Below are 72,089 nucleotides of genomic sequence, written 5' to 3'. Positions count from 1 at the left end.
TCACAATCTTACCTCCACCTTCCCCACTATGATCAACCATCCCATCCCACCTCATCTGCTCCCTCCCAATTAGCCCAAGCGTCGCCACCCTTTCACCGACTTCATTGCCAACACCCCTATACCTGCCCAGTGGGAACCCTTCACACTGGACCGCTATACTGGTGAGACCGACCCTAACGAACACCTCAAAGTCTACATCACCCATGTCGCCCTGTACACATCCCAAGACGCAGTCTTCTGCAAAGCCTTCCCCACCACCTCAAGGGCCCTGCCCTAGAATGGTTCACAACCCTTCCGCCTTACTCTATTGACAGCTTCGACGTCTTTTCCCACATGTTCTCCACCCATTTTGCTGGCAGCCATCCACACCAAACTACCACCATCTCCCTCCTGAGCATTAGACAGGAACAAGGCGAACCACTCAGAGCGTTCATAGATCGCTTCAGTAAGGCAACCCTTCGCACCCCACACCTCAACCAAGAGATGATCCTCTAGTGCATGGCACTTACCCTACAATCTGGCCCCTTCGCCAACAACGTCTACCTCCACCCAGCCGATTCTGTCCGCATGGAGAAGATGCAAACCCTCCATACCAAGTTTTGCAACGACTATGCAGTCACCACCGCTAACCCTACCCCACACCCTCCCCGCTCTGACGCCCGCCCACGCGAGCCCATCCAACCTCGCTTCACCAGATATGCCCCTCTCATCGTAGCCCGCTCCCGTATCCTTGTTGAGGCCCTACAAACTGACCTCATCCCTCCACCACGCAAGACAACTACACCTCCTAACGCTGATATGACCAAATACTGTCGCTACCACCGCAACCATGGCCACACTGTAGAAGACTGCAAAGCACTCCAGGATAAGATAGAAGAACTGGTCCGTGCTGGTCACTTTTGCCGCTTCATCCGTAGAGATGATCATCCCTCTCGATCCCGCCACCCACCTCGATCCGACCACAGACGCCCTCCACACGACTCCCGTCACGACAGACGCCCCGTCTAACCCGCTAATCAGCAACCCGAACCGACCCACACCGCCATCACCCCTGCCGACCCTTCCCTACGTGGTACCATTAACACCATCTCTGGTGGCTTCGCTAGTGGAGGATCCACCTCTTCTGCCAGAAAGAAACACCTCCGCCATATCCAATCCGTCAACCATATCACTCATTCCCACCACAGACGCTGCATGATTCCAATCATCTTCACAGATGACGACTTTCATGGCCTCGACCATCAACAAGATGACCCCATGGTCATCACTGTTGAAATCAAAAATTACACCGTTAAAAAAGTCCTTGTCGACCAAGGCAGCTCCGTTGACATCCTCTACTGGGCCACCTACCAAAAACTCCAACTTCTGGACACCACCATGGTCCCGTATGACGAACCGATCTATGGCTTTTCTGGCGAACAAGTATCCACCCGTGGCTACATCGACCTCCACACCGTCTTTCGTAAGGGAACCCAAACCAAAACCATCCCAATCCGCTTCTTTATCGTCGCCGCGCCAACATCCTACAATGTCCTCCTAGGCCATCCTTCCCTCAACACCCTTGGTGCTGTCGTCTCCACCCCTCACTTGGCCATGAAGTTCCTTTCTCCTTCCGGTGACATCCTCACCATCCACTGCGACCAGCACTTAGCACGCGAATGTTACATGGCCAGCCTGCGCCCACAACTTCCAATTCAACAAACCAACCACATTGAGTGACCACCTGGCTCTGGCATCGCCCTGTCAAGCGAAGATCTAGATCCTAGAGTAGGCTGTGATGTCCATCTCGAATCAGTTGAAGAGACCTCCCCTCTAGAACTCCCCAATGGCAACTCCATCAACCTGGGCAACGGTTTGACCTCTGACGAGTGTGCCATCATCACACCCATCCTCACCAGCAACATAGACCTTTTCGCTTGGTCAGCCGCTGACCTACCTGGGGTGGACCCTCAAGTGGTATCCCACAAACTATCCATCTACAAAGAAGCCCGATACGTATCCCAGAAGAAACACAAACTTGGCGAAGAACGCCGACTAGCGGCTAAGGTTGAGGCCGACAAGTTACTGAATGCAGGATTCATAGAAGAGGCTCACTACACCACTTGGCTTTCTAACGTAGTCTTGGTGAAGAAAGCCAGTGGCAAATGGCGGATGTGTGTAGACTACACGGATCTGAACAAGGCATGCCCTCGCGATGCCTACCCCTTGCCCAATATCGACCGACTTATTGACGGTGCGGCAGGGAATAAGGTGCTGAGCTTATTGGATGCATATTCTGGGTACAACCAAATCCCCATGGCCATATCTGACATGCACAAAACTACCTTCATCACAGACGACGCCAACCACTTCTATAGAGTTATGCCTTTTGGTCTTAAAAACGCTGGAGCAACTTACCAACGGCTAATGAACAAGGTCTTTAGTCATCTAATGGGACAATGTGTTGAAGTATATGTTGATGACATGGTTGTCAAGTCTCCAAGCCACCATCAACACGCCGAGGACCTCTCGGCTGTCTTTCTGCACTACGCCTCAACCTCCGCCCCATTAAAGCCCAATGTCTCTTAGACTTCGTCAACGATCTCCAGCACACACCCACAGAGGAACAGTGGACGCTTCATGTGAATGGTTCCTCAAATCCAAAAGGTGTCGGAGCTTGCATCGTGTTAAAAGGCCCTAACGACATCCTCATCGAAAAATCCCTTCACTTTGCCTTCAAAACATCAAACAACCAAGCCGAATACGAGGCTATCCTCGCTGGCCTTTCCCTTGCCCACGAAGTAGGTATCAAGACGTTAACGCGTAAAACTGACTCCAAGCTTACTGTAGGGCACCTAAATGACGAGTTCCAGATTAAAGACCCCATCCTTCTACAATATTACCATCTGGTTCGAGCAGTCATTCAATCCGTTTTTGAACGAGTCCGCATCAAACATATTCCAAGGACCGACAACATCAGAGCCGACATCCTTTCCAAATTGGCCAGCACCAAATTAAAAAGCCGCCACCGATCCCTGTTACAACAAACATTATCTACGCCCTCCATCACACATACCAGTCAAAACCTAACCCACGCCCCAGCTGGCAACATCACCCCCTCCCAAAGCCATAACTGGACCACCCCCTATATCCAGTACCTAAAAACCGGCAACCACCCTCAAGATGCGGACAAAACTTGGCTGGCTAAGGCCGCCAAGTATACCATGATAGGCGATGATCTGTACAAACGCGGGTAGGGCCAACCCCTCCTTAAATGTGTCACGGTAGAGCAAGCACAGTATATTATTAAAGAACTACACGTAGGCATTTGTGGATACCATTCTGGCGTACCATGGCTACCAGAGTTCTTAGAGTCGGATACTTCTGGCCGACTATAGAAGCAGACTGTCAGGATTATGTCAGAAAGTGCAAACCATGCCAGAAACATGGCAACCTTATCCACCAAAAACAAGAACAACTACACCATATATTATCCCCATGGCCATTCGCTAAGTGGGGAATGGACATCCTCGGCCCCTTCTCACCTGGCAAAGGGCAGGTGAAATTCCTAATTATAGTCGTCGACTACTTCACCAAATGGATAGAAGCCAAGCCGCTAACCACCATCACGGCCCAACAAGTTCAGCAATTTGTTCGAAAAGATATTATATGCAGATATGGTGTTCCACATACCATCGTCACAAACAATGGTCGACAATTTATAGATAAGGAGTTAGCCAAGTTCTACACTGGCCTGGGCATCAAACACATCACAAGTTCTGTAGAACATCCACAAACCAATGGACAAGTGTAAGACCCGCGAAATTTAATTAATTAAATTAATAATTAATTAATATATGCGGGAGGCTAGTGCATTTATGACATTAAATTATGTTATGTGTGACGTGGAAAAGTGCTAGCTCATGTGGTTGAGAGTACTTTGATTTGTGTGAAAGGACTTGGGTTCGAGTCCTAAGGATGCCAATTGTGTGTAGTTTTGTTATTATTGTTTTAGTGGTATGTTGCGCCACATATTGTATGAGATAATGATTGAATTGTGTGTAGTAGCAAGAAACATAAGTTGGTCTGGTGGTTAGCTTTGACTTGGCATTGGGAAGGTCATGGGTTCAAACCTTGGTGAGTCAAACTTAACTCTTTTTGGCTAAAACTTTAGTTGTGGGATGAATATGAATATGTGGAGAGACCTATCAGAAAGTGGGTAGCTAAAGGGCTGAGAAACAATCAAGTCATAGCCTTGAAAAGCAATAAAAACCCAAATTAAATCATATTCACGTTTTTTTTTTAAATTACTAAGAATTAAGACCTATAAAAGGCACTTTTTGAGAGGAGAATAGGGTTTGGAAAGTTGTTTTCTGAGAGCTCTAGAGAGAGGACTAAAATTGGAGTGAAAGGAGAGTTAGGAGTGAAGTATTGAGGGTAATTGAAGTGGTGGATTAAGGCAAGCTTTGGTGATCAAAGGAAATTTCCCAATTTCACAAGTTAGGCAAGGGATTTTCAGGTTAGGGGAGCTGAGCCTGAATTCTCGTTTTTAACTATCGTATGCTGGTGATTTTGATAGGTTTTGTACTCTGAATTTCGTGCTGCACATGAATGAATTTGGGGTTATGGGTTTTGGGGACTGTTTCATTGAAATTGACCTAAATGCATGTATATAATGGGGTTGTATTCGGGGTATTCTGTGATTATGCAAAGTTGGGTTGTTGGGGCATAACTTCGTGTCCAATTATGTTCATATGCCTATCTGAGTTGTGGTGATTGAATTAGTATGTTTGTATTGCGATTTGAGTCCCTGGTGCAATGTTGTACGCGTGAATAAGTGCCAGAACCTGCAATTTTGCTCAGGCGAGCTAGGCTTGCCTAGGCGAGACATGCAGGGACTCATAAACCTCTCTATGCTCGAGCAGTTCGCTCAGGCGAGGTGATTTGGGTTTTGGGCGACAGACCAACTCGCTTAGGCGAGGGTGACTCGCCCAAGCGAGAATCCGTGGGTGTCTCGAGTGCATTGGTTGCGTAGCTCGCGTAGGCGAGGTTTGTTACTTAGGAAAAATTGCATCTCGCTCAGGCGAGAGACTCTCGCTTGAGCGAGAGACTCTCGCTTGAGCGAGAGTTCGAAGAGTTTTCTGATGGGAGTTCACTTGCAGCCCAAGCGAGAGATGTGAGTTTTGGGCGAAACGTGATCTCGCCCAGGCGAGTGTGACTCGCCTAAGCGAGGGTTCGTGGTTGGTTTTGTGTATAGAGCTCGCCCAGGCGAGGTAACCTAGCCTAAGCGAGGTGAACTAGAATGCTTAGGCGAAAGTTGAATGTTTAAGCCCAGAGATGGATGGATGATAGGTTTAGAAGCAATAAATTGTAGTATTGGATTAATCGAAGTTTGAATGGTGATGTGTGATCTATAAGGCTTCTAAGATATCTAGATGGTGAGCTTGCTGATGCTCCCTAGGTTGTGGCCCGGAACGTATCCTTGAGTTGTGGCTCGGGGTAGGGGTTAAGCACGCGGCATTCTATGGGTTGTGGCCCGGAATGACTTTCCTTGAGTTGTGGCTCGGAATAGTGGATGAACACGAGGAACCTTGAGTTGTAGCTCGGGTTAGCGAGTGTGCCAGTGTGAGTGTGCTGGTTGTGGCCAGTACGGATGGGTCCAGATGGATTGCCCTCCTCAGTGGTTGCTGAAGAGTTTGGTAGTCTTGGGACGTTACGGACTATGTTCGTATTTGGGAACTCCACCTGGCATTACGGTGTGTGATCCGTAGCATGGTTTCCGCACGTGCTCTATCGGTTGTGGCCAATAGGTGTGGCAGCAAGACACCTGGAGATACTCAATAGAAGATATAGAACACTGCTGACATGGTTGTGGCCATGAGAAGAACTCAAGCGAGATTTCCTGATGTACTTATTATGCATGGTGGTGCCCATGTGAAGGGAAGGTAACATGACTTCCATTAAGTGCATCAGTGCACATGGTGGTGGCTATGTGATGGAAATAGAGCAAGATTTTGTGGGAAGAGAAAAGATACTTGATATGGTTGTGGCCATGCAGTATAAAGAAAAAATGTGTTGTTGTTATACTATTTGCACTGGTTAACATGTATATGTATATGTGATATATATTTTGTATGTTTTAACTGTTAGTTCACCCTATCTGCTTGTGTTTGGCGATGATCGTGTACGCGGTACACGTGAGCAGGTGATGATGCAGGTGAAGCTGGTGAGGCTTAGCTGCGGAGAGGGGCTGATTATGGGGATTTTTATGTTCATGTTTTTGTCACTCTATTTTAACATATGATGTAAAGGCTCATGGCCTACTTGACTAAACTCACATTTTTGTATGTATGGACTTATTGGTGGTTTTAATGAAGTTTTTACTTTTTCCGTGTTTTGGGAAATGAGGCATTATTAATATAATGAGTTTTTACATAAATGATGATGACATATTATTTTGTTTATTTTGTTAAATCCGTAATATCCGGTAGGGATATTACAACAAGCAGAGGCGGCAAATAAAATTATCCTAGTGGAGCTACGCAAGAGATTAGATACCGCCAAAGGCCGATGGCCCGAAGAGTTCGTAGAAGTGCTATGGGCTTACAGGTGCACCCCTTAATCATCAACAAACGAATCCCCATTCAGCCTAGTCTACGGTACTGACGCCATGATATCGGTTGAAATTAGCGAACCATCCCTGCGTCGAGAACTATACGACCCAACCCACAACCACCAAAACATGGCTATGCATCTCGACCTCCTACCCGAATTCAGAGAAAGAGCCCAAATACGCAATTTAGCTGCCAAACGACGAGCTGCCAGAAAGTATAACGCAAACCTATGTCCACGATCATTCGCAATCGGAGACTTAGTATGGAGAATGGCCAGGAGCGCAAGAACGAAGGATGACAAGTTCTCCGCCAACCGGGACGGCCCATACCGCATACGTGAAGACACAGGAGGTAAAGCTTATCGTCTCGAACATCTGTCTAGGGAGGAGATACCCAATACTTGGAACGTGTCCTACCTCAAGTTCTATTTCAATTAAATGTATGATGTATTAAACCGAACGCTTGTAACCTTGGGTGTACTCTTTTTCCTCACTTGGTCTTTTTTCCGTAAGGAGGGTTTTGGCCAGGGAGGTTTTAACGAGGCACCCCATGTTCAATAAATAAAACAAAGGGTTCTCAACCGTACAACTCTCCTCTGTTTTTACTGTTTAATTCGTTTAAAGTTCCCCACCCTTACCACAACTAAGCGGCCTGGGTCGAACACCCTTAACTTGTGTTTAATTCGTTTAAAGTTCCCCACCCTTACCACAAGTAAGCGGCCTGGGTCGAACACCCTTAACTTATGTTTAATTCGTTTAAAGTTCCCCGCCCATACCACAAGTAAGCGGCTTGGGTCGAACACCCTTAACTTGTGTTTAATTCGTTTAAAGTTCCTCACCCTTACCACAAGTAAGCGGCCTGGGTCGAACACCCTTAACTTGTGTTTAATTCGTTTAAAGTTTCCCACCCTTACCACAAGTAAGCGGCCTGAGTCGAACACCCTTCACTTATGTTTAATTCGTTTAAAGTTCCCCACCCTTACCACAAGTAAGCGGCCTGGGTCGAACACCCTTAACTTGTGTTTAATTCATATAAAGTTCCCCACCCTTACCACAAGTAAACGGCCTGGGTCGAACACCCTTCACTTGTGTTTAATTCGTTTAAAGTTCCCCACCCTTACCACAAGTAAGCGGCCTGGGTCGAACACCCTTAACTTGTGTTTAATTTGTTTAAAGTTCCCCACCCTTACCACAAGTAAGCGGCCTGGGTCGAACACCCTTCACTTGTGTTTAATTCGTTTAAAGTTCCTCACCCTTACCACAAGTAAGTGGCCTGTGTCGAACACCCTTAACTTGTATTTAATTCATTTAAAGTTTCCCACCCTTACCACAAGTAAGCGGCCTGGGTCGAACACCCTTCACTTGTGTTTAATTCGTTTAAAGTTCCCCACCCTTACCACAAGTAAGCGGCCTGGGTAGAACACCCTTCACTTGTGTTTAATTCGTTTAAAGTTCCCCACCCTTACCACAAGTAAGCGGCCTGGGTCGAACACCCTTAACTTGTGTTTAATTCGTTTAAAGTTCCCCACACTTAGCACAAGTAAGCGGCCTGGGTCGAACACCCTTCACTTGTGTTTAATTCGTTTAAAGTTGCCCACCCTTACCACAAGTAAGCGGCCTGGGTCGAACACCCTTCACTTGTGTTTAATTCGTTTTAAGTTCCCCACCCTTACCACAAGTAAGTGGCCTAGATCGAACACCCTTCACTTGTGTTTAATTCGTTTAAAGTTCCCCACCCTTTCCACAAGTAAGCGGCCTGGGTCGAACACCCTTAACATACAATCAAACGCGCCATACATACACCACAAATCATCAAAATCCATCATACACAATAACATACAAAACCTTAATCGCATTTAAACATAAGTGCAAGAATGTACCTGTGTAACGTAATGTACCAAATATTACAGACATAGGCTCAAATAATATTCTCGAATTAGTAAAAACCGAGATCCTATTATGCTGCATCCGGTGCCACTTTCTCGGCATTGCCCGCTCCTTTCTCCTCCTCCACCGCCTTCTCCTCCGCCTCCTCATTCGCAGTGCTCTCGTTCTCCTTGACCAGCTTTCTGTCAATAACGTCCTTATTCACATCGAACTTTGAGTCCGTGATGTCTACATCCTGATGGAAAAAGGCCGCTTGACGCAGTCCCTTCTCAAAGTCGTTGATGTGCTCTTGTATAATACAATTCTTCAATTCGTCAAGCTCACCCACAACACCGTCATACTTCTCTTTCAATTCATCATAATCTTCCTTCAACTCCCCTATCCTCTTATTCAATTTTCCCTCTGAATCCAAACAACGAACATTCCATGTTGCCAACCTCTTTCTCTCTTCTTCCCAACCTTCCTTCTCCTTCTTCAACGTAACCTTCTCTTCCTCAAGCTTGTCGACTTTCCCCTGCAGCTCTTCCACCTTCTCCCGACCTCCCTCTTTCACCTCCCGCCGATATAAAGACCCTACACGGTGACTTAATATTAAGGCTTTGCTCCCAAATTTCACCATTGTCCTTACGATATGATCCGCCTCCATACCATCAATTGAGTTTATAATGGTATCTGGGAGGTTGATCGCGATATCCTTTCTCACAGATATTTCCGACAACTCAATTAAGCCAGACTCCGGTCCTTTCTCCCCACTAGCCGACCCTGCCCCACTGGCCGACCCCACCCCAAGCAAGACCGCCCTCACTTTCTTTACATCCTTCCCCTTGTCGGCGCGAGGCGACAACTCGGCTTTCCTCTTCGTTCCACCATGTACATGTACTTCCACCACGGACTCTTGCAAATTGAGAACGTCAGCTTTCCTAGCTACCTTAGCCTTAGCGGCCATCTCCTTCCTCAGCGACTGGAAGAGCGCCAAATTCTTCTTCCCTGATTGCGCCATGTGCCCTACAATAACACATTAAACCCCGGATTAAAACAACTTAGGATCATTAATACAGTTTAAGTAACAAACAGATACCTTCAATATCTATAATCGGATGCACCGAATTATAAACTCTAACTAAGCCCTTAGTGGGCAACTTATCAACAAACTTCATTAAGATCTTCACCACCTCCTTACCCCCCGTCGACAACTCATTGGTCCCCATATCCTTGTAACGAGAAGGGGTACCCGTCCAGCTAAATGGGAATTTTGTACTCCCATCTGCGTTCAAGAAATAAGGCTTGCCTTCTTCCTTAACCACAACTTTGAAGTACTCGTCCTTGAAGTGCTTGAAAGACTGGGAAAATGCGTCTAGTCTGTTGATACTAGGATGACTTATCAGAGACAGCCAAGTAGTCGACTGGCGGGGTCTGGTGTCATAGAAGTACAGGAAAGCGTAAGGAGAAGGCTCTAGGTATAGAGATTGGCACAGGATGCGAAAGGCTTGCAAATAAGCCCAACTATTCGGGTGCAACTGCGTAGGTGCCACGTTCAGCGCGCGCAACACACCCATAGTGAAATCATCTAACGGTAGTCGCACATGTAGCTGAGAAAAGTGACACATGTACATGTAGAAGAACTTCTCTGTAGCCCCCTCCTGCCCGTGACACACACGGTCAATAGCACTAACCCTCTCCAGGGAAACGATATCCCCGCTTACACCCTTTGAGATGACAGGCGTACAGTTCAGCCATGAGTTCAATAAACGAGACCACCGGAACAAAGATGATTGATTGCGGACATCGACAGCCACCCACCCATAACCGCCTTTGGCCGGCCAGTCACTCTCGGCCAACTCCTCAGGGGGATCTTCTCAGACCTCCCTCACAGTTTCCATGGGGATCCCACTTACCATACCTCTAGAACTAGTACCCTCTTCATCAACTTGCCTACCTCTACTCCTCTTCGACCCCATACTCTCACTACTAGATATGGACAACGACATGCTATCGCTACTAGACATACCTTTATTCGTGTTTTCGGAAAGATCTCGGCTGAAATTGGGAACTAGTCGGACAGGAAAACGAACACAAGACCTCTAAATACGAAACTCTCGCAAATGAACCAAGTAAACCCTCCTTGTTTTGAAATCCACATTTATAGGCCAGAATCCCAAACGGCGAAAACCCCTTCCCGCCAAAACATACCAATCGACACCATCATTACAAGAGACGTCACTCCTAAAAACGACGGTGCCAGAACTTCCTGATTTGACCCCTGACACCCCTTCACCTACCTTCAAACGGTTACCACTTTTTAGCCTTAACACTGTTCATCACACTTAAAGGCTGGGGGACTGGTGTATCACACCTAGCCGGTTCCACTAACATATCAACACATATCACCCTTGACCGACACCTATGTCGGTCAAGGCTGGGGGACTAGTGTACCATACCAAGCTAACTTAACAAAATAATGATAAAACGATCACCATACCCAAAGCATTCAAGTAACCGGCCTAGGTTGACCTAACCGGCCCAAACCGGTAACCTAAACGTCTAGAGGAACAACCTGCCTAAGACAGCACATGAGCAACACAAACCGCCAAGGAAAGTAGTCAGTTTAGGCCGACAACCTCAATATACTTAGTAAAATCGAAGCCCGCCGTGTTCAATAGGTCCTAAGGGCCTGGGTTAGGGCCCAGGCCCACTTACAGCCCAAGCTAGAGCCCAAGCCAAGGCCCGACCCATAGGATAACCAGACATAATTAATGCTCTATAAATACACGTGGACCCCAATAATTAAAGGTATGCATTCATTAATCACATATTTGACCTTTTGAGAGTTTTGACTCACTTGAGCTTCGGAGTCCCTTCTGCAAGTAACCCCTCCTGGGTCCAAACCGACATGTACATACCGGGAAGAGGCCAACTGAGGAGATAGCGGACTACATAGGTAAAGTGACGCTTGTGCCTATCTTATCTTATTTGTTCTCTGCAGGAATAGACATATTCAAAAGTTATTTTATCCTATTATTTTTTCATGAATTTGGTTATAAAATAATAAAGAGAATTTCATAAGTATTTGAGGAAGAGGAAAAAGACTTCTTTTTGGAAAGATTTCATTGTCTATAATAAATTCTCCACCCTAGATTTCTGTTTTAAATTATTAAAATGAAATGAAAATTTACAAATATCTTTAGAAATAAAAATATTACATTAAACAAGATTTAATCCAGATTTATAACATATGTAAATTAAATGAAATAAAAATAAAAATAAAAATAAAAGAAAAAGATAAAAATGTTTGAATGTAATTAGTATTGTATTCTAAAAATATCATGCAAATATTTTGAAACAAGGATTGAAATTTATAAATACTTATAAATCCAAAGTCATGGAAAAGTTTATGAAAGGGTGTTCATTACAATGTTTTAAATCATTTCATTAAAATAATTAACTTTCGAGTAATTTATATCCCTTTTCTTTTACCTTTTTACAATTTATTTATTTATTTCTGTAATACTTTATCGCTTTAAAAATTACGTAAAATGAAAATTCATGAAAAATAAACACAAATATTAATCATTGTAAACATTAAATAAAAAAAACACAAAAAATACACAAGCTTAAATGGTTTCCCCACTGATTATCTAATAAACTATAAATTATGTTTTTAGTATTTAATATTTAAAATAAATCTATTTTTCTCTGCCAATTAAATTTTATAAAATATATTTCTACGTACTAAACAACCAAACCTAAAATGGATACGTGTTGTACGGAGCAACTTTTACGAAATATTTTAGTAGTTTCCAATATTAAAACCTATTTCTTAAAAAAAAAAAATAGGGAGTAAAATAATATTTTAACTTATATACAATTATTTTAAATTCAGATACAAAAATCAGATAAATTTCTATTATTTAGAGATGTCAAAATAGGTAATTCGACCCGATCCGGTTCGACCCACCATGAGTTAATGATTTAGTGAGCCAACCCAATCTGGCCCGACCCACCACGGGTTGGCGGGTTAAACGGGTTAGCTCACAAGCTCACTTAATTAAAAAAATATTATTTTTTTATTTTTTTTCAGTCAAAACTAAATTGTAATACTAATTAAAATCTAAATAAAATTTAATACAATCAAAATACAAACCAAAATATAAAAAAATACAAATTGTTTATGTGTTGGATAAAAAAACAATCTAACATGACCAAAATGTAAAGCCCAACTTAATAAAAATAAATAAAAATATTTGTGTGACCCTTTTATCTGTGGGTTGGTGAGCCAACCCGACTCACCACGGGTTCAACCCGAATGAGCCGGTTTCTAAATGAGGCGGGTCAAAAATCAACCCGTATTGAAATTTATAAAAAAATTTCAACCCAACCCGGTCCGAACCCGTGGTGAGCCGGATTGGCTCACGGATTCCAACCCATTTTGACAGCTCTACTATTATTGATAAACTCCAGAGTGGAAAATCCCCTCTATTTAAAAAAAAAAACTTATCAATAACTATTACAATTTAATCATTTGTTTAATTATACATACTCTTGTTTCTTAACTTTAGGATAACTTTTCTCACGCTAGAACAGACCAAGTTGTTTAAATTGTTTGATCATGACACGAATTAGTGAAAGTGTTTTTATTTTATTTTTAACCATGATTCGGAATAATAATTATTATTTGGTCTATAAGAATTTGAAAACTTCAACTATTTTAATAAAAAGTATTTCATGTATAATGATAGCTGTTGAATTTCAAAGGTACTATAAACAAAAACACACATTTATAAAATAAAATAGAATTTCATGTTTTATCGATCCTGAATGACTTTTTCTTTTCAAATGTTTTTAGAACTACTTGTTTGGTGTAATGTCCCATTTTAATAAATAGACTTACTTAAATGACACGTCACACATAAACAATATTATGAGCAAGGGTTCGGAGTATAACTCACTCCTTAAGAATATCCAAGAGTTATAAAAGAAAATCCTGAGGCACACCACGATGCCAATATGCACAGGATACATACTCCAACAGTACTACAATTAAGATTTAAAACAAGTTAATACATGGGTCATAGCCCTAAGAGAAAATTCATTAAGCGGGAACCAGCCTAAGCGGGCTAAGCAGCAGAGTCACCATTCCCCTGTTGACCGCGAGAACCTCTCGCATATGCTCACATCAATAAATTGATAATCATCGTAAAAGGAGAAGAACCACATACAAGGCAACCAAACAAGCAAACAGGGTAAGTTAGAGTAGAAAAAGTTTATCATGAAGTCACATGCTATTACACAATCCAAGCAGTATATATCATTCAATCATGTTATGACTTCTCAAACAATACACTAGACTCAGACTCGACTCATCCGGATACATATAATCTAGTCAGATTCAGCGGATGCTTGTACTTGTGGTGGATTATCCTGCTCACCCCCGAGCTAAGTGTTACATTATCTCAATCCCCCACACAGGTTAGCCCTTAATGTGTTTCAGGCCTCTTGCTACTCTCACCACAAGAGTCAATCCGCTCTAAGTGAGACTAACTGACTCCTTAGAATGTCAGGATGCAACCTTACCTTGAATCCTTACCAAATTATATAGATGGGGCACTACCATGAACTCCCACTAACATGGGTCATGGAATTATGTCTCGACCACTGAAGCACCACCATGAGGTCTCACATAGAGACTCATGGAATTACGTACTGACCATAAACAATCATGCTCAATCAATCAAGTAATATCCATCATGTACATAAATCTCATGCCAACCTTTATAAACAACCTCTTTCATATTCCAGGTTAAATCCATACCAACTCATCATTCTCAATCCATGAATATAGAAGTGTGTTTCATACCAATACCATGCCACTTTAATTACCAACCCTCTCGTTTGTTTTACATGCCACGATCACACCAACTCATCAATCCAATTCATTACCATAGTTTATTCCATACATTTCACAGCCTCATACTTTAATTAGAGTAAATCAATCAATCAAACAATCCACAACAACCACCTGAAGAAAACAGCGTAGCCTGCAGCTGATCTCGCTTAAGCCAGAAGCCTCGCTCAGACGAGAGGAGTTTCCTCGCTCAAGCTACAGACTCTCGCTTAGGCGAGATCGCGACAGAGGCCTTGGGAGGTTTTCGCACACTCACTTAGGCGAGCCCTCCCTCACCTGAGCGAGACCACCCCTTGCCCAAAGGTGAGGTTCCTCGCCCGGGCTAAAACTGCAACGGCACCCCAACGCTTCCACGCCTTCTCGCTTAGGCGAGCATCTCTCGCCTGAGCGAGACAATACCTCGCTCAAAACAAGAGCTTTCCGCCTGAGCGAGAGTTCATGTGTGTAACCCTGGCCTGCTTCTGCAAGTCTCGCCTGGGCGAGTCAGTCTCGCTTGGGCGAGAGCAACAGATCTCGCCACTGTCCTTCCTGCAACAGTCATATTTTCACACCCAAATAGCAATACAAAGCATTTCGCATATTCACAGCAACATACAGTCCATACAAACACCCAACAGACTCTAAACAGGCCAAAAATCATTTAAAACCCAAAACCCTAACTTCCCTTACCTAGAAAGGGGTTAGCAGAGGACTTCGACACCACAATAGTGAGCACAGTAGCTCCAAGAACAGTTTAGGGAGCTAGAAATTAGTGGAATAAAAAGGAGACAAGGCAATAGAGCTAGGACATAGAGAATAACAGTTGGGAGATTAACGTACGTGAAGTAGGAGTTGAGTTTTGAGCTGGCTTGACCAAGAGGGGACTAAACCCTAACAGAGAGCTCTGAGAGGAAAGAGAGCGTATGAGAAGGACTGTTTTGCATAGGGATGGCAAAATGGGCCGGGCCCGACGGGCCAGCCCGCTAGCCCGTCAGTAAATACATGGGCCGGGTCCAGAAATTCAGCCCATCAACCCGAGACAGCCCGGCCCGTCAAGCCCGCTGGCCCGTCGGGCCAACCCGCGGGCCAAAACGGGCCGGCCCGCGGGCCGTATCACTTAATAAAAAAAACAGCACGTGCACATTTTTTCAGTATCCCTCCCTCACACACACTCTGCGCCGAGACACCTCACACACTCTGCGATTGCGTCTCTTCTTCTCGACTCTTCTCTGCGCTCACTTCTCCTCCACCCACGGCGTTCTGGTTCCATTTCAACTTCGTAGCGTTCTAGTTCCATTGCAGGGCTGTTTGTGTTGTGATAATTTTCTTGTTTAATAGATCATTGTTGTTGTATTCTTAATTGCAGGAGAATTTCTTTTGATAATATAAAATTGGGACATTATTCAGTCAACTAAATTTGAAATGAAAAAAATTAAAATCTGATTGGGCCACAAATTATACAAATGAGAAAAAACTGGCGGGCCGGCCCGCCAGCCCGTCAGCCCGCCAGCCCGCGGGCCGGGCTCAGAAACGCAACCCGTTTTACCATGTCGGGCCAGCCCGGCCCGGCCCGTTTAATACGGGCCAAAAACGGGCCGGGCCAAAACGGGCCGGGCTGGCCCGTTTTGACACCCCTAGTTTTGCAAGGTGAGACCTGAATGGGAGGACCTTGGCTGCTTTAGAGGCCTTAACACCCTATAGGCCAGTCTAAGGCCTAATTGTTTTGGGGCAGCCTTACAAAAATGATAGAGAAATAATGGGCCTTACATTTGAAAATACAAATACGAATTATAGGGTAATTTAGTGATAAAATTAGGAAAAAAAAGAAGAAGAAAAGATTATATATTTAACTCTTCCATTAATATTCGAAAATTATTATTAATTTTGAGATAGATTATATTATTATTTGTTTTGCAGTTTAGAACCACAACTTTAGACCATCTCAATATTATTATTATTTTTACTATTTTATGTTTGATAAAGAAAGATGACAAATTTAAAATTTAAATGAAACTCTGAGAATTTCATAAGCATATATAAATTTTACTTATTTTCAACTACTAATATAAATAAGAGCAGATAAGATTCCAAAAGCTAAATTAACTATTTACTCCGGTTAATAAATAGTAAAGGATCTTTCAAACTTATTCGTTAGGTATATAGTTGCCATCAATACTGCTGATATTTGAAATCAAGCAATATTTTGTTATGAATTAAATATGTTTTTTTTTTTTAAATTAAGTGAAAATTAAAATCAGATTTTTTTTATTCAATTTGGTCTTCCGGTCTTATAAAATATTTGAATTTAATATTTTAATCAAATTATCTTAAAAAATATTTAAATTTAGTATTTTAATCAAATTTTGTTAAATTTATTTGACGTTTGATATATGATTTTTGATTAATATTGAAACAGAAATGTGTAAAACGACATAGAAAACTTAAATGCTATTCTGAAATGTGTTTAAAACGTTAAATAAACTTAATAAAATGTTATTAAAATGATTAAATTCATATATTTTTAGAAGTTGAAAATTAAACCAAAATTTTAAAAGAAAACTGATTGTAATTTTTATTTAATTTTTTTTTCATCGTTGACATAACAATTCGTCAAAATTGAGGGGTTGGAAAAGCGAATTTTAACTTATCGTGTGCCTTGTGTCTACTTTTTTAGCCAGAAAAAGCATATAAATTCAAACATTTTTTTTTCTTTCTTTCAGACCATGCGATCGATATTGACAGAGAAGTAAATGGAGGATTCTGTTGATGAGTATGGGCAAATGAACATTGCCTACTTGGTACATGAAAGCCAACGGATAAAATTTTCGGATATCAATAATTCCATAATAGCATGAGAATCCAAGTAAAATATTAGAAATTAAGGAGAGTAATGGTTTTGAAAACAAGCATCCTAATTTCTTAAGGGAAATGAAACAGATATGAGAAGCAAACAATAAAGGTAAAAGAGTTACCTAAATGAATGAAAAGGTTCGTCACCTAGACTGTAACGCACACTGTGTGCACCAAAAGGATGATTATCTTTTACCACTTTTGATCTGCCATCAAACTGTTGTCATTGACACAGAGAGAGAAGCATAGTACTGGTAAAGAAGAAAAACTAATTGCTTGGATATTCTTACAGCTATGTACGGATGAAAAGGCATGATCCATGATTTCTTATTACATATATATCTGCTACTGTTTTGCAACTTACCCAAGAAAAAGAAAAAAATTACAATAAAATAAAATAAAAAATTCAGGAATCACAATGGTTCTACACTGTTACAATTCACACACCAGAAGGTTTACTCTAACATTGAACAAAAATATAAAACCTAAAAATAACAAAAGAAATCCTTTCGATACAGCTTATATCACCAAAATATCCGCGGTTTTCCCTCGTTCTATTATTATAACCATCCATGTAGCTAGCTAGAAAATTAAGAGAAAAACGAGGGTATTTTGGTTGATGAGTTTAAAGAAGAAACACATAGAAGCACAATTATTTAAAGAAGAAAGAAAAGTTGGAAACAAGGAATTCTACTGGTTAATTGTGGAGAGGATCTGGGCAACTGGGCACTGTTCTCTTGTTTTCATCGAATCTGTTTTGGGTTCCATTGTTTATAACGCCAAAAGTACTTCCACTTAAGTACTTATGCAACAGGTCCTCCTTCACCTTCTCATCCTCCTCAATGCCATGGCCGTATTTCACTTTCGCCATTGCATTCGATGGTAACACACGAATGGCTCCAACTTCGCATGAGTGCAAACACACCCACATTTGCAACACTGTGACACCAAAAAGCACCACTAAGGAGAGGTGAAGGAATCTCTTGCCACCAGAAAAAACCATTGTAGGAGGATAAGGCACATAAAATTTGAACCTTTTCATTTTCCATGTTCCTCCCATTCCCAAAACTTACCTCACGAAAGCTCGTTGAAGTTGCTAGCACAGGAAAAAAGTGGCTCTTCTAGTGAAGGGCGTTGAAAAGTAGAATAGATCATAAGAGGAAAGTCGAGTTTGTCTATATTAACAACTGCTGTTTAGTTGTGTAGGGATAACCGAGGTAGGTTCGGGTAAAAATGAGTATGGGTAGTAACCATCGGTTATATGTTAATAATTACATGTGCAATACTCACATGAAAAAAATATATTTTCAAGTGCAACAATAAATTAACATAACGTATTTACAATTTATTAAGATTAGACTTCAACCACTTCATTCTCATGCATCCTAATTATCTCAATTCCATATTCATGTTACTCAAATCCTATTCCTAGAGCCTTTGAACCTATAATCACTCATCAAGTTTCAATTCTTTCAATCCTGAACAAGTGAAATCATGCATTAGTTTTAAGAACATAAGATTATTAATGAACCAAGTTCTATTCCTAGATACAAGCATCCATTATGTATTTAATTTCAAATCTAGATTTTAAAGATGTTCCCAACACCTCAAGAATCACAAATCAAGCATGGGAACAATTCACATCAAGCATTAAGCATGGAAATCAAATACTAACATGAATTGGAAAAACATATAAATTAACAACACAATTTTACACAAGAATTCAATGTTTTACATCTAATCTCAACAAATAGAAATTGCTCTCCATGGTGGAGAACCTGGGGGTTTACAAGATTGAAGAATAGGGAAGAAATTGGATTCATAAAGTAGAAACAATCCCTCTCCCAAGTAGAGATGGCAAATAAACCCGTCCCCGTGGGTATTGCCCGAACCCGTCCCCGTTTTGACGGGGAATCCCCGCATTGACTGGGTATGGGTATGGGTATGGGGAATCCCCGACTTTTTCCGTTGGATATGGGGATGGGTATGGGGATGTACATATACCCGCCATAATACCCGTCCCCGCCATATCTCTATTCTCGTTTAAATTATTAAAATATTCACAATTAATCAAGTCACCCCTATATATATATATATATATATATATATATATATATATATATATATATATATATATATATATATATTCTATTTTTTATTTCTTTTAATTATTTCATTTGTCATGAACCTCATTCTCATCTCCAATATATTTTTTATCTTATCATAACCTTTATGTAATTATGTTAAAATGATGTATGTTAATAAAAAAAAAATTATGCCTCACATTTGAATATTTATATTACTTTTTAATATTTTTATTTATTATAAATTTTCCTTTCACATGAGAATGTTTATACTCTCAATTTAAGGTAATATAAAAAAAATTCTTTACTTATTATTATTATTATTAATTTTTGTTTAATTTGAAGAACTTTTTTGTTTCATTAAAATAATTATCGTTATTTTTCAACCATTAAGTATATATGTTGATATTTGAAAAGTTTTCTTAGTTCTCTAAGATATTTTTCGTCTTATCATACCTTAGCTATACATTTGATTTCCTTTGTGTGATTTTTTTCGATAGTCTCTCAAATTCTTTCTAAAACACACATTTGTTAGTTTTTTAATATTTTTATTTATTGTTTCTATTTTCATCATGTAGAATTATATTTCGTTATATTCTATCTAATTATTTTTTATTTTATAACTCATTATTAATCATAATGTAATTTTTTCACTTTAAATTCTATTTGAAGTGGTTAAAATTATATATATATATATATATATATATATATATATATAATGATATTTAAGAATAATATATGATAATTCACTACAAGAAAAACATGAAATGGTGACTGATTTAGTCAGTAACCCATATCAGTCACTATTTTTCGTCGTTGGTGGTAGTAGTTGATTTATTATTTGAATCAATGACTAAATTAGTGACCGATTCAATGATCGAATCGGTACTTGATTTAGTGACCAATTTAATTACTAATTTATTTGTAATTTAATGACAAATTTTTTGGTCACTAATGATATTTCTATTTAATTTTAACCACTTCAAACATAATTTAATAATGGGTTAAATATGTTTTTGGTCCCTCAAGTTTCAGTGAATTTTGAAATTAATCCCTCATCAAAACTTTATACCAATTTAGTCCTTCATCTTTCAAAATGCCTGAATTTAGTCCTTTTAAACAAATTTTATTAAGTTTATTTGACGTTTCAAGCACATTTCATGATAGTATTTAAGTTATTTACATTGTTTGACACATTTTTGCTTCAATGTTAACTTAAAAAAGAGATCCATTAGAATTTAAAAAATTGAAGTAAACAAACATTTAAAATATATTTTAATTTGAATATATGTTTTCCTTTTATATTTTTTTGAAATATTTTTTAATTTTATCAACTAAGTCCATCAATGTTGTAGTTTGCAAATTTAATAAATGTTTTGGTTCACATGAAATTTTATTTGGTATTCTAATATAAAATGTAAACAATTATAATTTATTTTAAGGTATTTGGCATCGAAGAAAATCCTCCTAATATTGAATATTTCATAATATTATGTTTTCTTTACCGTAATTTTTTTTCTTTTATAAAAATTAATATTGAAGTAGTTAGAACGCGGGTACGGGTATGGGTACGAGATTATACCCGTTACCCGGTGGGGATGGGGATGGGAAAAAAGTTTGATACCCGTTGGGTTTGGGTATGGGGATGGGGATGAGTTTTTTATGCGGGGATGGGTATGGGATAGCGAAATCCGTCCCCGCCCCGCCCCGTTGTCATCTCTACTCCCAAGGTTCTTGAATACTGCTTCATGCTCCGATTGCGCCTCCCATTCGCATCTCCGCCTCCAATTTTGAAGCCCATCATCCTCTCCAACCCAAAAGGGGTAAAACCTCCATGAATGAAGAAGGAGACCCAAGAAGGAGAAGGGAGAGTTTCCCAACACCCCTAATAGCCTCCAAGAGTCTCTCCCAAGCACCCAAGGTGTTTCTATTCGTGAAAAATGAGGAATCCCCTAATACTCTCGCACAAACATGATTAAATAATCATATTCACGTATTGGGGTCGATATTCGTGCCCAATGGCTTCATGCTCGTCCAGCGAGGCCTAAAATCAAAGTTCTCAGACATGTAACTCGTTGGGAGAGCCATATTTTCACCCAACGACTCGAATACTGCAGTTCTGGTCTGTCATTTTCGCCCAGTGAGCCACCATCTCGCTCAGCGAGTGACCCTGGCGCCTAATGGTCGTTTATTGATTTTCCAAGGGTGGTCCAAGGCAGTATATACATATAGGTGAGTCCTTTCTCCATGTTTGTAGTGTTGGACTTGATCTTGGTGCCCTAGACATGAGTATTTGTGTAAAAGTCAATCTTTCATATCCAATCATGCTTCCTCGAGTTTCAGCTTGTTTTCCTCCACCTGAATTGCTTCCTATTGTTTTATTTCACACACTCATAATAGATATTAGAAGTAAAAAAGTATAAAACAACTAAAATACGAAACAATGCAAAAATAACATAAACTAGAGTATTAAACAAGATAAAAGTTATGTAGGAGTTTATTTTATTCACGAAACTTAACATCAATAAAAGGTAGAAAACAATGTTACCATATATATATATATATGATTTAAAATATAAATTTAAATAAAATTTTCAACATATATTATAATCAAGATAAAACTAAATTATAAAATATATGTAGAAATAAAATTATTATTTTTAATTATTTTAAATGTTTTATAGATAAATTTTTTTAAAAAAATGACAATGAGAGTGACATCAATTAACCCTAATCTACAATCCTAGACCTAAAGATGTCAAAATGGGTTCTAACCCGTGAGCCAACCCGGCTCACCATGGGTTCGAGCCGGGTTGGGTTGAGAAAAATTTAGTTTTTTCAAAAGTGGGTTGAACTCAACCCGGCTCATTTAACCCATAAGAAAACCTAGACTTATACAAGGTCCAAAGGGAAAACCCTATATTATTAGGCCCATAATACTAGGCCCAAAATAAACCTAACTTACTAAGAACTCATTGATGGCCCATGATGATAAGAGTTTAGGCTCACCTTACTCTTCTTGTATGTGCTTTGTAATGGCTAGGGGGTATGCCATCACCTTAAGGCATCCATCTCTTCAACACTTCTCTTCTTGAACTCAACAAACTCTTGTTGCATTTTCATCTATGTTTCTAGCATCGCAACTATGTCAATTGAGGAGGTTCCTGGACTTGCTTCATTCACTCCAACCATCTTGCTCCAAGTGGACACCATATAACTCTTCTTTTCACAAAGTATATGTCGACTCCACAATGGGCACCAATTGTTCTTACAAAGTCAAATATACTCTGAAAATATTCCAATTCCAAGCACTCCAAGCTCCAACTCATCCACTTCAAGGGTACTTGTTCTTTCTATTGACAAAAAGAAGAAGATGGACATCTTCCTCCAATAAGGAGTTTTGATGATGATGATGATGACTTATGAAGAAGTATGGAAGACTTGATGATGATGCATGGAAAAATGTTGAAGACTTAAAAGAATGCTTTGATTCAAGAGATGCATTGAAGACTTAAGGGTTTAGTTGTTTAGGTCTTGTAATCTGTGTATGTTATTTAAAATAGTTAAATTAGCATGTCAAGAGTCAAAAGGCAAAACCCAAGTAGTAGAGCACCAAGAGAATTTTATTTATTTGCAAAACTCACTGGAATAATCGATTATTCTTAGTGATAATCGACTATCTTAGTTAAAACTGATTTTTAAGAAAAGCCTTTGGAATAATCGATTATCACTGCTGATAATCGATTATCACTTGCTGATAATTGATTATCCTCGCTGATAATAGATTATCACAACGAGAAAAATGTTTTTAGAAAAGTTTTTGTGATAATCGATTATGGCAGTGGCGACTTAACTTTTCATATTTTTAACCTAATTTCTAAATAGGCTTTTATAAATAGAGTGGTAGGCTTTCATTATCAAAATACAAAAGTTAGAGAAGTCTGGGTACTTGAGAACTCTCTGTAGGAAGGCTTTGAAAAACCTAGTGTGGGTAGAGCGATAACTTTCATCAAGTGAGGTCTTGAGTGATTGAGTGTTGTCGTTGTTGCTAGGAGAAGTCAGTCATCCTTTGTGTGATTCAAATGAGGTGTTCATTCCTTGTGTGATTCAAGGAAGGTGTTTTCATCCCTTGTGGATTTCAAGGGAGGTGTCTTCATCTCTTATGTGATTCAAGAGAGATGTTTTCTAAACCTAATCTTTCTTATCATTGATTGTAGGTTTGGTTTATTTTAGTGATTGAGTTAATCTCATTTTTTAGATATTAACAACTGGACGTAGGGTCTTTTGATCCGAACCAGTATAAATTCTTTGTGCAATTTTCTCTTCTCTACTCTATTTTATTGTGTTTATTAAAATAAAGGAAAGAATTTTAATTGATCTTTGATATTAAAATGGAAAATTTTAAAAGCACAATTTTTATTAAGAACTCAATTCACCCTCCCTCTTGGTTTTTGTCCAAACACCAAACATTCCATTGCGCGATACCAACAATTGGTATCAAAGCTTGCTTTGATAGTTCTTCAAAAATTTTGAAAATGGTTGGACAATATTAAACATTTGCTGAGGGTGCGTCTATCAACAGACCTCCTCTTTTTACTGGTAAAAATTATCCTTTTTGGAAAGTTAGGATGCAAATTTTTTTGGAATATGTTGATAGAGGTATTTGGGATGCCGTGTTAAATGGACCATTTGTTCCTGTTAATGTTGTTAATGATGTGCAGGAACCAAAGCCCTTTTTACAATGGACTATGGAAGAAAATAGAAGGGCTCAATATGATGTTAGAGCCAAAAATATAATATCATATGCACTAACTCTTGATGAATTTTATAGAATTTCAGTTTGTACAAGTGCTCAGGAAATTTGGGAGATTTTACGAGTAACCCATGAAGGAACAGATGATGTTAAGCATGTAAGGAAAAACTCATTAATTCAAGAATATAAGATGTTCTGAATGCAACAAGGCGAAACCATTTACAATGTGCAGAAGAGATTCACCCACATCATTGATCATCTCTCTAGGTTAGGTAAAATTTTTGATATTGATGAATTAAATATTAAAATTTTGAAATCTTTGAACAGGATATGGCAGCCAAAGGTTACGACGATCACTGAATCTCAAAATCTTGCAACAATGTCCATGGCGACTCTTTTTGGTAAATTGAGAGAGCATAAACTTGAACTTGGGCGTTTAAATGAAGAAGAGGACCAAGGAAGGAAAATGAACATAGCTTTCAAATCTGAGATTTTAAAAAGCAAAAGCCTCAAAGAAGATTATGACTCTGACAATGAGAATATGAGTCTCATGATAAAGAAATTCACAAAGTTTATGAAGAGCAAAGGCAAAGGACATCACAAAAGGTATAAAAACGAAAACCAAAACTTTGTTTCAAATTTCAATTGCTATGGATGTGGTGAAACAGGTCACATAAAAGTGGACTGCCCAAATGCTAAAAAGGGTAAAGAGAAGAAGGGCAAAAATGTTTTCAAGAAAAAGAAACGGGAGGATAACGATTCAAGTTCTTTTTCAAGTTCTTCTTCAAGCTCAACCAACTCTAGTGAATCTGATGAGGAAGCAAATATGTGTTTGATTGCTAACCATGACTCTTCTGACAGTGAGGTAAGCTCTTGTGGTGAAAATGATTATGATGCTCTATATGATGCATTTCAACAATTGCTTTTTAAATCTAGTAAATTAGATACTGCTCACAAGAAATTAAAATTTGATTTTAAGGAGTTACAAAGTAAGTTTGAAAAGTCTCTTGAGGAAGAAGAAGTCTTGAAAAATAAAATTTCAATTTTAGAAAATAAAGAGACTGAAATTATAGAATGTGAATCTTGCAAAAGTTATCTGTTTGATATTAACATTCTTGAAAAACAACTTGAAGATGCAACAAATAATAAAAGTTTTGAAAACCCAATGTTTAGGAGAAAGGTCTTTCATAAAAATAAGCAAACTCCTAAGAATAAAAATAAAAGAACCCGTAGAGTATGGGTAGGGAAAGGAACAACTCATTCTTGGAATATAAATCGTGTTACATGTTTCTATTGTATGCAAAAAGGACATACTTCTAACAAATGTAGAATCAAACATTTTGATGTTCCTAATGGAAGATGTGCTTGGATTCCTATTATAAAATAACATGTCTCTAACCCCAAAGGACCCAAAATAAGTTTATTAGGGACCAAAATGTTATTGTTCTCTATCTCGTAGGTTATATCAAAATCAAGAAAGTCTCTTTGAATGTTCAATAACTAGTATATTCATCAAACTTTTGGTATCCTAGTAAGTTCTATGATTTTATAAAGGGTTTGGGAAAATTATATATGGGTAAAAGTGGTAAAAATCTTTAATTTCAGTGTTTTCCAAAAAACTCCGCTGGGATAATCGATAATCTCAGGTGATAATCAATTATCAGCAAATCTGGAAATTTATGTTCATGGGTATGAACCAATAATCGATTATCTTATGCTGATAATCGATTATCTTGCATAGTAGGATGCATATTTTCAATTTTTTTACCGTTTGAGTGAGCTTTTCGAAAATTTAGATCATCAGCAACAACTAGGTACTTCATAAATGCAAATTAGTACGTTGGAGTTCATTTTGTTAATATAACATTTCCTTCTTTAAACCCATATTTTTTAATCTTTAGAGTCTCTCTTTCTTTTAGGGGGAGTCTTTGATCAAGGGGGAGTATTTGTTCTTGAAATGTTTGTATCAAAAAGGAGAAATATTACATGTAGGAGGAGTTTTATATCTTAAAAAAAAAATTTAAGGAGAACTTAAGTTATCTGATTTAGGGGGAGTTGTCTAAAGAATTCATTTTTTATTATGATAAAAAAAGGGGGAGATATATTTGTGTTATTATCTTGTGATAAGTGGTACCTATTTAAAAGGAAGATATGTGTTTATTGATATCTTGTAATACCTTATGTTTTAAAAAGGATAGAAAAATTAATTATCTTTTCTTTGGATTAACTACTATTTTCTCTTAAGTTGTTTATTAAGAACATGACATATCACAAGTTTTCAGTAATTTTTTATCATCATAAAAAAGGGGGAGATTGTTGACAAAAGGAAGAAGATGGACATCTTCCTCCAATAAGGAGTTTTGATGATGATGATGATGACTTATGAAGAAGTATGGAAGACTTGATGATGATGCATGGAAAAATGTTGCAGACTTAAAAGAATGCTTTGATTCAAGATACATTGAAGACTTAAGGGTTTAGTTGTTTAGGTCTTGTAGTCTGTGTATGTTATTTAAAATAGTTAAATTAGCATGTCAAGAGTCAAAAGGCAAAACCCAAGTAGTAGAGCACCAAGAGAATTTTATTTATTTGCAAAACTCACTGGAATGATCGATTATTCTTAGTGATAATCGATTATCTTAGTTAAAACTAATTTTTAAGAAAAGCCTCTGGAATAATCGATTATCACTATTGATAATCGATTATCACCTGCTGAGTAAGGACTCACATGCAATTCAGCATAATTAAAAGGGTATCCTGGAAAACCAATTTTATTAAAAAGGGAAATCTTAAAAAAGACAAAACCAAATGCAACAAAAATAGTCTTAAAAACAACATTTTTACCACATTTTATTGAAAACTAAAATTTCCTAAGCAATTAGCCAAAACTAGTTTATTAAAGACAAACTAATATTTATTTAAACTAAAACTAAATTTTTAGAAAGGAAAATAATGGAAAAATGGAGTGCTAACACATACCTTAATCATGGGTTTAGATTGGTCAACTTAGTCAATGCCTTTTGTAGCGGTTGCCTTGACCGACTTGTAGTCAACCATGCCATTATGGAACATGTTCATCTTATAAGGGCCTAGTACATATAGGGACAGGAGGTTGGGATGTCCTCGGACATATATGATACATTATGCATGCATGAAAACACTATAAACATGTATCCAAAAGGGGTACCATTTGAAGCACCTTCATGCTTGTTTCCATCTTAGAAGATAGACTCCTAATGCATGCATGGAAACATGTGTATGTAGTGACACAATATGCATTTTTCAGGGACACCATAAAAGCATAGGAAATGAAGTGACAAACTTAATAGTTTAGCTGGTCCTCAATGTAAGGAGAAGAAGGAAGGTAGATTAGAGGAAAGAGAGGATGAGTGGGATGAAACATATGTGGTGCTTGTTGGGTTCCATGGTTTATGGTGTAAGACCCGAGAAAATTAAATAATTAAATAAATAATTATTTAATATAAATGTGGGTAATGGAATATTTATGACATTTAATGCGAGGAGTTAAGATAAGGAACAATACTAGCTCAAGTGGTTTAGAGTACTTAGTTATTATGAGAGGACTTAGCATATGCCATCAGTGTAATGTTTTAATTATTTTATTTATTTTGTGGGCATGCATGAACACATGACATGGATTAGAAAGTAATATGAGCATAAAATGTCATGAAACATGTAATGGTTTGTTGATTTGTGCATATGCTTGATAATTGTATGGTTGGGAGTTTGAATCTTGGTTAGTACTTAGTAATATTTCTTTTACACTTGAATTATTTTGATATGTTGGTAAATGGAGCTGGAGGGTCACACAAAACCTCCATGTTAATGCAAAATTAAATGACAATTAATTATTTTTTCGTTTTTATTAATTTTATTAATTTTTTTAGGGCTGAAATATGGTTTAATGGGTTAATTAGTTAGGAGTTAAAGGGGAAATTTCGTGTAGCTCACGGAATCTTAGAGCACCAAAAAGGAGACCTAAGGGGAGCATAGACGGCTAGAAAGGGTTCCGGGTGGTAAAGACAAAGGCTAGAGTAATTTCTGAGAAAAAAGATCACTAGAATTGCTTTAGGAACAGGAAATTTCAGGTAAGGGGATTAACTAAATCATATATTTTATGTATGTGTTGTCTTGTGAGTTTTTATGTGTTGTCTTGCGATGTTCTATTGGTCTTTCTGGAGGTAAGGTTGTTATTGTATTATAAATATTTTAAGTGTTAGTGTTTACGTGATTTTGATACGATTTATGAAAATGATGCTAAGTCGAATTTAGGATTGAATATGTGAGAACTATAATCGGAGAAATTAAAAATTAAGATGTTGATTTTTTTATATATGAAAAGGAATTGGTATTAATTGGATGTTGGAAATAAAATCTTGCTGGATGAATTAATGTTTAAGCATGTTGATGATTTTTTCGATATGCACGGTAGTTTATGGAAAGATGTTTTTTTTTAATGTTTCTTTTTATAAAGCTTAGATTTTTTTTATACACAGGGAAGTGCATTGGACCTATGGTTTTTTTCATAATTGCATTAGAGTTTTAATTAAATAGGCTAAAGTAGTACTGGTGCGGAATTGAAAAAGAATGTTGAGTGCGTGTTGAAGCAGTCCTCATAGGTTCAAGAGCTATGTGGTGTTTGAATCCAGATCGTGTAGAATAAAATAGAGTTTTCTTACACCAAGTTTCTTTCAGAAATTAGAAAAAAAAAAGTATTTTTTAATTGATATAATATGTTAAATGAAAGTTAAAGGGTATAGTATATTAATTTATAGATTTGAAATAATGCAACAACGTATATACAAAGGAGAATTTAAGGGTTTAAGTCTTAATAATAGGTGTTGACAGTGAAACTTTAATCTATGAAAAAAGACGGTGATGTAATTATAAAAAGTGCAGTAGAACTGTGTTTTGGTTCAACATTTTGTCTCTTTATATTATTTTAATATAATATATATAAGTTAAAATATGTTGTAGGTTTTTTTTTCAATGTTGTTGCTGTTTTTCTTTTATATAGCAATGTTGCTGCTATTTATTTATTTAAAATGTTGTTGTTCATTTATTTTCAATATTGCTGCTGCTGTTTATTTATTTTCAATGTTGTTGTCAATTTAAATGTCTTGTTATTTGTGAATCTATGAAGAATCTCTTGATAATGGTATGTGTGGCTAAATTCAAGGGTGCAAATTGACAATGTATGGGTATTAAAACATGATTGATGCATATGATTGGTGATGATGTAATTTGAGGTATGTTGAAAGGTAAAAATATGCAATTTGGTATTTTGAAGATGTACATGTGATGATTGGGGTGGTAAAAACATGGATTATGCAATAATTAAACTAGTAAAATTGCATATTTGTGTAGTGCTTGGGGGTGTGGATTGGACCGCCAGACGATAGCTATCAACAAAGGGTTTGGGAGCATGTGGCGCCTGGCGATGAGTCGAGACTACTAGGCGGTCTACGCTCGGATTTTGCTTAGCGGCGCTTAGGCAGCGACAGGCGATAGCACAAAGGGCAGGGTGCTCTTTTGCTTGCGTTTTATGTGTTTTGAGATGTTGAACTTGGACCAGGAGATGTTTGACTATGTCACGAGCGGGTAAGTTCGTAACTGGTGGTGAACACGTGATTAATATTTGTAGGGAGGTTCATATTAATGATGCTCTCATGTGAGGACACGAGCGGGAAGGTTTGTATGTTCTGTGCTCACACTTGAGGGCTGTTGCGAGCGAGGAGGTTCATAGGTGGATGGATCACGCGTGTTGGACTACGAGCGGGGAGATTCGTAGAGTTGGATTACAAGCGGGGAGGTTCGTAGAGGTTGGACCACGAGAAGGGAGGTTCGTGGAAGCATGAGATATCTTAGGTCCATGATCAAGTATTTGTATAGAGTGCCTAGGGTAGTAGTTTCATTTGTATAATGAGACGATGATCAGAAAACCTTGGAGTAGTACGGATTTAAGAATAAGCATTGAATTGAACAAAGTAGCTTGGGTGAATCTCTATATTATTAATTTGCATGTTTATATTGTTATGAGTTCACCCTTTCTTTTTGTGTTTGGTGGTGATCGTGTGACTTGTCACACGTGAGGAGATGAAGTTCTAAGTGACGTTGGAGATGCGAAGATACAGAGAGAGGACCACTATGGACGTTTTATTATAACTATCTATGATTGTAGTAGTATTTATTTCTAGCCGGTTTGGAACTTGTATAACTATTATGGATTTGTTCAATTGAATTTAAGCGTATTGAACAAGTTTTCAAATTTTCCTGCGTTTGGGGAATAGTAACTTATGACGATTCGTGTTTTCATTATAAATTATTTATTCTATTAAGTAATTTCCAGCAAGCACATTACATGTGGTGTAAGTTGTGAAAGCAACATGATCTATGTTGGCGTGTGCAGGTGAGTCACGAAGCAACATTCCACAAACATGCATTTGAGTCATTGAAAACTTGTTAAATTTATAATAAAACAAAAAGACCCTTACTTTTATTGAATACACTGTGGAATACGAGAGTGGTGTTAGAGAAACATTCCTAAGATAGTGTTCTAGTAGACCCAATAGTCACACATTGCTTAGGAGTTGAGGTCAAGTGCAGTTTAAACATTCCTTCCTTCCTCTACCCTTTGAGGTACCTTTTAAGGACAAAACTGTGATAGAGCTTCACGTTCCAAAGCAGACAATACCTAAAAAATGAGATGGTTGTTCCTAACGATGATGTCGGACTTGCGGTCAAAACACACAAGAAAGCATTATTCAAGACAAAAGAAAGAGACAAAGATGAGGCTAACATGGGCTTTTGTGTTGAGTGTTGCAACTATGTTGGTGGTTGGGAATGGAGAATCATTAGTGAAGCCATTAGTGAAGATAGTAAAGATAGTGAAGGGGGTGAAGGTATGTGACAAAGGGTAGGAATGCTTACTACATCAGAATCATCGTCAAGGTCAAAGTGTAGAGTATCATACCATGCCTCTAACAAGCAGTGTGGGAAATGCATGCACAAGCATCAACCATGCACAAGCAGCATTCATGCACAATTAGTGTGGGAAATGAAAACTCACGAAGGAGGTTGTATGACTGAGTCAACTCGATGGGAATCGTCCATAGAGTAAGTTTGAAGGTTTTTTCCACAATGAGGCTTTGTAAGCTGCAAACTCATGAAGGAGGTTGTAGGACTAAGTCAACTCGATGGGAATCGTCCATAGAGTAAGTTTGACCTTGTGTTTGGATGGAGCATTTCAACAATGCTTAGAAATTGAAATACTTTGCATTTGAATTTCTTGCAATTAAATTCCATTCATTTTTTTAAATAATTTGTTTGTATAAGGAAATTAAAATACCTTACATTTCAATTTCTTGTTTGGAAAAAATATTTGAATTTATTGTGAGATAAAATTTAATTTTAACAATATTTATTTTAGGCTTAATTATGTTTTGAGTTCATGATAAATTTGGAAACCCGAAGATAAAGAAGGGCCCGACGGCATGGACGGGTCTGACGACCCAGACGGGCCCGTCTGGGTCGTCGAACCCGTCTGGATCATCGAGCCCATTCGGGTCGTCGAACCCGTCTTGGTCGTCGAACCCGTTCCATCCGTCTTGGTCGTCGAGCTTGCCCATCCTATCTAGGTCGTCATACCTGTTTGACAACTCTACCAGAGAGTCTAGAATGTGAGGTTGAGTGAGATTAATTTCAAATTCCACCTATTTTGAGGGTATTTGAATTTCTACTAATTTAGCTAATTGAAATCCTTCAAAAAAATGCTTGCATTTGAAATGCTTTTTAATATGTATATCCAAACAAAACATTTCATTATAAAGAAATCTAAATTCTTCAAAAAAATGAATTGCTTCATTAAAATATTCTATCCAAACATACTCTGACCTTGCGTTTGGATAAAGTATTTCAACAATGCTGAGAAATTGAAATGCATTGTATTTGAATTGCTTACAATTAAATTCCCTTCATTTTCTAAACAACTTGTTTGGATAAAGAAATTAAAATATCTTACATTTCAATTTCTTGTTTGGATAAAAATAATTGAATTTCTTGTGAGATAAAATTTCAATTTAAAAATATTTGTTTTAGGCTTAATTATTTTTTGAGTTCATGATAAATTTGGAAACGGGCTTGACGACCCAGATGGGTCAGGCTGACCCGACGACTTAGCCAGGTCGGAAAACCCAAACGGTCTAGGTTGGGTCAGCTCGATGATCCAGACAAGCTTGATCAGCCTGACAGCCCATACGGGCCGATCATGGTCGTCAAGTTTGTCAACCTAGTCTAACTCAACTCGTCTAAGTCGTTGGACCAACTTGGACCCACTAGATTGTCGGGCCCACCCGACCTATCTAGGTTGTCAAGCCCGCCGACCCATCTAGGTTGTTGGGCCTATATGTGTCATCGAACACACCCGACAAGTCTGTGTTGTTGGGCCGACCCAAACTGGTAAGGTCGTTGGGCCGATCGGTATCGTCCAGGTTGTCGGACCGGTTGAGCCCGTCTAGGTTATCGGGTCGGTTAGGCCCGACTATGTCATCGGGTCGATCAGTTTTGTCAGGTCAACAAGTCGGTCGGATCGTTAGGCCTACTTAACACATATGGGTCGTAAGACCTACCCGACACCTCTAGGTCGTCTGGCCCGCCAAACCCGTTTGGGTTGTCGGGCTCGTCTGTCCTGCATAGGCCATTGGACACGCTCACATGTTTGGGTTGTCAAGCCCGCCCGACTCGTATGTGTCATCAGGTCACCTCGGTCCGTTTGGGTCGTCAGGCCTGCTCGACCCATTTGTGTTGTTAGGTTGGTCTGATCTGTATGGAGTGTCTAGTTAGCCCAGCCTATCATGGTTGTCGGGTTTGCCAGGTCCGTTTCAGGTTGAGTCAAGAGTGTGTTTGGATAGAGTATTTTAATGAAGCAATTCATTTTTTTTAAGAATTTAGATTTCTTTGTAATGAAATGCTTTGTTTGGATAGAGAAATTAAAAAGCATTTCAAATGCAAGCATTTTTTTTTTTGAAGGATTTCAATTAGCTAAATTAGTAGAAATTCAAATACCCTCAAAATATGTGGAATTTGAAATTCTTCTCACTCAACCTCACATTCTAGACAATCTGGACGGGCATGACGACTCAGACATACCCGACGACCCGGACGGGCCTGACGAACCGGACAGGCCCGATGACCCGGACGGGCCCGAAGACCCGAACAAGCCCGACAAACCAAACGGCCTGACAACCCGAATGGGCCCGACGACCCAGACGGGCCAGACGAACCGGACGGGTCCGACGACCCAAACAGGCTCGATGACCCAGACAGGTCTGACGAACCAAATGGGCCCGACGATCCAAACAGACCCGATGACCCGGATGGGCCTGACCTAGACAGGCCATACAACCAGGACGAGCCCAATGACCTGGACAAACCCGACGACCCAAACAAGCATGACGACCCAAACTAACCCTTCCAAATCATTGGGCCCGACAACCTGGACGAGCCCGACGACTCGAACGTGCCCGATGACCGGGAAGTGCGGGACAACGCGAACAGGCCCGACAACCCGGAAGTGCGGGACAACGAATACTGACCCGACAACCCGAAAGAGCCTGACAACCCAGACGGGCCCGATGACCCAGACGGGCCCAACGACCCGGACGGGTCCGACGACCCAAACGGGCCCGACGACTCATATGGGCCAGACTATCCGGACGGTCCCGACGACCCGGACGGACCTTACGGTTTGAATGGGCCCGTACGAGTTGTCGGGCCTATTCAAGTCGTCGAATGTGTCCAAATCGTTGGGCCCATCCGAGTTGTCGGGCTTGTCCGAGTCCTCGGGCCCATCCTAGTCATCGGACCCGTCCAGGTCTTCGGGCCCGTCTGGGTTTACGGGCCCGTCCAGTCGTCGAACATGTCCGGGTATTCCGCCCCATCTGGATTGTCGGGCTCATCTAGTTCGTCGGGCCCGTCCAGGTCGTCGGACCCATCTTGATCGTCGGGCCCGTTCGGGTCGTCGGACCCGTCTGGAGCATTGGGCCAATGACCTAGACGGGTTGGACCGGGCCATATTAACGAACTTGACGGTACAATCGTGCAGTATGGGCCATTAGGCCTCTAGATCATCGGCCACCCAGCCTGTCTGGACTTCCCAATCGGTCCAGCTCGGGTGGGTCGTCGAGTCTAACCAATCTGGTTGCGTAGTTGGGTCTGCCCGACTCATATGGGTTGTCGAGCATGTTTCCAAATTTATCATGAATTCAAAACATAATTAAGCGTAAAATAAGTATTGTTAAAATTAAATTTTATCTCACAATAAATTCAATTTGTTTTTTCCAAACAAGAAATTGAAATGTCAGGTATTTTAATGTCCTTATCCAAACAAGTTATTTAAAAAATGAATAGAATTTAATTACAAACAATTCAAATACAAAGCATTTCAATTTCTAAGCATTGTTGAAATGCTCCATCCAAACATAATATTAGAGTGTGTTTGGATAGAGTATTTTAATGAAGTAATTCATTTTTTTGAAGAATTTAGATTGCTTTGTAATGAAATGCTTTGTTTGGATACAGAAATTAAAAAACATTTCAAATGCAAGCATTTTTTTGAGGGATTTCAATTAGCTAAATTAGTAGAAATTCAAATACCCTCAAAATAGGTGGAATTTGAAATTCTTCTCACTCAACCTCACATTCAAGACTCTTTAGTAGGACCGATGACACAAACGGGGCCAACGACCCGAATGGGCTCGACGATCCAGATGGGCCCGACGACCTAAACGGGCCTGATGACCCAGATGGGTCCGACAACTTGAATGGGCTCGATGATCCAGACAGGCTCGTTCGTCGACCCGAACGGGCCCGACAACCCAGATGGGCCTTACGACCAGAACGGGCCCAACAACTCAGACGAGGCAGACTATCTGGACAAGACCAATGATCTAACGGGCCCGAAAATCCAAACGGGTCCGACGACCTGAACGGGCCTGACGATTCAGAGGGGCCTGACGATTCGGATTAGCCTGACGACCCGGACGGGCCCTATGACACGGACTGCCTGATGACCCGAACGAGCCCTTCCAAAACTTCGAGCCCGACGACCCGAACGGGCTTGACAACCTGGACGGGTCCAACGACCTAGACAACCCCAACAGCCCTTCCAAACCGTCAAGCCCGACAACCCAAACGGGCAGGACGGTTTGGAAGGCCCGTCCGAGTTGTCGGACCCGTTCATGTCGTCGGGTTTCCAAATTTATCATGAACTCAAAACATAATTATGCCTAAAATAAATATTGTTAAAATTAAATTTTATCTCACAATAAATTCAAATTTTTTTTCCAAACAAGAAATTGAAATGTAAGGTATTTTAATTTCCTTATCCAAACAAATAATTTAAAAAATGAATGGAATTTAATTGCAAGCAATTTTAATGCAAAGCATTTCAATTTCTAAACATTGTTGAAATGCTCCATCCAAACACAATGGTTAGGGTATTTGAATTCCTTCTAATTTAGCTAATTGAAATACTTTGAAAAAATGCATGCATTTTAAATGCTTTTTAATTTCTCTATCCAAACAAAGTATTTCAGTACAAAGAATTTCAAATTGTCCAAATAAATAAATTACCCTCTTGAATTGCCTCGTCCAAACACATCATGAAGGTTTTTTCCACAATGAGGCTTTGTAAGCTAGGAGTGAGACCCTAGAAGAACCCATTGGAGGTGGAGGTTCCGCCATAGAGAGATCGTAGATGAGGAACACATTGGCACTTCACCTTACGCCCTTCTACCAGGTTCGACATTGTTGGACTGTAATTGCTCCATGGAAATTCTTTATATATTCTCCCCAATCTCCGAGACAAACGAAAAGTTGGACAAAGACCGGCTGACATCAAACAAGCCGCGAAGACAACGAGGTGGTTGAGGGAAGCAAGAGAAACATAGGTGAGGGTGTATGGAAAGAGTTGTTTCTTATTCCAATATTCCAACATTATGTATTCATGTTCCGGATTAGAAAATATTTTTAGATTGGAACGTATTCTGAATGTTCAAACTGAAACTCAAGAATGATTATGGGATTGGTCAATTCAAAATACGTTACCGAATCTGAAATTATATTTCATATTGTCCGATTCGAAACTCGTGTAATTTCGGATCTGGTAATATATTTTGGATTGTATATTTCGATAAACATATATGTGTTGTGTGTTTTGTGAAAGGAGAGTTGTGGACACGGAGCAATGTGGCGGCTTTGAAGAGAAAGTAATTGGAGTTTTTAGGCTTTTTTGTAAATCTGGGTCATTTTGACCAATAATTTGTAAATATGGGTCCTTTGAAAATTTTTTTGTAAATCTGGGTCATGTCGTCAGAGAGGAGGACGACATTCAAGAAGAAGTTGTCTTCCCAAAGGCCGGTTTCCTTTTTTTTTTTTAAATCGAAGTCGCTATGCGGGAGACCGGTTTCTGCACTGAAGTCGTCAGGCAGAAGACCGGTTTCAGGGTTTTTTTTTTTAACGTTGCATTTTATTTTATTTTTTAAAAATTTTCAGTTTTTTTTTAACCTTATTTTACACAATTTTCTTAAGAGTAGTTATTACATTTAATTTATTGGGAATTAATTTTGTTATTGGTAAAATAAAGTAATTTTAAAAAATACACAAATAACATAATTTAAATGCGCAACCTAAATGATACGTAATAAAAATAACAGAATAAAAATTACATAATAAAAGTAACAAAATAAAAATTACATAATAAAAATAACAGAATAAAAATTACATAACAAAAATAACACAATAAAAATTACATAATAAAATTACTGACGATAGGGACAGTTGCCCCTATGATGTCCTTCATTTCTACAATATGAACATTTGCTTCGTCTATTTGGATTTGGTTCATCCATCTCATTATGGATTCTATTAGTTGGTGGTCTTCCCCTTACCCTACGGCGCATGTTTGGGTCTGGAATGAAATTTGGTCCAGTGTATGGTGACCAATATTCTTTATTCCTAACCAGATGAAAATGTATTTCATATGTTTTATTGATGTTGTAGAGGCTATAAACTGGATGGATGTATGAGGTTAGGTCTATATGCGAGAAAGAGCAAACAACTATTACGTGATGACAAGGCAGTCGAAGAGCTTGAAAATGACCACAATCACACCACCAATCATTTAATCTAACTGTAAAAGACATTGGTAGGCGGTGATCATGTGGAGAAAACATCTCTTGAACTTGAAATTCATTATTTTCTCTTGAGTATCGACGAACTTGACACATTCCCGCTTGTTGTTGATTTTTTCTAATGATAGCATTAATTTCCTCTGTATATTGGTGGCATGCTCGTAACATGGAGTCTGCCTTAACCCCACTCTCAACAAACCATGTTGCGGTCCTTTCAAATGTTGCCTTAATTAGAGCACAAATTGGTAATGAACAAGCTCTTTTTAAAATAGAATTCATACATTATGCCAGGTTTGTTGTCATGTGCCCAAATCTACTACCTCCATTGTAGGCCTGAGTCCATTTTTGTAGTGGTATCCTGTCAATCCAAGATGCCACTTCTGGTGAATAGGATCTCAAAGCTGCCAATTTAGCATCCAATATGGGTTGTTTCACCTTGTAAGCTATAAAAATACAATTATATTAGTTAGTTTAATTATTGAATGTGGTGAATGAAAGAAAAAAATTATGACCTATATTCTTTAACCGGTTCTTCAATTCGTGATTCTTGAACTTTTTGTTGAAATTTGAAGCAATATGACGTATGTAGTATACTGATTGCAGTCTATCTGCTTCCCATTGTACTTCTTCAGATTGTAGGGTTGCCAATATGCCTTTCCCCCTATCTGTTATCAAGCAGAGGTTTGATTGTGGTGTAACATGCTCCCTTAAGAGTTGAAAAAAAACATATTAAGACCTCCTTTGTTTCTCCTTCCACTATTGCGAAGGCTAAAGGGAATATGTTACGTGACCCATCTTGAGCTAGTGTTGTTAGCAATGTCCCTTGATATCTTTCTGTCAAAAATGTCCCATCTACTTGGACAACTGGCTTGCAATAGTTAAACCCTTGGATGCATGGTCCAAAAGACCAAAATACGCGTTCCATAATATAGCAAGAAGGGTCAGGTTGGCCACTTACTTGTACAGGAGATCCAGTGCATTGAATTATTGTGCCGGGATTGCTTTGTTGTACAGCTTCATACCACCTGGGAAGTTCATTGTAAGACTCTTCCCAATCTCCGAACTCCTTAGCAAGCGCTTTTTGCTTACCATTCCAGGCTTTGTCATATGAAACTGAATATCCCAAACGATTTTTAATTTCAGCTACCAAACTTTTGATAGGTATAGAAGGATTTTCCTTTATAGAGTTCATCACAATAGAAGCAATTTGGTTGGAATCAAGGTTGACATGATCTGCAGATTGCATGATTGACAAACAGGTGTGTGATCTGTCAATCTTTCTAATTTCCCAATTCAAACTTTGCTTGCTATAAGCAGCCCGTAAACACCTAGGTGTCATCCCACCACCGATGGTGATAAGAGGGAACTTAATTAGAGTTTCTTGGTTAAACTCTACTTTCCAACAGCTTCCACCGAATGCAAACAATGAGGTTATTGCTCAATATGCGAGAGCGTACATTCTCACATTGATTGGAAGCATTTTAATGCCAGACACGTCTGCAACTAGAGTACATGTCATGTATCTACTTAGGCTAGCTGACTTAAATGTAGTCAGGAATTATAGTTGGGGGTCTGCAGTTTTATTATTTTCTAGTAACTAAATTATTGTATTTTAATTTTTAATCAATTTAAAAATATATTAATGTTTATTTTTATTTTTATTTTTATTTATTATATTTATTGTGAAAAAAAAATTCAAAATGAAGTTGTCATCTCTAAAGACGACTTCACAACGCGCCAAACGAAAACCATTACCCTACCTAACGACTTTGTTTTTAAAAAATAAATAAATAAATAAACCGTTACCATGGAGGACGACTTCAGTCTCAAAATCGTCCTCCCTCCTAACGACATAACCCACTTTCGCAAAAAAAAAAATTAAGGGACCCTTTTTTACAAATTCCAGTAAAAGGGAACCCCAATATACAAAAAAGCCTAGTTTTTAATTTGAGTGAAGGTGAAAGAGGAATAATAAAAGTTAGGGGGTGCATGAAGAGAAAAAGTAATTGCAAGAAGAAATGGCCTTGAAAATGAGAGGAAGACACCAATAACTGTTATTAGGCTGAAAAGACCGACTGTATTTCTTTTTTTTAAAAAGAAAACTGATGGCGGTTTTTCTTCTTTTTAATATGGGCTGTAACTATTCTTCTTTTTTTCTTGTCATGAATTTCCTTTAATCAATTAGACCTCTCACTATAAATAACTCAATGAGTTGTAATAAATATTGAGTAAAGATGATAAACTCAATGAATAAAATACATTTTATTTCTAAAGGTTTTGCTAACCAGTAGCAACGGTTAAGCATAACTACTACATATTAAAATCTAAAAATTCATAATTAATTGTAATATTAAATTAAATTTGATTTAATCATAATTAATATAGTTTTATTTTATTTGAAAGACAACAATACCATTAAATATTGTACAATTATTATAATATTTTATTTTATGTTTATAAATAATAGTTAAAAAATAATAAAATAACTATATTTTAATATTATTAAAAATTAAAATATAATTAAACATAAAAAATTTAAATTAAAAGAAAAACTAACAAAAAATAGTATTAAACATCTAAAAAATTTATAAAAAATAAAATAAAAGTTAGAGTATCGATTTAAGATTTAATTGATTTTTCAAAATGCTTATTTTTATTGTTTAAAAATTTTAAAAGATATTTTTGTTATTATAAAATTAGTTATACGTATTTATATTATTTTAATTAATAAAATTAATTATTTCAGCCAATAATGTAAAGATGATAAAAATCAATATGTATTTATTATTTCTTAACTACTATCCTTAAACTACTGTTAGCATTTTCTTATTTTTAATTATAATAGACCGGATAATAAAAATTAATTCATTTTGGTTTGTTCAAAATGTAACTAAGAAAATCAATCTATCTATTAATATTTTTTTCATTAATGGATATCTAATCCAACTAGGAAAATAATAATTTAAAAAAGTAAGAAAAAAACAATTTCAAAATTATATTTAATATAAAAATTTTGGATTTCTTAAAACGATTTTAAAAATGTAGTTCTGAAGTTTTAGAAAGTTAAATCAAAGAAAGATCTAATTATATGAAACATTTTAAACCAAATTTAAAAATATATTTGATTTTAAAATTAAAAATTAATAAAAATTTAATTATAAAAATTGATTAGATTAATTTTGATGCACGATATATTAATACAAGCCGATGAATTTGGAAAAATAATCAATAGATAATTAATTGTCCATAAAACTGAATGGATAAATTTGATCCTAATACAAATAAATATATCGTTGACGTAAGGTCCACTTATATTTTAACCCTTTATTTTAAGGATTGCTCCAATCTAATGGATCTTAGAGCTGGTCCAAAGGAAAAACCAAACCCTAAGTCTGTCATAACACATTCATTCTACTCACTTTCAGAAACGACCCCTTTCCCTTAGAGCTGCAGTCGTCTCTCTCTACTAGGGTTTGGTACCACCTTGGTCAAGTAAGTTCGAACCAGTTCATTTCTTTTCCACGTAAGTTGTTTCCTCATCACGTGCTTGCATTTTCTGCTACGGTTACTCTGAGTAACTTATGTCCCTACTGTTCCTTTAATTTTTTCCAGCTCCTTAAGTTGTTCCTTGAGCTGGCGTGCCCCACTGGTTAGAGTTGAGGTCCTGTTCGAACCAGTTCATTTCTTTTCCACTTAAGTTGTTTCCTCATCCCGTGATTGCATTTTCTGCTACGGTTACTCTGAGTAACTTATGTCCCTATTGTTCCTTTAATTTTTTCCAGCTCCTTAAGTTGTTCCTTGAGCTTCCGTGCCCCACTGTTTAGAGTCGAGGTCCTGTTCTAGCCATTTCCAAGTAAGGGAAGCTAGAACATTTTTGTCTGATGTGGTAGCGGTTTATTCTATCTTTGAATTCACGATTCTTGATGAGATTTTGTGCTGCTGCGGATGCATGGGATGCCTAGATTTTGTTTGGTATATGTATATGGCTGATGCAGGTGCGAACAGTCGAGAACTGGTAATCTCGCCCTAGCGAGCTTGTCTCGCCTAGGCGAGATCAGTAGAGGCTCGCCCAAACCCCTTTCACGCGAGTTGTCACTCAGGCGACCACACTTTATTTTGAGCGAGAGAATGCCTCGCTCAGGCGAAGGGGGTCTCGCCTAAGCGAGACTGCGCTGAAGGCCACTGTTCCTATTGTCGAGCTCTCGCCTGCGTGAGAATCTCTCTCGCTTGAGCGAGACTTTTCTGCTTGAGCGACGAGCTGGGCGAGAGTGCATCCTGGTTTGATATTCTTCTTATTCTTGGATGTTTGGCATGTATTTGATTGGATTATTATATAATAGCATGAAGTGAATGAATATGCATGAATGATATGGTGAATAGGTTGTAAATGATAGGTGTGGTATGATCTTGGCATGTGATTTTATATGGGATGGTTGGTTATTAACGTGGCATGGTATTGGTATGAGCGGAAATTCTATATTCATGGATTGGGAAGAATGAGTTGGTATGGATTTCACATGTGATATGAATGAGGATTGGTTATAGAGGTTGGCATGAGGTTTCTATGCATGATATATATTACTGGTTGTTTGAATATGATTGGTCTGTGGTCAGTACGTAATTCCATGGGCCTCTAGGTGAGACCTCATGGTGGTGCTTCAGTGGTCGGGACGTAATTTCATGACCCTTGTTAGTGGGAGTTCATGGTAGTGTCCCATCTATATAATTTAGTAAGGATTCAAGGTAAGGTTGCATCCTGACGCTCTAAGGAGTCAGTTAGTCTCACATAGAGCGGACTGACTCTTGTGGTGAGACTAGCAGAAGGCCTGAAATTCATTAAGGGCTAACCTTGTGTATGGGGGATCGAGACATTGTAACACTTAACTCGGGGGTGAGCAGCTCGGGGGTGAGCAGAGAAATCCACCACAAGTGCAAGCATCTTGTGTGTGGGGGATGTAAGATCCGCGGAAATTAATTAATTAAATAAATAATTAATTAATGAATGCGGATAAGTAGTGTATTTATGACATTAAATTTCAATGGGTATGACGTGGAGAAATGCTAGCTTAAGTGGTTGAGAGTACTTTGATTGTGTGAGAGGACTTGGGTTCGAGTCCTATGTTTGTCGTTGTGTGTTATTTAGTTATTATTGTTTTAATAATATGTTGGAGCATGTTTGTATTATATAATACTTGAATTGTGTGAGTTGGTAAGGAACATGAGTTAGCCTAATGGTTAGTATGATTTGGCTTTGGCTTGGTTGAGGGTTCGAATCTTGGTGAATTCAAATTTGCTTTCTTTTTGCGAAATAGTTAATATGGCTTGAATATGAAAGGGTAGAGACAACCCTAGTAGAAAGGGGCAGCCAAGGGGCTGAAAAATAACTAAATGATGGGCCTTGAATAGAAATTAAAATACAATTAAGGCTATTTTCGTTTTTGCACTTACCATCACTATTAAGGCACCTATAAAAGGCCAGAATTTTGTGAAAAGAGGGTTTCTGCAGTTCTGGTTTTGTATCATTTGTGTGTGGAGCGAATTGGAGAGGATTGAGAGAGTTCCTAGGGCAAATTGTGGAAGCACTAAGGGATTTTCGTGTTAGGCAAGAAGAAGAGCTGTAACCTTATACTTTTGCAAGGGGAAATTCCAGGTTAGGGGACTTGAGCCGAATTTCTATGTTTATAGTGTCATTTTGCATGATCTGTGATGAAATTGTGTTCTGAATTTCGTGTTGCACCTGAGGGAATTAAGGGTTTTGGGTTTTGGTACTGTTCTATTGAATGTTGGCCTAAATGCATGAGTATATTGGGGTTATGCATGGTATATACTATAATTATGCAAAGTTGTGTTGTTGGGGGGCCTATTTTTCGTGTTCAGTTATGCTCATAGGTCTAATGTGATTGTTCTGAATGAATGGTATGAAATTGGAGTGTGTTTTGGGTTCGATTACTGATGTTGTGCGCGTAAAACAGTGCCCAAGCCTGTAATTCTCGCTCAAGCGGGCTGGACTCGCCTAGGCGAGAGTTGCAGGGTTTGAGTTTCAGGCTCTGCTCGAGCATCTCGCTCAAGCGGGGTAATTTAGTCTTGGGCGACAGGCCATCTTGCTTAGGCGAGTGTGCCTCGCCCAAGCGAGAACTCGCGTGTGTATTGTGTGTTTTGGTTGCGTATCTCGTGCAGGCAGGATGGAGGGTTTTGAGCGAAGGTGCATCTCGCCCGGGTGAGAGTCTTTCGCCTAAGCGAGAGTTCGAGAGTGGTTCCACTGTTTTGTTGAACTTGTCGCCTGGACGAGGAAGTTTTATCCTAGGCGAGCGAGGGTCTCGCCCAAGCGAGTATGAGCTCACTTAAGCGAGATTACGTGGGCTGCAGAGGTTCTAGAGGCTCGCTCAAGCTAGTGGGTCTAGCTTAAGCGAGATAAGCTGGAGCGGTTGAATAAAGGCTCTTAGTTTAAGCGAGCAAGGGTGAAGATGTACGTTTCAAGGCAGGTGTTTCTGCTGTATTTGTGAGATGAGATGGAACTTGTAAGAGGTGGTCTACATGGCTTTTAGAATATCTCATTGGTGGGCTTGCTGGTGTTCCATGGGTTGTGACCCGGAACGTATCCTTGAGTTGTGGCTCGGGATAAGGGTTAAGCACGTGGCATTTTATAGGTTGTGGCCCGGAATGACTTCCCTTGAGTTGTGGCTCGGGATAGCGGATGAACATGAGGTACCTTTGAGTTGTGGCTCAGGTTGGCGATTGTTGCTGGTGTGAATGTGCTGGTTGTGGCCAGTACGGACGGGTCCAGATGGATTGCCCTCCTCAGTGTTTGCTGACGATTTTGGTAGTCCTGGGACGTTACGGATTATGTTCGTAATTGGGAACTCCACCTGGCGTTACAGTGTGTGATCTGTAGCATGGTTTCCGCACGTGCTCTATTGGTTGTGGCCGATAGGTGTGGCAGCAAGGCGCCTTGAGATACTTAATAGAAGATGTAAACCACTACTAACATGGTTGTGGCCATGTGGAAGAGCTGGAATGAGTCTCCCTGATGTACATTAATATACATGGTTGTGGTCATGTGGAAGGAAGGTAACGAGTCTTCCACGAGGTGCATCTGTATACATGGTAGTGGCCATATGATAGAAATGGAGTAAGTTCAGGGGGAAATGAAAGGATATTGTATATGGTTGTGGTCATGCGGTATAAGGGAAGAATTTTTGTTTAATAAATGTGTTATTTTTTATCATTTATACATGTATATGTGTGTTGGCATATTCTATGTTGCTTTATCTGTTAGCTCACCCTATTTGTTTGTGTTTGGCGATGATCGTGTACGCGGTACACGTGAGCAAGTGATGATGCAGGTGGAGCTTGTGAGGCTTAGCTACGAAAAGGTGATGATTATGGGATATTTTTCTTTGTTTTTCGCAGTTTTGTATTTATGGACTTATTGCTAAATTAATAAAGTTTTAAATTTCCCGTGTTTTGGGAAATGAGGTATTATTAATTGTTATGTAATTACTTCTTTTATTTTATTTTATTAAATTCGTAATATCCTGACGGGATGTTACAGGGGATCGAGACATTATAACACTTAGCTCGGGGGTGAGCCGAATTGGAAGTTCGTTCGATTGATTCAATATCCATAAACCTGGAAAAGAGAGTGGATACTTGGAATGGGCGTATAACAAGAATTCTTGGCATTCCTTGGGGATTCTTCATTAGTGTTGAGCTAACTATAGCGCAAAGTCGTATTTCTTTGGTTAATCAAATTCAAAAAGTTTATCGATCCCAGGAAGTTCACATTCATAATAGACATATAGAAATTATTGTGCGTCAAATAACATCAAAAGTATTGGTTTCAGTATGCGGATGAGTTGAGTCTAAATGTATTGTTTACGAGTCATAACATGATTTGGGTGATTCCGCTGCATAATCTACCTGGACTGAACTTCTTTTATTTGGGCTTTTCCCCTAGGACTATAACCCATGTTGTATGAAATGAGGTTTATACTCCAAGACCACGTCATTATATTTCTGTGTGATACCTCTTTAATTAAATTAAATACGATGTTAAAGTTGACATAAAAATGAAGATCAATGCCACTTATAATGTTATTTTACCTTTTGCTTTGTTGATTGTATTAAAATTCTATCATTATTATCATAACATTTGGAATCTTTGCTTGATAGAAAAACTCAATTAGTTAACTTAGTTTAAAAACGATTTTTTATATAAATTAGCATAATAAGTAATAATAAATACAAAAGAAAGGATAAAATAAGTAAACCATGATAGATTATACCATTTCCAAGATACAATAACATTATCTTTTTAACTTTCTTAAAGCCCAACTATTAGTTAGTTGGATAATGGTATTCATACCCTATTGCAGAGAAATTATGACAAATATATCGTAATTACTCTTTCTTTCAAGAAAGAACAACTTTCCTAAAAAAATTTGAGTAACAAAAATGAAGCCTCCAACTAGCTCATCTTCATCTTTAAATAAGCTTTCAAAAATCCCAGTTCCATTTAGAGGGAAACATAGCCTCAAAAGCATTGTACACACTTTGAATATCAAGTTTATCTGAAAACCAACAACATGATGAGACCCTCTTTACCTAACTATAATATATATAGCTTGCTTCTGACAAGTAACATCCACATGAACATTATGAACACCGATTAGCTAGGAAAAACCAAATGAAAACCACCGTTTTAGTGATAATCATCGAGACATCCATTGAAATTAAGACTAAATTTGTTATCATGCATATCCTGCCATTCCAACTGTTGAGCTCACCCGATTTGCCTTATGAGAAACTGGTGTGGTTGTTGCCTTTGTGAAGTACATGTAGTAGTATACGTTCAGAATCATGGTTGCAACAATGAAAACTGCGCCAGCAACAAAAACACCTTTCCGCAAGGCTTCACAGGAAAAGTTCTGAGCATAAATCATTCCACGGTATTTGGTATGATAGGCATTCTTGGTTGCCCCTGCTATCAAACACGCTTCTGCCACCAGAAAAGTGATCCTGGGAATGCATAAAAAAAGTGATCTCGATGAATGATCTTACATTTCCATGACAATTATGTGGTCTTTATTCAATGAGTCGTATATTGTAAGTTGTTGGGACCAGAAACTTAATATGAGTAACGAGAAAAATGATATTTTTAAGTTGGTTGAATATCAGAAGCATACATTTGAAACATATATCATTCTTACACTTCTTTGATAATGCGAAATAGAAATTGTTGTATAAGAATTTAGAATTCATACCAAGAAGAAAGAAAATATATAATGGACCACGCTCGATTTCCCCCAGGTGTTAAGGGCCTCCCAAAGCACATGCACTTTGTCACTCCCATTAACAGTGATTCACCTGAAAGAAGAAACAGGAAAGCACCCACTCCATAACCAGTCGCAACATCTGAACTGTAGCTGCAATATGTTTCATTTGTTTTTTCAATTTTGAACATGGTTCCCTGACAAGTAAGAGCAAAGAAAAAAAGGGCCAGCCTTGTCAATGCAAATTAACAAGAATATTAAAAGTAAAATAGATACAGTAGTACAACTTATTTAAGGCAAACAATGATTGCAAAAACTTTAACTGAAGGGTGGTAGAGGTAAATGCAGCAACAACTATGTCTAGACTTTCCATTATGCAAGTTGCATTGTAGGGTGATAAATTCACCATGACTCTGAATTACAGTGCTGGATATGCTCTATAAAAGTGTTATTTTATCGTTTAACATGTTATTTCCCATCGAAGGTGCTCTTTTATAACCAGTCAACACCAACCAATAGATCAACAAGTTCCTTTAACAGTCATATATTTTCCTTCCTGTTCACATGGAAGGAGAAGTGGCAAAAAATGGCTTACAAAAGCATGAATGACACAACAAGAACTGCGGCAAGCATTTAAAAGTGAGTTGATTTTCAGGATCAGTTGCACTGATTATGGGGGTTAGGTAGAGGTCCTTCCCAAAATTAAAAAATCAGGTCATTTGAACCAAATACCAAGAAGAACTAGCGACTGACAAACAAAATTCTTCAATGACAAAAAAGGCTCTATGTTTGATAGGGATCTTTAAGATAAGACTATAGACGAAAATAACATGTTCAAGTCAAGGCATTTAGATGTGGCTATCAAGCTGGAAAAAATGCATGATAAGCAATTTTTTCATCAATTATATGCAATCCAATTCAGACTCAGGCTCAAGCTCAGTCACACAAATAAGGTATGCTCCTTTAAGAAACTCTTGAGAACAGACAATATAAAGAGTTTATGTCATATCATTCCCAACACAATTATTTTGGCGTTGTACCACTTGCCAAGGGGCAGAGAAAAAGCAAATGAACCCTTTACATGTTGTGGGTGTAATTGGGAAAAGATAATTCTTATCAGCAGAGTATTTGAATAACAATCGAATAGGACAAGCTGTAGAATTCCCAATCATCTTATTATTGAATACACAGCTATAAGTAAGCTTATATCCAGTATTGTGACATGATGAATAAAGTAACTAGAACATTTGTTCGTATTCTTGTTAAACTGAATTATACTGACAGTAAAATCTTTCCAGAGGTTGTACGAACCAAAAGCTAGTTACTCAAGATTTGGAGCATTATTAATGGTTGAGGAAACAATGCTGAGATTCTCACATCAAAATACATCCAATCATGCATTAGAGAAACACATAAATCTAGTTCTGTTATGATAAGTACCCAAGCACTTAGGAAACCGACGTTAAGAGAGTGAAATTTAAGTCTGACTCAACCTCACAAAATCGACTTAATAGGATAAGGTTTGCACCCACCTATAATTTGGTTATATCTCTAATAAATAAGGAATCTCCAACATACCCTTTCTTGTCAAAGAATAACATCTAGAGTGTGGAACTAAAGGACCCAACAAACTTAACTAGTATAGAATCTTAATGACTCCAATACTATTCTAAAGTATAAGAAAGTATAAGAGAGAAACATTGAGTTGAAAAATGATGAATAAACAATATGCTCCAGTGTGTTCATTGTACAACAATTTATAAAAATGTACTTCCTTTTCCTCTGTCTATCCCACCACTAATTACATATCATACATAACCTTTCGTTTCTCTTCATTGTAAATGTCTTGTTAAAATAAGATGTCTCTACTTGATGCTTTTATTAACACAGTGAACAATGTGTACTGAATTGACCGTACAGAAGGTCCAGCTTCTCTCTCGTTACCAAAGTAATGCAAACTTCACTATGTGTGTATTAAAGCACACCAAAAGATAACAATGCAAATTTTGGTTTTCTCTAAGTTTACAAATTACAATCATTAGCCAAGAAACTTATATTTTTTTTTTATTAAAGAATTCATCCTGAATAGATTGTTAATACGTCCTACTGGCTTGATCATTTTCACTAAATAATTTATTAAATCCCTAAAATTTTAGAATGGGTTTCATTAATGTACACCTTACAGAAATATACATGGATCAAAATCCTCTGCATTTCTTCTATTACAAAAGTTTTAGGAAAATAAATTAATTGTTACCAAATGGTTATATCCCTTCTAATCAAATTCTTAACAATTTTACTATTTCGGTAACACAATAAATAAAACCATTATTTCCCTCTTCTGGTGACTTAATGTTGGAAAACAGGTTCCAGAAGATTTGATTACAGAAAGGCTAATGTTAGTGTTATCTTAAGTTTCAAAATTTTCAGGGTTTTAGAGACATACATACCCACAAGGCCCCTAAACCCTAAACTCAATAAGCCCAAAATAAGCTTCCATCTAAGGACTTACAGAAATAAAATAAAATAAAATAAAATGAGGTAAAATAATTTTCTGGTAATCTAAATGAACTTCCATCTATAAAAGTTACTCTTTCATGTAAGAAAAAAATACATTAATAGAAAAAGATAGTTCTTAACATTTAATTAACAATCATTTAAATTACTCTATTGAAATTTAATATAAAAGTGGAGTACTAAAAATAAAACTTCAATTAAATCAAGAATATTTTAGAGATTTTTCATATATTTTTTTCTTGTATACAATAACGCGTGAGAGAGAGAGTAAGTGTATTAGTTTCATTAACAAGATAAGCGCAATTCATTAAAGCTCAGTTCATTTCATCGTTTTCATATTCTTTATAAGTGGTTATGGAAAAGGGAAGGCAACTACAAAACCCAGACATAAATTTCAACATAGATCTATGTCAAATTGCGAAGATACGACCCAATTATCTTCGCGCGGAAACACTAAACATACGAGGAGGTAGGCTACTAAAAGCGAACAAAAGCAAAAAAAAAAAAAAAAAAAACCCTTAACAATGTAAATAAAATTAAAGTGTGTGGATGAGAAAAAAAAAAAGTGGCTTACGACGCTTCGTCTCCTCTCGGCGGCAATGGCGAAGCCAAACGCGACCAAGCTCAACACAACGACCAAAAGGTGGACGAGAGTGGACCCTCTTCCCTCTGCCATCTCTAGCTGCAGCGAAGGTCTTCACTCTCTCTGGGAAAATGGGTTTGTGTGTGTACCTGAGTTGAGAGAGAGTGTGAGTGAGAAGGTGCAGTGAAAAAAGTGTGAACAAAGTGAATGCTTTTGCTGATTCGCGGTCTAATAATGTAAAGCGATTGTTTCTTCAATAAAGTTCCTGGAGAGAGATGGAGAATGTTGGACTCACGCGCCAGTACAGAGATTGTATCATACGTCCCTTTTAGAGGGTAGAGAAGAATGATTGAAGTGGGTGTCACTTTATGAGATAGCCAAGGAATGTCGGTTTTAACCACGCGCCTGGTCGCGGTGGTATTATCATTTTCAAGGCAACAGTAATTTCAGTTTTGCAAATTTTTATTTATTGCTGTTTTCTGATTTCTGTACTGGACTTCCCCGTCTCAGTTAGAAACAATGTGCAGTTTTATTGTAAGTACAGTATAATTACTAATTTGGTAGTTTTGGTTAAGTTCCGTTCAATTTAATATTTTAATTATTAAAAAAATATTTAATTTGGTTTGTAAAATTTTTAATTTTTTTTAATTTTTTTTTTAATTTTTAATTTTTTTTTTTGTAAAAATTTATAAACTGTCATGTGTCAGTTTACCGTCATATCACGTGACAGTTTATAATCATGACACATGACAATGGTAATAGTTGTTTTTAATTTAGTACCTCAATTCTTTAAAACAAGGGTTAAGTATGTTTTTAATCTCTGAACTTTGGTCAAAAATCGAAACTTTGATAAATTATGGTCCTTAAACTTTAAAAATAAATGAATATAGTCTTTTTAACTCAATTACTTTTTTTCAACATGTCGAATGCGTTTCATGTTAATATTGGAGTTGTTTATGCCGTTTGACACATTCTCGACTATATATTTACTGAGAAATGCATTCAAAATCTAAAAAGAAGTTAACAAAATTGAGTTAAAAGGACTATATTCATTCATTTTTTAAAGTTTAGGACCAAAATTTATCAAAGTTTCGGCTAGGAACGAATTTCAATTTTGGGTCAAAGTTCAGGGACTAAAAACATACTTAACCCTTAAAACAATCCAATTTTGTCTTCTCCAATTTGAGACCAAATTAGTAAATAAACTTAGTTACAACTTATATATAAATGTTACAATAACTTTTTTTAATATATACATCAAATTATTTCACCTAAATACTTACATTATTTTATTTTTTACATTTTTTACCTTTGTAATTTTTTACACTTGAAATTTTTTACACTTGTAAAAAATAAAATAATTTAAATATTTAGATGTAGTGATTTGATGTATAAATTCAAAACAATTATTTTAACATGTATATATAAGTTATAATTAAACTTAGTTACTAATTTGGTCTCAAATTGGTAAGAATAAAATTGGATCGTTTTTAAAGAATTGGGGTACTAAACTGAACAAGAGGACTAAATTGAAAACAATTATTATCACTGTCATGTGTCATGATTGTAAGTTGTCACGTGGCACAATGATAAACTAACATGTGGCAGTTTTTAAATTTTTTGAAAAAAGAAATTAAAAATTTTAAAAAATTAAAAATTCAACGGCTTGATACGTGTCCTGTACGGACACAGTGATAACTTCAACTTAACGGAGATGACCAAATTGAATCCTTTTAAATAATTGGGGTACTAAATTGAACAAACCAAAAGTATGGGACCAAATTGAACTTAACCAAAAAATTGGAGTATCAAATCAGTAATTATACTTTCAATTTTTAGGCTCGATTTGGTTACGAAGATGGATTCGAGGGATTCGAGGGTTTAGATAGCAAAATGAGCTTCTTTGTTTTAAATGTACCAGTATCATAATCTCATCTTCATCCCTATAATAAAAATTCATCATCATTTCCATCTCAAATCCATCATGTATACAACTTTTGATTTATTCTCATTCCTACTGGGTAATGGATATATTCTTATACCCATACACATACCCATTCTTTTACTGTTCCAAATATCAATTAAATAACTTTTATAAAAAAATTTAAAAATCACACCAAAGGAATCATGATACTATCAAATATTCGATATTAAAATAACATATTCTTTTTCTTTTCATGATGTCAAATATTAAGAAAAATATTATAGTAGTATAAATCTCAAATTAAAGTATCAAATAACAGCTAGAGAAAATTTAAAAAACTTAACAATTACACATTACTAAAATTTTATAATAACCAAAATATTTATTAATTTTACAAATGATCAGTGGTTTCATTTGTATTCGATCCACCTACACATAGAAAAAAAATGAAAAATTAGATATGATATAATAATTGAAATTGAAAATTTTAATTACTAGAATATAATGTATCTTCTTCATCAGATTCATTTTCACTCATGAGACCAGTACTGTCAAAGTACTGATACAATGCATGGCGATGAAGATCGTCCCGCCAGGCGATACTTGCAAGAGTAGTGGTTGTAGAGGCGCTTAGTGCCTAGCAACGAATGTGTACCGCCAAGCGGTCTGGAACTGTGTTTCGCCTAGCGACTCTGGAGCACCACCAGGCGATAATAAAGTGCATAGTGGCTGTTTGTTTTTTATGTGCGTGGTCTACAAGGCTTTGGTGATACCTTAAAGATCGACTTACTGGTATGTTTCTTGAGTTGTGGCTCAGAACGTATCCTTTGAGTTGTGGCTTAGGATAGAGGGTAAAACACGTGGTATTCCTTGAGTTGTGGCTCGGAATGACATCTCTTGAGTTGTGGCTCGGGATGGCAGATGAACTCGAAGAATCCTTGAGTTGTGGCTCGGATTGGCGAGTGTTGTTGATTGAGTGTGCGAGTTGTGGCTCGTACAGATAGGTCCAAAAGATTGCCCTCCTTGGTATCTAGCAAACGAGTTTGGTAGTCTTGGGACGTTATGAACTATGTTTCATACTGGGAACTCCACCTGGCGTTACATAGTGTGGTCTGTAGCAGGTTCCCGCACGTGTTCTACAAGTTGTGGCTTATAGGTGTGGCAGCAAAGCTTATTGAGGTATTCACCCAAAAATGTAGAGCATGGAGAACATGGTAGTGACCATGTGGCTTGAGGTCAAAGGAGAGAGTTCCTTTTATGTGTGTGCTTATATATTTTAATTGTATATATGTTTTATACTATTAGCTCACCCTATCCACTTATTTAAATAGGTGTTTCTCAATTTCATTTGATCAAATAATTTTTAGGTCACACATTTGATTATCTTTACTCCTTTAGAAATCATATTTAAATTATTTGTCCTTTTTATTTATTTTGTTGTTCATTTATCTTTACATTTGAATAATTATTTCAATTCAAAAAAATAGTTACTAAAATTAGTAAAATAAAAAAATTGAAAAATATTTTTGTATTATAAATAATTATTTAAATTTAAAATATAATAATTAAGAGGATATAAAATTGAAAAAATAAAAAAGGACACCAAAGATGTTTATCTCTTTAGGTTAAAATACTTCATTGGTTCACGTTTTTGTTCAAAAATCTCAATTAGGTCCTAAGATTTTTTTTAGTCTCAATTATGTCCATATTTTTTAAAATGCATAACAATTAGGTTCATTCCGTTAGTATGGTGGTAACAGTGTTAAGGATGTGCCACGTGTCAGCTCCTCATTTTTTTGATTTTTTTTTTTGAAATTTATTCATGCCATGTGTCACGTCAATATTGTGCTACGTGTCAAGTCGGTAAGGTGACACGTGTCAAGTCATTGTCTGAATCTCAATTTGGTTCATATATTTGTTATTTTGATTATATTTCAGTTCATTTTTTTTAAATATTTATTTTAACTTATTTAAATATATTTAAAATTTTAAAATAAATGGACTGAAATGTAATCAAAATAATAAATATATGGACCAAATTGAGATTCAAACAATGACTTGACACGTGCACCTGTAACATCCCTGACTATCCCTCCTCGGGCCCCAGAGGCTGTCAGGTTACTACAGCCCAATGATGGGTTGGGGTGCATTGGGCTGTAGTAACCTGACAGCCTCTGGGGCCCGAGGAGGGGTAGCCAGGGATGTTACATCACCTAACTTGACATGTGACATGAATAATTTAAAAAAAATTCAAAAAAATTCAAAAAAGATGAGGAGCTAACACGTGGCACATCCTTAACACTGTTACCACCATACTAACGGAATGGACCTAATTGTTACACATTTTCAAAAATATGAACCTAATTGAGACTAAAAAAAAAATTAGGACCTAATTGAGATTTTTGAACAAAAACGTGGACCAATGGAGTATTTTAACCATCTCTGTATATATGTAGTTATATTATTATTATTATTATTATCATCATCATCACTACGCGATATTATTATAATAATATATTATTGTTATTATTATAGTTAAACATACATTTTACTTTCATTTACTACGGGATTATATCTCAATTACTTGCACTTTTTATTTGTTTTGTTGTTCATTTTATCTCTATATATGTGAAATTATTTGAATTAAAAAAATAGTTACTAAAAAAAGTAAAATGATAAAACTGACAAATAATTTTTTATTATGAATAATTATTTAAATTTAAAAAATAATAATTAGGAGGATAAAATTGTAAAAACAAAAAAAGACACAAAAATTGTCTATCTCTTTATATATTTAGTTGTTCTATTATAATAATAATAATAATTATTATTATTATTATTATTACTACTAGTGTAAACACAAGCGCTTGTGTGTATGCATTTTTTAAATATGCGTGATATTATATTAGTAGGTGATAATATTGTAATGTTATTAAGTTAATATATAAAATAAAATTATATTTATTAAAAATAAAGTGAAATATATCAGAACAGATGAAAGAATAACCATTGATAAATAAAGAAGAAGAGAAGAAGCAGAGATAGACGATTTTATAAAAAGCTTGTAATAGTAACGGGCAATTTTTAAAAATTTAATAAATTATTATATTTAAAGGGTAAATTTGATATTTTGAAATGTGGACACAAAAGAGGGAATCCTCTTTATATATTGTTATAGATTACTAGCGAAAACATAGGCGTTACCGTGCTTGTGTGTTCGCATTTTTTAATTTTCATAGAAATTTGAGTTAAAATCAATAAAGAATACATAATTGTTAAAATTAAAAAAATAAAATATGTATAGAAAAGAAATTTTTAAATTAATTGTTAAAGAGAAAAAAAAAAGAATAACGATTAAATTAATAATTGAGAGTAAAACTGAAATAACAATGGGATATTATAGCTTATGTATTGGTATAGATTATTATTATTATTGTTATAATAATAATAATTATTATTATTAGTATTAGCACTATGGGATATTATAATGGTATTATTATTATTATTATTATTATTATTATTATTATTATTATTATAGTTAGACACACATTTTAATTTTATTAACTACTAGATCATATTTGAATTACTTATCTTTTTTATTTGTTTGGCTACTGATATATATTTTTATATATAATTATAAATTATCATTATTATCGTTAACATTAGTATTAATATTAACATTGACATTAGTATTTGTAGTATAAACATTATTATTATCATTAGTTTGTTATGATTGGTATCATTATTAATTTTATTATTATTATTATTATTACTATTTATAGTTGGTGTTATTAGTATAAGTGCTTTTATAATTATAAAAAATCTTTATTATACTAAATATTTTTGTTAAATAGATTTTTAATCTTTTTAAAAATTTTACAATTTACAATTTATATTAATATTATTATTAATATGTTTAATGGTTAAATCAATATAATAACAATTATATTATTATTTTAAAAAGATTTGAAATGAAAATAAAAAATAAAAACATCGTGCGTACATGCATGAATCATAGACTATTATAATTATTTCGTAAAATCAATTGACTATACTATATTATATCAATTTTATTTATTATATTTAAAACTGAATTTACGACTTTATTACTTTAATAATAACATTTACATCGATATAACCCAATTTTCATGATATTTATTATTTTATTTTTATATTATTATTATTATTATTATCATTTATGACTATAATTATTAATATTATTATCAGCTCTAACTATAATTTTAATTATTATTATTAGTATTATTATTAACTATAATTATTTTACAAACAATAATTATTATGATCATTATTATTACCAACTATAATTATTATTACCAACTATAATTATTATTATATTACTACTATTGTTATTATTATTAATAAGAACTATAATTATTATAATATTTATTATTATTTTTTTTATTATTATTATGGTTAGATATACATTTTACTTATTATGTAGGAATCATGTTTCAATTACTTCTCATTTTTATTTGTTTTGTTGTTCATTTATCCTTACATTTGAACAATTATTTCAATTCAAAAAAATAGTTACTAAAATTAGTAAAATAATAAAAATTAAAAAATTATTTAAATTTAAAATATAATAATTAAGGGGATAAAATTAAAAAAACAAAAAAGGACATCAAAGATATTTATTTCTTTATAAATGAAGTTGGATTATTATTATTTTTTTATTTGTACGAGATATTATTTTAGTGTTATTATTATTATTAACTATTATTGTTATTATTATTATTATTATTATAGTTAGACACACATTTTACATTTATTTACTATGGAATCATATCTCAATTACTTGCATTTTTTATTTGTTATTTGTTCATTGTATCTCTTTATGTGTGTGATTATTTAAATTAAAAATATAGTTACTAAAATTAGTAAAATGATAAAAGTAACAACTATTTTTTTATTATGAATAATTATTTAAATTTAAAAAATAATAATTAAGAAAATAAAATTGTAAAAACAAAAGAGACATAAAAAATGTATATCTCTTTATATATGTAGTTGTTGTATTATTATTATTTTTATCACTAGGAGATATTATTATAATGGTATTATTATTATTATTATTATTATTATTATTATTATTATTATTATTATAGTTAGACACAAATTTTAATTTAATCTACTATGGAATCATATTTGAATTATTTGTCATTTTTATATGTTTTGTTGTTGATGTATATCTTTATATATAATTATAGATTATTATCTTAATATTAGCCTTAGTATTAGTATTGACATTACAGTAAACATTCGCTTAAGTCCGCACTCATTTAAGTTCGCATCCCACATAAATCGCATTTGGAAAGGGAAAATTCTCGGATCATCGACTTTGTGACTTTATTTTCAGGAAAGATTACATAAAGTCATGTGACAATTATTTTCAATTTGTTCACATGTGGTTGTGGATTGACCATTGTGTAAGATGCGACGAAGGGTGAAGAACACACCCTTAGCTTAAATCAATTAATCCGATGATAACTAAGGAGAATCTTTTAATTCATTCATATGAATAACATAAAATAACAAATTCGTCTTGTAATATATCTCTTATATCTCATATCTCTTATATTTTCACAACCCCTACGAATTTCCAACAATCATAATATTTGATATTGTAATTATATGACCCATAATATTCTATATTGTAATATGACTCATAAAACTTTATAAGTTCACATCCCAATAAAATTTGCATCAAACTCCTAAGATCAATATGCGGACTTAAGCGAATGTCTATTATAATATTTATAGCATAAATATTATTATTATTATTATTATTATCATTAGTTAATTATTATTGGTATCATTATAATTTTTTTATTATTACTTTGATGATGGTGTTATTATTATAAGTGTTTTTTTAATTATAAAAAACATTGTTATACTAAATTATTTGCACTTTTTATTTGTTTTGTTGTTCATTTTATCTCTATATATGTGTAATTATTTGAATTCAAAAAATAGTTACTAAAATTAGTAAAATAATAAAACTGACAAATAATTGTTTATTATGAATAATTATTTAAATTTAACAAATAATAGTTAAGAAGATAAAATTGTAAAAATAAAAGGAGGAGGACACAAAAATGTGTATCTCTTTATATTATTTATGTAGTTGTTGTCTTATTACTATTTTTATCACTATGGATATTACTATAATTGTACTATTATTATTATTATTATAGTTAGACACCCATCTTTATTTTATTTACTACGAGATAATATTTGATTTATTTGTCCTTTTATTTATTTTGTTGTTGATATATATCTTTATATATAATTATAGAGTACTCTTTTACAAAATTTATGATTTATAATTTATATTAATATTATTATTAGTGTTTTTAATGGTTAAATAATTATAATAATAATTATATTATTATTCTTAAAAGATTTGAAATAAAAAAAAAGTGTATATATGCATAGGTCATAAACTATTATAATTATCTCGTAAAATCAATTAACTGCACCATATGTATTATATTTAAAACTGAAATCATTATCGCATCGCTTAGATTTTTACTACTTCATTACTTTATTAATAACATTTACAATAATATAACCTAATCTTCATGATATTTTATTACGTAATATTTTAACTACTTTATTATTTAAATATACAAAATAAAAAAAAAATGCAACCTTATGTACGGGTCAGACTACTAGTTATTGTTATAATTAGACAAACATTTTACTTTTATTTATCACAGAATCATGTTTCAATTACTTGTACTTTTTATTTTTTTGGTAGTTACTAAAATTAGTAAAATAATAAAACTGAAAAATATTTTTTTATTATGAATAATATTTAAATTTAAAAAATAATAATTAAGTGGATAAAATTGTAAAAACAAAAAAAGACACCAAAGATGTGTATCTCTCATATATGTAGTTGTTGTATTGTTGTTATTATTAATTTTATCATTATGGGATAATATTGTATTATTATTATTATTATTATAGTTAGACATACATTTTACTTTTATATACTCTGTGATCATATTTCAATTACTTGAATTTTTTATTTATTTTGTTATTGATGTATCTCTTTATATAGTTATAAATTATTGTTGTTAACATTAACACTACTATTAATATTCTCATTAATATATATTTTAAACATAAATTCATTATTATTATTATTATCATGCAATGTAAACCAATTGGAAAATGATAGTTTGAAAAAAAAATTAACAAACTTTAACAAACTACCTATTTAGGTAAAAAAAAAATGTACTACTTTATTACTTCCTATTGGTTAAAAAATAAAAAATTAATCTATTTAATTATATTTAATTCTATTCATAAAAACTTTGTCAAAGTTGTAAAAAATATTATCAAAAAATAATTTTCGAAACCAATTATTTTCCTTTTTTTCGTTACAACCGTTTGGAAATCTTATAAACGGTGTTATTCACTATTATAAAGTTATGAATTACCTTTAAATTTGTTTCTTTTTTTTTTACAGAAATTTCTTGAAAAGGAATTTTTGTAATTTAGTTGTTATAAGATTTTTTCTTGCTGATTTAAATTTTTAGAAAATTTCACATAAAAATTTTATATTTGTTGCAAATGTTTTTACAAATTTAAATTAGCAAAAAAAACATGTTAAATATATTTTAAAATTTGACAGGAAAATACTAAATTTTCAATTGATTTTTATTTTATTTTATTCGCAGGATTTTCTTACGAAACCTACTGAAAAATTATTTATTATTTAATTTTATTTCATACAAAGTTTAAATTCACAGAAAATTTATATTCTTTTAGAAAGTTTTCTATGAATTTATATTTGTTGAAAAGTTAACATAATTATAATATCAAAAATATTTAAATAGGCAAAATAAATAATTTTCATTCATAAATATTTTAAACATGTAAAGGATTTTAAAAATATTAATAATTTTAAATTTTTATTTTATTTAAATATTTCTATTACAATGACCATAAACTATAAATATTATTAATCATATTATTATCAAATTTATAAAAATATAATATCATATTTTTATGAGATAATTAAAATAGTTACACATTTTTCTATAAATAATAAATATAATATCAATTATGTTATCTTTTTAAATATAAGAAAATAAAAAAAACCCGTGTGTATGCACAAGTGTAAATAATAATAAGTACATATATTTTAAGAAAATTTCTTAAAAGCTAAAAGTTACTCTTAAAAATAATTTGTATAAGCAATTACATATTAATAAAATACCACATGATTAGTATATAAGTAGAAGTTTTAACTAAATTTACAAAATATTGAACTTGGATCTTCTCTCAAAAAAGTTATCTCCTATATCAATCCTGAAGATGTATATGAAAATAAAAATTATTGATACAATAAATAGTTATTTGTGAATAGAAGGATGTCACTAACTATCTAAAACACATTTGAAAAATATATTAAGTATAAACATACAACTAAGAAAAAGTATTATGAGTATTAATAGGATAAAACTTTAGTCATCAGATAAGTTTGAAAGGCAAGGTGATTGGGATGGAGACAATAACATTCATGGATGTAAATTAAATTTCCAATATTCTTCCCTAAAATGATTTTTGTTTCAATAACATGATTTGCAAGCCTTGTGACTATTAGTCTAGTTCCATTACAAATTCCTTCTAATTGATCTAGATTCCTCAATTACAAAGTCCTTCTGATTGATCTAGATTCCTCAATAACATAATTGGAGTTTCACTCTTTAATTTGATGTTATGATTTGGAAGATCAGTAATTGTTTCTAGTGGAGTGTTATGAACTATATCAGACCTTTCAACTAGGTCAGAGTTTAAGTGCTCATTCTCATCACCAGAAATTAAGGAAAAAATGTAATCATTAATCTTATCAATAGTTTCAATATTTGATGTCAATATAGCTCTAGACTCTAAAACTTCTAATTTTTAAAATTCTCAATAATGTTTGGATATGTAGACCGAACAATTGCATAAGTAAGATCAACAAAATTAGTGATTAATTAAAATATATGACAGTTTGGCCGAGTGGTCTAAGGCGCCAAATTTAGGCTCTGGTCTGAAAGGGCGTGAGTTCAAATCCCACAACTGTCAAAATTTGTTACTTTATTTTCCTAAATTAGGCACTAATTTTTAAAATTTTCAACTATGTTTGGATTTGTAGACTGAACAATTGCATGAATAAGATCAATATGAAATTAGTGATTAATAGAAATATGTGATAGTTTACTATGTTTGGATATGTAGACTCAACAATTGTTCATATGTGATAGTTTACTACGTTTGGATATGTAGACTCAACAATTGCATGAACAAGATCAATTAAATTAGTGATTAATAAAAATATGAGATAGATTGGTTGAGTGGTTTAAGGCATTAGATTTAGGTTTTGGTTTGAAAGGGCATGGGTTTAAATCCCACAACTATCAAAATTTATGTTACTTATTTTTGTCATCTATGATTTATTATTTTATAACTAAACCTAAAGCCCAGCTAGATGTCTTTAAAGGAATTATGGAGAAATTGTCACAATTGCATAAATAAGATCAATGAAACTAGTGACTAATAAAAACATGTGACAGTTTGGCCGAGTGGTCTAAGGCGCCAGATTTAGGCTCTGGTCCGAAAGGGCGTGGGTTCAAATCCCATAGCTGTCAACATTTAAGTTACTTATTTTTTTAATCTATGATTTATTATTTTATAACTAAACCTCTACCCTAAACTATACTCAATTTTGTTTGAATATGTAGACAGCATGAATAAGATCAATGAAATTAGTGATTAATAGAAACATGTGATAGTTTGGCTGAGTGGTCTAAGGCGCCAGATTTAGGCTCTGGTCCGAAAGGGCGTGGGTTCAAATCCCACAGTTGTCAAAATTTACTTATTTTTTCATCTATGATTTATTATTTTATAACTAAACCTCTACCCTAAACTAGAGCGATATTGTTATTCTCCGTCTTCAATGCCTAGCGAGAGATATGTATACTGAACAATTGCATGTTCTCACAACATCTTTTGGTAGTGGCATTCGAGATTTAGATTTATCAATAAGATTAACATTCTAATCCCAAGTTAGAATAGTTAAGCAATTTGCAACATTAAAGTAAGATTTATTAAATTATTGAAAAGGTGTGTACCTTGATTTCTTGTTAATCTTCTTTGGTAGTGTAAAATATCATCCACTAAGCAAGGCCACGTATTCCCAAACATTCTCATGTTTATTAATACTATTAGAAATCAACATTGTGACAAATAATTTTTTAAGGTAGTAACCTGATCCCCACTTGCTAGCTTGTTTGATAGCTTCAATGTACTTTGTATCAGCATGAAGAAATCCCATTGCAAAGCAAGCTTCTTGAAAGGAAAGATATTCACTTCCAGAAACAGTTCTGATTTCTTTGTAGCTACATGGTCCTTTAACTGCATCCAATATCATTCTTAAGTAAAACAGTTCACCAACACTTAGTGGGACCCAATTTAGTCTTCCAATAGTGTAGCCTTGTTTCCTTGGTTGCCAACATCTATTCTTAGAAAAATAGACAAGCTTTGTCACAAACTCTGTATATGTAAGAATTTTACCTTCACTGTAGATTTCATTTGTTTGCATCCATGATGTAAACATTGATTCCTTTTCACTTGGCTTAGAAAGCAATGAATCCATATCCTTTTCATCATTAAAAAACACAGATTGCTCATTTGGTAGATGAAAATATAGTCTTTCAACTGTTGGTGTCCTTCCATGAATTGTAAAAGAACAAAATTCTCCAACAGGCTTCACATGGAGAAACATATCTACAATCCAGATAATGCTTTACCTCATCAATGTTTTAAATTTTTAAGTCACCTTCTACTTCTGAGGAAACAAAAATAGTTATTATCCTGTCATATCCCTTGTTAATATACTTAAATAAGTATTTTATTGACGTGTTTTGGTTGCACCATTCAACATTAATATGTGCTCTATACTTTAGTAATAACTTTGCATTATAAGGGACAACAAAACGGTTATCAAGAAATGTACCATTTTTGTCTATGATATTTTCATCATTTCTTCTCCTATACAAAGGATATCCATCTTGATCAAGAATTTGTTACTTGAAATGTTTTTGGAAAAAAAATTAGAACATCAACCATTTTTCATGCATGGTGAAGCCCTATTAGTTAATCCATATGGCCCATGCATCATATGATTCTTAACACATTTATATAATAATTGATCCTTTTGCTGGTCTAGTATCTCTGTTGAGATGATTTTATTGATATCTTCAAGGCTAGGATACTTGCTTGAAGGATGTAAGAATAAAAGTATGTGAGCATTAGGCAAAACCCTTTTCTGGAATTCAATAGTGTATATATTTGTAAAAAACGAATGTTAATTGGTTAAGGCATTTAAGTTCAAATAATGAAGTTTCAATGAAGCTAGTTATAATAGGAAATTTAATAATGAGGCAAAATTAACTTACATACAAGCACTTTTCCAAAAATTTCATTCAACTTAAAGTTAGTTAGCAGTTCATCAAGCCTAACTTGGGTATTTAGATTCATTGGTCTTAAAACCCTTTGTATTTCTGGCCATTGTGGATTACATGTAAAAGTAAAAAATAAGTCCGGAAATCCCACATAACTACACATTGCCATGCCATCAAAATACAATTGATCCATATATCTTCTACTTCCATCAAAAGTATAAGGTAAGATGACTCGTTTTCCAATATTTGATGGTTGAGATTGATTTTGACCATGAAAAGAGTTCAAAGTAGAATATTTTTCAACTCTCAATTGCTTTTGGTGAGTCTTGATATAGCACAATCTTTTTGACTCCATCATGTTACACCCATCAACAATAAATTCTTGAAAAAGCCTTTGTGAGCTCAATAATGTTTTTGCTTCACCACTTCTAGTTTGCAATCTGAAACAAATAAACTCTCTTATTGTTACCCTATTTCTCTTTCTTTGTTGTGAAAGTTGTTTATCTTTGTGTTGTACATTATGTCTATATCCATCCTCACCGTACAAAAAGAGAAGTGGATATTGTAAGCCTAAATAACCTGCATATAGTTCATTTATTCTTTGGAGTTTACCACACTATCTCTCAAGGATAATATCTCTATTTAATGGGTTGTCAACATCTCCAACTATAAATGCAGCTCCTTAAACACAATGGGTAAGATATAAATTCTCCTATATGTTTTTCTATGAGATACACTACAACAAATATAAGTTTTTATGACAAATGCAGTGATAAATATAAATTTTATCACTATATATACTTTATTTGTGACTAACTTTTTATTTGTCACAATTACTATTATAATAGTGACAAAACTAAAAAAATGTCACAATAATTATATTACAAAAATTAAAAAAAATGTCATAAATATATTTTAAAAATATGTTTCATTTTTTATAAAAATTTGTAATTAACATAACATATATTAAATATTTATAAGATAATGTTTATTTATTACTAATAATAAATTATTGATTATTATAAAACTAAAGTATTTGTGTAATAATATTTTTTTTGAATATTATATATTTATTTGTGATAAAATATATTAAATATTTATTATTATAGATTTGAGTTTAAATATATTAAATAATTCAATATTTATCTTTTTTTGAAAAATGTAATTAGTTGTGATAAATATTAATTTTATCACTATTTATATATTATTTACAATTATTTTTTAATTTATTTAAAAAATCGTTAAAAATGACAAAATATATATGATGTCACAAATAATTGTTCATTAATATAAAATATTATGTGATAGAATTACTTTTCCTTTGCTAAGAGTATAATTAACAAAGTAATTGTCTATAAATTAATAATAATATAATATTAATTTTTAATTGTTGTGATATTATAATTGTTAAAAGGAATTAAATTATTTACTTTTGATATAACGTAATTAATAGTAATATATACACATTTTTTTCACTATTTATATATTATTTTTGATTATTTTTTTTATTTGTCACAAAAATTTCCTTGCAAAATGATAAAATATACTTGTAACAAATAGTTACTTGTTAACATAATGTGATATAATGAACTTTTTTTTTTCTTTTAAAAGAATGTAATTAATAAAAAATTTGTTGAAATTTTATAAAATATTTATGATCATATAATATATTATTATTATTTTATTATTAGTAATTGTTGATTTTTTTTAATAAATTTGTTTTATCCTAGATTTGAACTTAAGGTCCTTTTGTTCATGTTACTCCTTTTCTACCACTTTACTATTAAAGTTTTTGTTTGCTAAGGTATTAAGTTATCTACTTTTGTATGCATTTATATTTTTATTATGATACTAATAAAAAACCTATTTACTTTAAATTTAAATTCCACATTTAAAATTTAAAGTGCTAAAGACATTTTTTTAATACATTAGATCGATCTTATTGGATTTTATCTAATTGATAAAAAGATTCAATCTAGATTTAAATCAATTTAAAAAATAATATATAATTAATCTAGTTAAATGAATTTGAATTATAAATCCAATATATTTTATTGGATATAGACGGAACAATATTTATTTATTTTTTTCACTAAAGTAACTTAATTCAATAATATTTGTAAAAGACACTAAAATAATATAGTTTGTATTGTATATGGTCATAGTCGGTATTCTAGGGCGGTATGTACATAACCCACACTAACAGACTGAGATGAGTCCACTGTCATTCAGAATAACTAAACTCAAGGTTAATTGCACTAATCCAATTATGAGGTAAGTAGTGACTTAGACCAAAGTTCAACCAAGCAAGACCCATGAACAGTGGTATAAAAAGCACGGTTTACGAAGTACATTGATTACGTATTCATTAGCATTTACTCTCGAACACATTTGAATGACTTTGACATCAAAGTGTCTTTTAGACACATTCCCCTCCTTTGTGACATTCGAGGACGAGTACTTCTAGAGTTCAAGGACGTGGACCCTTTGAAATTTTGACACTTGAAATGTTAGAAGACTTTACAAGATAGACTTCAGTTCCGCAAGAGCATATTTTATATTACTTTCTAAAAGTTTCCTCCTTTATTCTATTAAAATATCCACAAGTATACCATAACACGTATACAAAAAATATTCACAAGGTATTTTTTTCACAAATACTCGATAGGTAACGAGACAAATAACAAAATAGATTTTTCAAACACAATGGATAACAAGTAGGTTCTACCCGTGTCCTATTCGTTGTCATCTCTAAGCTAAAAAAAATTAAAGAAAAAATTTAGTTGAGTATTATAATAAGTGAAAAAATTGAGTGAATATATGAAGTCTATTTGTAGACCTAAGTGAAAATACCCAAAGTATCTATTCAAGTTATTTGAATAACAAATAAAGGTTTTTGTGATATCTTTTTGGTTATAGATATATCTAAAAACATATCAAAATTAAATAGTACCTCATCTAATTATTTAATATACTAAATAAAATCTTAAATATAGTAAATTATGAATTTAAATTAAATACACCAAATAATATTTTTAATAAATTAAAAAATAAATCTTAAATAAGTAATGATAAAATCTTACTATAATATTAACAAAAATCTTCTTTATATATATTTATCAAACTTTATCTTTAATTTTATATTTTAAAAAATAAGATTGATAATTATTTCTAATACATGCTATACGGTAAATTTGTTTTAAAAAATTGAGAAAATTTGTTTATTAACATTATTATTATTATTATTATTATTATTATAATATACAATTACACAATTATACTTATTAGGTTGTTATTAATGAAAAATATATAATTATACAGTTTGTTTATTTAAATATTAAATTTGATATTATATATAAAATCCAACCGTCTAGAAAATTCTAATAATAAAATTAGTTGCTTAATTTTTATTTTAATATGAAAATAAACATTTTAACATTATCATTTACCCGTTTTTATAAAATACAGATCATGAGTAATACCAACAGTTTCCTATTCTAGGGTTTCACTTTCACAACATTCCATCTCCACCAGAGTCTCATTTCTATTTGCATTCCTCTCTACCTCCAGTGACATTCCACTCTCATTGTTTCACACTCCCAAAACAGGTTGGCCTTATATATCTTTCAAAATTTGGAACTCCATTCATTTCTTATTGTCATACATATTGTTTATCATCATTATGCTTGTTAATGACCGACTATATGTTAATCAAATCTTTTTGCATAAGTGAAAGGAACTAATCTATCTAAGGTATTAATTTCTCTCTTTCTTTTTTCTTTCTTTCTTAATTTATTATCTTTTAATAAGGTATTTGTTCATCTCCTCTTTATTTATGCTTGACTTCTGAGAATATTGTTCTTTTAATTTATGAAAATATGTAACTTTTCTTTTTTCTACTATGAAACTCCAATAGTAATAATTATGTGAGTACTAATTAGGAATTAAACCTAAAAATTTTCACCTACCTTTACTCTAGAAAAAAATGTAAAAATTTAATTGTTTCATTTTTGAAATAATAACACATTGATTTTGGTAGGGAGAATTTATTTCGCACCAACTTTATTTCAGTTTCAAAATTTAATTTAATATCGATAAGAAAACACAATACTCCCTCTACATGTAAAATTTGAGTATGCTTGAATCCACCTAAACTATCTAGCATCGACACAAAGTTATACTCTTGTTTGAAGGATAGTCTTGGATTGGAAAACTAAATACCATTGAAAACACTAAAACATTAGGCATCCATATAGGTATGGAAACACTTAGAAAAATATTTAAAGCATTTTAGCATAAACATAAAAAATAATCATAATCACCCCATAATATCCCACAACAATTAACCATCTTGTTACACTTTTTAACTAAACATAGACAATCTTCCATGAAGGTTAAGCTTTTCATATGTTGTTCCTAATTTGTCCAACATAATATTTAATTTTTCTTATAATTTGTAAACAATGAATTTTATTTTTTTTAATTTATTTTGATCCTATTTGTTAACGTTATGGTTAGAGATGGCAAATAAACCCGTCCCCGTGGGTATTGCCCGAACCCGTCCCCGTTTTGACGGGAAATCTCCACATTGACTGGGTATGGGTATGGGGAATCCCCGACTTTTTCAGTTGGGTATGGGGATGGGTATGGGGATGTACATATCCCCGCCATAATACCCGTCCCCGCCATATCTCCATTCTTGTTTAAATTATTAAAATATTCACAATTAATTAAGTAACCCTATATATATATTCTATTTTTTATTTCTTTTAATATATATATATATATATATATATATATGTTCTATTTTTTATTTCTTTTAATTATTTGGTTTGTCAGGAAACTCATTCGCATCTCCAATATATTTTTTATCTTATCATAACCTTTATGTAATTATGTTAAAATGATGTATGTTAATTAAAAAAAATTTATGCCTCACATTTGAATATTTCTATTATTTAATATTTTTATTTATTATATATTTTCCTTTCACATGAGAATGTTTATACTCTCAATTTAAGGTAATATGAAAAAAAATTCTTTACTTATTATTATTATTATTATTAATTTTTGTTTAATTTGAAGAACTTTTTTTTTCATTAAAATAAATTTTGTTATTTTTCGACCATTGAGTATATATGTTGATATTTGAAAAGTTTTCTTAGTTCTCTAAGATATTTTTCATCTTATCATACCTTAATTATACATTTGATTTTCTTTGTGCGATTTCTTTCGATAGTCTCTCAAATTATTTCTAAAACACACATTTGTTCGTTTTTTAATATTTTTATTTATTGTTTTTATTTTTATCATGTAGAATAATATTTCAATATATTCTATCTAATTATTTTTTATTTTATAACTCATTATTAATCATACTGTAATTTTTTCACTTTAAATTATGTTTGAAGTGGTTAAAATTTTATATATATATATATATATATATATATATATATATATATATATATATATATATATAATGATATTTAGGAATAGTATATGATAATTCACTATAAGAAAAACATGAAATAGTGACTAATTTAGTCAGTAACCTATATCAGTCACTATTTTTTGTCATTGGTGGTAGTAGTTGATTTATTGTCTGAATCAATGATTAAATTAGTAACCATGATCAAATCAGTACTTGATTTAGTGACCAATTTAATTACTAATTTATTTGTAATTTAATGACAAATTTTTTGGTCAGTAATGATATTTCTATTTAATTTTAACCACTTCGAACATAATTTAATAATTAGTTTTCTAAGGTATTTTTCATCTTATCATACCTTAATTATACATTTGATTTTCTTTATGCGATTTCTTTCAATAGTCTCACAAATTATTTCTAAAACTTATATTTGTTAGTTTTTTAATATTTTTATTTATTGTTTATTTTCATCATGTAGAATAATATTTTGATATATTCTATCTAATTATTTGTTATTTTATAACTCATTATTAATCATACTCTATTTTTTTCACTTTAATTGTATAAATAACTTTTATTTACTACAATATAAAAATTTAATGTAATTGCTATGAATATTTTTTTGTCACTATCCAATATATATTGAAGTTCAAAAGATATAAAATCTATGTCAAAATTTTATTATTATGTTTATTATTTGTTCTTTGTGTCATTTTGATCAAGTGATGTATTATAACTTTTATTAGTGTATAAAAAAGAGATTCATTAGAATTTAAAAATTTGAAGTAAACAAACATTTAAAATATATTTTAATATGAATATTTATTTTCCTTTTATATTTTTTTGAAATATTTTTTAATTTTATCAACTAAGTTCATCAATGTTGTAGTTTGCAAATTTAATAAATGTTTTGGTTCTCATAAAATTTTATTTGGTATTCTAATCTAAAATGTAGATAATTATAATTTATTTCAAAGTATTTGATATGGAAGAAACAATCTTCATCCTAATATTGAATATTTGATAATATTATGTTTTCTTTACCGTAATTTTTTACTTTTATAAAAATTAATATTGAAGTAGTTAGAACATGGGTACGGGTATGGGTACGAGATTATACCCGTTACCCGGTGGGGATGGGAATGGGACAAAAGTCTAATACCCGTTGGGTTTGGGTATGAGGATGGGGATGAATTTTTTATGCGGGGATGGGTATGGGATAGCGAAACCCGTCCCCGCCCCGCCCCGTTGCCATCCCTAGTTATGGTTAGATATGATGTATCAATTATTCTCAATTCAAAACTAAACAAATAAATAATTTATATTATATTTTAAGATTAGGTAGCAGTCAATTAAAATTAAGTGATGTATAATACTTTATAAGGATGACTATTATTGTTATATTTCATTGAATTTATTTTATATTTGAAACTTTATTTGGTTGAATTGTATTCATAACAATTTTATCTTGACGATGTGATATATTTACCGTGTTAATTTTTTTCTTAATATTTCACAGGATAATTTGAAGAAGGTAGAAGGTATATGGGAGAAAAAATTTAAAAAAAAATGTTTATCTAATTGGTAGAATACTTTAAATTGTACAGACAACAAGTCTATTGGCTGAACAACTTGAAACATGTTAATGTATTGGTATCTTTTTTCTAAAATGACATAAATCGTTATTGATATTGATTTGTTACATATATTAACATGTTGAATGTCATATTATCATTAAATTTATTTTATGTTTGATCTTATCATTAAATTTATTTTATGTTTGATCTAATCATATTCATAAAAGTTGATTTTATTATTATGAAATATTTTTAGTGTTAACTATTTTATATTAATATTGTGCAGGACAATTTAAAAGATATGGGTAGAGGGAAAAAATTTCAAAAGCACGTACCATTAGTTAAACATTTAGGATTTGTACTATAAGAACAAAACCAAAACACTTGCAAGGTATATGAATAATTTGTTTAATATCAATGATTATATTTTTACATTTATAATATATTGTCGATTATTTTTTACTAAATACTAATGACTTAATTTTTTTTTATTTTGTAGGTGCAAAATCTTTGAAGATGTTGTCATATGCTATTTTTTAAATACTAATTTAATATAATTGTATAAAGTAAAATTAGGTATAATTTTATATGTACATTTTTTATATATATTTATATATTTTAGTTTTTGTAATTTTAAATGTAATGGATATTTTTACATTTATAATATATTATCTATTATTTTTTATTAGATACTAATGATTTACTCTTTTCTTTTTATTTTGCAGGATCAAAATCCTCGAAGATGTTGTTGTCATATGTTATTTTTTAAATATTTATTTAATTTAATTGTATAAAGTAGAATTAGGTATCATTTTATATGTATATTTTTGGATATATAGCTATATATTTTTTGTTTTTGTAATTTTAGATGTAATGGATATTTATATTTATATTTCATGTTTATTTCTTTTAATTGTTATTTATTTTCAAACTTTTAAATGTGATTTATCTATTCATTACAACATGATAGCTATGTAGCAATTATTATATAATTTATAATAATAATAATAACAATAATAAATATTAATTAATTATGACATAAAATTTGGCAATATAGTGACAATTAATTAATTTTACTCTTTTATATATTTGTCATAATTTGTTATTATTATTATTAGTAAAAAAATATAATAATGATAATAAATTTGTCACTATTATCTTATATGTTTGTGATATTTCATTATTGTCACTATCACATAAAATTACTAGTGACAATTATTTTTGACACAATAAAATTTAGTTTTAGTACCATTTAAAATTATTGTCACAAGTATAATAGTGACATAAATACTAGTGACAATTTTTATTTTGTCCCAAAGTACTATTAGTGACATATTTATACCTTTTAGTGATGAATATCTATATCACTATTTTAATATGAAATCATTTTTAGCAGAGAAATCAAACCTTTCCTTTGCTATTCTAAAAGATTTAGGAAAAACATTATGCTCATTAATCATGTCTTTTAAATCGACGACAATGTGTGGATCAAGAGAATTTTCAAACCTGTATATTAAAGAAAATGAAATTAAAGTAAATCATTAGTGTACAGTTTTATAAAGTGAATGAGTAATATAATATTGAAATTAAAAAATTGATTTTGAGTTTATAACCATGCACCTCCAAGCCTATTTTGAATTTCATGTTTTGTGTCATATATGTAAAGTTGTGCAAATTTAGGAGCATTACCAGACATAGGTAACAAACTACCAGTAAGATGATATGATTAACCTTGTATTCTAAAAGTAGATGGCCCTTTTCCATTATTGAAGGATTTATCTAATTTTTCTCTTGGTGATGTAAAGGAAAAATCATGTTATATAACTAAATGTTCTTTTGAAAATTCTTGCTTTGACTTGAGTTCTTGTTAAACAATAGATGTTGAAGAATATTAGGAGGATCCTTTAAAAGTGGGAGTTGAACATTTCCATTACCACTACAAAGAAAAAACTTTGGATTTCTAGTGTTTGGATATTTTTTAATTCTTTCTTAAAGCCACATGTAAGCTCCACATTCTTGGCATACATATACAAAGTCCCCA

General features: G+C 33.9%; 2 protein-coding genes and 3 non-coding genes across 5 annotated transcripts; 3 read left to right on the top strand and 2 right to left on the bottom strand.

The window, feature by feature from the left end:
- Positions 1–33,959: 33,959 nt before the first annotated feature.
- LOC114174530 (uncharacterized) lies at positions 33,960–38,450 on the bottom strand. The gene is made up of 4 exons (XM_028059366.2): positions 37,972–38,450; positions 37,771–37,940; positions 37,579–37,701; positions 33,960–34,117 (listed from the first exon to the last, which is right to left on the bottom strand). The coding sequence occupies exons 1-4, from the start codon at positions 38,448–38,450 to the stop codon at positions 33,960–33,962; spliced, it is 930 nt and encodes a 309-aa protein (XP_027915167.2).
- Positions 38,451–45,704: 7,254 nt separating this feature from the next.
- Positions 45,705–49,869, bottom strand: LOC114168944 (sodium/hydrogen exchanger (DUF1218)). Its single transcript, XM_028053933.2, has 3 exons — positions 49,622–49,869; positions 46,522–46,727; positions 45,705–46,276 (listed from the first exon to the last, which is right to left on the bottom strand). Exons 1-3 carry the CDS (start codon positions 49,721–49,723, stop codon positions 46,009–46,011), a joined length of 576 nt encoding a protein of 191 aa, XP_027909734.1. The 5' UTR covers positions 49,724–49,869; the 3' UTR covers positions 45,705–46,008.
- A 10,713-nt stretch (positions 49,870–60,582) lies between these two features.
- Positions 60,583–60,662, top strand: TRNAL-UAG (transfer RNA leucine (anticodon UAG)). The gene has a single exon. It is a non-coding gene; the product is annotated as a tRNA-Leu (tRNA).
- A 483-nt stretch (positions 60,663–61,145) lies between these two features.
- Positions 61,146–61,225, top strand: TRNAL-UAG (transfer RNA leucine (anticodon UAG)). The gene has a single exon. It is a non-coding gene; the product is annotated as a tRNA-Leu (tRNA).
- A 139-nt stretch (positions 61,226–61,364) lies between these two features.
- TRNAL-UAG (transfer RNA leucine (anticodon UAG)) lies at positions 61,365–61,444 on the top strand. Its single transcript has one exon. It is a non-coding gene; the product is annotated as a tRNA-Leu (tRNA).
- Positions 61,445–72,089: the final 10,645 nt, after the last annotated feature.

This window comes from Vigna unguiculata, chromosome 2, assembly GCF_037176805.1.
Source record: "Vigna unguiculata cultivar grain cowpea cultivar isolate G323 ecotype 2 chromosome 2, ASM3717680v1, whole genome shotgun sequence".
Classification (NCBI taxonomy): domain Eukaryota; kingdom Viridiplantae; phylum Streptophyta; class Magnoliopsida; order Fabales; family Fabaceae; genus Vigna; species Vigna unguiculata.
The sequence above is the reverse complement of the archived record's forward strand: the minus strand, read 5'-3'. Positions and strand labels throughout refer to the sequence as shown.

Bases quoted from the DNA above. Each gene is read 5' to 3' on its own strand.
- LOC114168944 (XM_028053933.2), bottom strand. From the start codon at position 49,723: ATGGCAGAGGGAAGAGGGTCCACTCTCGTCCACCTTTTGGTCGTTGTG. The intron at 46,728-49,621 runs GTAAGCCACTTT...CTTACTTGTCAG, and splicing joins CCGAGAGGAGACGAAGCGTC to GGAACCATGTTCAAAATTGA. The intron at 46,277-46,521 runs GTATGAATTCTA...ATGCATTCCCAG, and splicing joins ATATATTTTCTTTCTTCTTG to GATCACTTTTCTGGTGGCAG.
- LOC114174530 (XM_028059366.2), bottom strand. From the start codon at position 38,450: ATGAACTCTATAAAGGAAAATCCTTCTATACCTATCAAAAGTTTGGTA. The intron at 37,941-37,971 runs TCTTAAGGGAGC...ACCACAATCAAA, and splicing joins TTAATATGTTTTTTTTCAAC to CCTCTGCTTGATAACAGATA. The intron at 34,118-37,578 runs GTAGTAGATTTG...CAACCCGTCTAG, and splicing joins GACTCAGGCCTACAATGGAG to GTCATTGGCCCAATGCTCCA.